At 43.2% G+C, this 72,089-nt stretch overlaps 1 protein-coding gene and 3 pseudogenes across 1 annotated transcript; all 4 read left to right on the forward strand.

Annotated features, from left to right (window-relative positions):
• Nucleotides 1-2,020: 2,020 nt before the first annotated feature.
• Nucleotides 2,021-14,671, forward strand: LOC128070929 (zinc finger protein 280A-like; annotated as a pseudogene).
• A 14,436-nt stretch (nt 14,672-29,107) lies between these two features.
• Nucleotides 29,108-30,377, forward strand: LOC128070895 (zinc finger protein 280B-like; annotated as a pseudogene).
• Nucleotides 30,378-51,358: 20,981 nt separating this feature from the next.
• On the forward strand, nt 51,359-55,727 carry LOC128071023 (melanoma antigen preferentially expressed in tumors-like). Its single transcript, XM_052664017.1, has 4 exons — nt 51,359-51,394; nt 52,738-53,054; nt 53,339-53,944; nt 55,151-55,727. The coding sequence occupies exons 1-4, from the start codon at nt 51,359-51,361 to the stop codon at nt 55,725-55,727; spliced, it is 1,536 nt and encodes a 511-aa protein (XP_052519977.1).
• Nucleotides 55,728-67,031: 11,304 nt separating this feature from the next.
• Nucleotides 67,032-68,741, forward strand: LOC128070930 (zinc finger protein 280A-like; annotated as a pseudogene).
• The last annotated feature ends 3,348 nt before the right edge of the window (nt 68,742-72,089 follow it).

Here is a 72,089-nt window from a genome sequence, read left to right on the forward strand (position 1 = left end):
CGATGAGCAAGTGAAAGAAAATAACCAGGACAAAGAAGGTCAGGTGCTTACAAAAGTTGATGTTGGAGAAGAAAGCTTGTAAATCGGCATATGTGCAAGTTTCCTCAGGATTTTAGTGTGTACATGCACATGTATGTGAGTAGGCACATAAGCAACTTCTAGTAGGCTTGTGAGTATGAAATGTTGGACTGACCTAGCCAGGTGATGGAAGTTGGATAATGAAAACATGTAGGTCATAGGGAAAGGTATGTAGACTCATAGGGAAAGGTATGTAGAAAGGTATGGCCAGCAGAAGCAATGAAGCCAGGGAATTGATCCTCATTATCACACTGAGCAAGCAAGCCTAAGTGGAATCACAGTGGTTCACCCAGTTTGCCTGGCAGAAAGGAGGGAAAGGTGATAGCACCTGCGGGCAATCGGTGAGAGTGCAGAGGAGCCAAAACACAGACAAGGCTGTAATCCAGACACAGAAACTTCTCTGGGGGACCCTACAGCCACTTAAACATCTAGCTACAAGGGCCTTTCCATCCTTCTAGAGTGTCGGGCATTTTTTCACTGACATTGTCATGAGCGTGAGAACCCCTTGCCTTTTTTGTGACATGGTAGACATCGACCAGCACTGCAGCATAAGCACCTGCTACCTGCAGAGTCTCCCAGATTGAAACATCACTCTTTATACTCTTTGCAGAACACACATATCGGGTATTAGGACTATAGGATAGATAGCTAAGCTGATCCTCTTACTGCTGTCGGCCACACAGGCTTGGACAAATGGGCAGGCAGGGATGTGTTCTCACATGAAGAACAGAACCGCTTTGAAAGGGCCTCGATAAAGTAAATGGCAGAGGTGCATGTCTCCAACACAGATGAGTCATGGAACTTAACCTGGAGCTGTCCTTAGCATCTCCCTGGCAGGTATTCGAACAAGGTTCAGGGAGTACCCTCATGCCAGCAGAGCATGCTCCATTTCTCCCTCTGTGAAAACTGTAGCCAAGCCGCCTCAGGCCTGTGGACCATTCACATCTGTCCAGAGAGTGAGGGAGGGTCGCCAGTCCCCTTCTGTAGTTCAGCAGTAACCGGCAGCTGTTGCCTTTCAAGTTTGAAAAAGCACTCTCTGAATGTGTGCACTAAAACAGTCTGATGTCCCATTGGTGCAACTCACTTAGGAGAAGGACCTGACTTTATGTCAAGGAAAAGTGTATATTCTGAACGCTGGTGTCCAGAAAGTGGCAGATGGCAACAACTCCACTTAGACATACGAGACACACAGACACCATCCCCTGGTACACATACGGAAATATTGCCCAGAACAGTGCTATGCCAGAAGTCGAGATAAACAGACTCCGAGCAAGCTCTGTAACCTATGGTTCTATTGTTCCTGAACAGTGGAGGTCAACTGTAGCAAACGGTGGGTATTTTCCCTACTCCCCTAGTATCTGGACAGCAACAGGCTCTCTGTCCAATGGAGAAAATTATCCAGCCACTTGGCGCCCCTGCATGTCCTTTGGATACTCAGGGAGAGATCACAGTTACTGACAGTTCTGGGGGACACAGGAGTGTACTTTTTGGATTCTGGAGCAGGAAAATGTTGCAGTAATTTCCAGAGCCAGGTCAATGACAGAACCTGAGGTAGCTGCAGATGCAAAACCCGTTATCTACCTGAAGCAGAATCTGGCTACTTGGGGGTGCTGGAGCCCAGGAACCTGGTAAGATGCCCTCTGGTCTAGGGTCATTTCCATAAGAGTGCTGCCCACTACCCTCTTGGCCATTGGTCTAGATTTGGGCCTGCAGCATGTGCGTGGCTCACAGCCTAGGGCCTCGCCTGTTCAGCTTATATCTCCCAGGGCCCATTCACCCTGTCACGGGCTGTCTGGCACCCCTTCCTTCAGCCTCTGGTGACCCCAAACACACCAGCCCCCACCTCCCGACCATCTCCCTCACTACCCAACCCCAAAGAGCTAGTGGTCCCACAGGTTTACCGCAGCCTGGGATGCCATTAAGCAGCAGTTGCTGTGCTATTATGTCGAATCCTTTCACATATGCCCCAGCTCGGGGTCATGGCCAGGGCCAAGAGGAGCATGAGAGGTGGTCAGAGGAAGGCAGGAGTCCCGGGTCCCTGGCCTTCTTAGTTGTGAGCCCGGGTGCTCAGGGAGCAGGGGCCCCGCGGCCTGTCGTGCTGATGCTGTGTGCAGCTGGAACTTTGCAGCCACCAGTTTTCATGCCAGGCATAGAGGCAACCCTCTTCAGGATGGAGGCAGTGGAGGATGGCGAGGCCCTGGTGGACGGAGACGTGGCAGGGATGGGGCAGGAGTTCCAGCTGCTGGCAGAAGACATCATGAACGAGATGGAGGTTATGGTGGATGAGGAGCAGAAACAGTGGCCCTCCCAGGAGCCTGAGCAGAAGACGGTGGAGGAGCAGGGCCCAGAACGACCCAGAGGCCCGAGTAAGCATCGAGCTAAATGCCCTGCAAGCACTGGAGGCCCTGCAGGTTGAACTGAGCTGTGAGTAAGAGAAAAACCACAGGGCCTATGTTCAGTTCAAGTGCAAGAACCATCAGAGGAGAAGCTTCACTTGGCTCAGAGGAGCACCATCATCCGGGGCATCAGTGTATTCCGAGCGAAGGCTGTATCCTTTCTGCTGCTCTTTGGAGTCCCCTGCTCAGGAGGAGGAGGAGGAGGAGGAGGAGGAGGGGCAGGAGCAGGAGGAGGGGTGGGGTGGGGGCACAGGAAATGCGCTGGAGGTCCCTGAAGGAAATGTAGCCCTGGACAATTGTCAGGCTACAAAGGCACACCAGAGTAGAGTCTGGGCAGGGCTACACCTGTAAGTGTCACAGCCATGACTGTGAGTGTCTCCTTCAGGCCTGCATCTGAGGAGGAGCAGCTCCGAGGCCTCTAAGTCAAGAATGACCAGAGACAGTACATCAGAGCAGCCTCAGCAGACAGTTATTGTTTTAAATGTGGATGATCCCAGAAATAGCTGAGACATGGGTGTCACACACACAAACACACACACGTGTACACAGACACACACACATCAACCACTTTGCTTTCAGACACGGTTTGGCCCAAAGCCTGCAAATCTGACCATGTAAGCCGTGACATGCATACACAGCATACAAAAGGTCTGGAGTAGAACAGTAGAGGTAAGAAACATCCCCTCCTTGGGGAATGCAGACCACCTTAGATGCAGAACACCACAAGCAACCCAGAGCCATGAGAGTGTCTGATGATATCACAGGGCCTGAGGACATCAGTGTTGGTCGGGCAAGGGGAAGTGCCCAGCATCCTTGCAGATGCCTGTTCCAGTGTCCTTCTTCCACCCCAGCCTAGGGCTGATACTACTGGCTCTTCTTTGCCCAGCATGTGGCCTGAATGGCTCCTTGACCTAAAACAGATTATGAACCACCCTCAAGTTTCCATCATGAAAAGCAACCAAGATAAAGACTGTAGCTGGCCCGGACAGTAGCCTGGATTTTGACAGGCCCGCCTGGTTCGTGGACTGGCTGAGCTGTTCCCAATACCCAGGTTTGAGGGAGGAATAAGGGATGTTTCCAAGTGATGTATAAGAGCAAGGATCTTACATTTCTGGGTGACATACAGAGGGTATGAATAGCCTCTGTTTCCACTGTTTCCCCATCTATTTGCCATGAAGTGATGGGTCAGGATGCCATGATCTTAGTTTTCTGAATGTTGAGCTTTAAGCCGACTATTTCACTCTCCTCATTCACTTTCATTAAGAGGATCTTTAATTTTTCTTCACTTTCTGCCATAAGGGTGGTGTCATCTGCATATCTGAGGTTATTGACATTTACCCCATCAGTCTTGATTCCAGCTTGTGCTTCATCCAGCCCAGTATTTCTCATGATATAAACTGCATAGAAGTTGAATATGCCTGTTGACAATAGACAGGCTTGACGTACTACTTTTCCTATTTGGAACCAGTCTATTGTTCAATTTCCTGTTCTAACAGTTGCTTCCTGACCTGCATACAGATTTCTCAAGAGGCAGGTCAAGTGGTCTGGTAATCCCATCTCTTTGTTAATTTTCCACAGTTTATTGTGATTTTCTGGGCTCCAAAGTCACTGCAGATGGTGACTGTAGCCATGAAATTAAATGACGCTTACTCCTTGGAAGAAAAATTATGACCAACCGAGATAGCATATACAAAAGCAGAGACATTACTTTGCTAACAAAGGTCCATTTAGTAAAGGCTATGGTTTTTCCAGTGGTCACGTATGGATGCGAGAGTTGGATTGTGAAGAAAGCTGAGCGCCGAAGAATTGATGGGTTTGAACTGTGGTGTTGGAGAAGACTCTTGAGAGTCCCTTGGACTGCAAGGAGATCCAATCAGTCTATTCTGAAGGAGATCAGCCCTGGGAATTCTTTGGAAGGAATGATGTTAAAGCTGAAACTCCAGTACTTTGGCCACCTCATGTGAAGAGTTGACTCACTGGAAAAGACTCTGATGCTGGGGAGGATTGGGAGCAGGGAGGAAAGGGGATGACAGAGGATGAGATGGCTGGATGGCATCATGGACTCGATGGACGTTAGTCTGAGTGAACTCCAGCATATGGTGATGGACAGGGAGGCCTGGGGTGCTGCGATTCATGGGGTTACAAAGAGTTGGACATGACTGGGTGACTGAACTGAACCGATTGTGATCCACACAGTCAAAGGCTTTGCCACAGTCAATAAAGCAGAGATAGATTGTTTTTTCTTTTTTTTCTGGGACTTTCTTACTTTTTTGATGATCCTTCAGATGTTGGCAACTTGATCTCTGGTTTCTCTGAGTTTTGAAAACTAGCATGAACATCTGGAAGTCATGGTTGATGTATTACTGAAGCCTGGCTTGCAGAATTTTAAGCATTACTTTCCTAGTGTGTGAGATGAATGCAATTGTATGGTAGTTTGAGAGTTTCTGCCATTGCCTTTCCTTTGGGATTGGAATGAAAACTGACCTTTTCCAGTCCCCTGGCCACTGCTGAGTTTTCCAACTTTTCTGGCATATTGAGTGCAGCACTTTCATAGCATCATCTTTTAGGATTTGAAATAGCTTAATGGGAATTCCATCACCTCCACTAGCTTTGTTCGTAGTGATGTTTCCTAAGGCCCATCTCATTCCAGGATGTCTGCCTCTCGGTGAGTCAACATTCTATCGTGATTACCTGAGTCATGAAGATCTTTTTTTGTACAGTTCTTCTGTGTATTCTTGCCTCCTCTTAACATCTGCTTCTCTTAGGTCCATATGATCTCTATCCTTTATTGTTCACATCTTTGCATGAAATGTTCCCTTGGTATCTCTAATATTCTTGAATAGATCTTTAGTCTTTTCCATTCTATTGTTTTCCTCTATTTCTTTGCACTCATCCCTGAGGGAGTCTTTCTTTTCTCTCGTTGCTATTCTTTGGAACTCTGAATTCAGATGTTAATATCTGTCATTTTCCCCTTTGTTTTCTAATTTCCTTCCTTCCACCGTTTTGTAAGGCCTCCTCAGACAGCAGTTTTGCTTTTTCCCATTTCTTTTTCATGCGGATGGTCTTGATTACTGTCTCTTGTACAATGTCACAAAACCCCATAGTTCATCATGCACTGCGTCTATCCGATCTAGTCACTTAAATTTATTTCTCACTTCCACTGTATAATCATCAGGGATTTGATTTAGGTCGTACCTTAATGGTCAAGGAGCAGGCACCTTTTACTCATGGCTTCAGTGGCTATCACTTTGATGTTAGTCCTTAGTAAAAACTGAGTAATGTAGAGGATTTATATTAACTACCTGTTTCTTTCTCTTTATTCATTTAACGGCCTTTGTCATTTAAATCAAGAAGAATCATCTTATACTGGCTACTGCTTCTGTTGGTATTTTCTAGTGACAGAATCAGGTGGCCTCTTGAAAATTAAATATAATTGTTCTTAAACATTCGATGCTTTATCTTGAAACACGACTTTAAGAAAATTGGAATAAGCATGAACGTGTTCTCAAGCAAAATTTGTTAATGATCAACCTACATGAGGGAAAGGAGAGCCACGATTTGATGAATATTCAGAGTGAGAGGTTGCTAAGTCAGCCTTTAGGGTGCAATTTGAAATGAGTCACTTTGATGTTCAAAGGTAGAGCTTGCGCTCATGAAGTCTAAGACTGAATTTTTTTTCTCAAATTAGTGGATAACTTAAATATTCCCAGCAGCAGATAGCTTTTCATGATAATAACATTTGTGATTTTGAATTAACAGCTTCACTTTTGTTGATTTTTACTTACTGTAACAGTAAGGGCATAAATACATAAATGTAGCTGGAAGAGAATATATACAATGTCTGAGAGATTAAGAGTCCTCTCATTTTCATGGAGAAAATTAGTATATGTCACCTTGAGAAAGCTCTCATTTGTTATAATACTTGACCTTTTTTTCTTTTTTTTTTTTTTTTAATCGTGGTTTGGTCTAAGTTCAGTTCAGTTCAGTTCCGTCGCTCAGTCGTGTATGACTCTTTGCGACCCCATGAATCGCAGCACGCCAGGCCTCCCTGTTCATCACCATCTCCCGGAGTTCACTCAGACTCACGTCCATCGAGTCAGTGATGCCATCCAGCCATCTCATCCTCGGTCGGCCCCTTCTCCTCCTGACCCCAATCCCTCCCAAAATCAGAGTCTTTCCCAATGAGTCAACTCTTCTCATGTGGTGGCCAAAGTACTGGAGTTTCAGCTTTAACATCATTCCTTCCAAAGAAATCCCAGGGTTGATCTCCTTCAGAATGGGCTGGTTGGATCTCCTTGCAGTCCAAGGGACCCTCAAGAGTCTTCTCCAACACCAGAGTTCAAAAGCATCAATTCTTCAGCGCTCAGCCTTCTTCACAGTCCAACTCTCACATCCATACATGACCACAGGAAAAACCATAGCCTTGACTAGACGAACCTTAGCCGGCAAAGTAATGTTTCTGCTTTTAAATATGCTATCTAGGTTGATCATAACTTTTCTTCCAAGGAGTAAGCGTCTTTTAATTTCATGGCTGCAGTCACCATCTGCAGTGATTTTGGTGCCCCCCAAAATAAAGTCTGACACTGGATCCACTGTTTGGTCTAAAAGTAGCACTGAAACTGAAGTTAACTACCTAATAAAAAATGTTACATTTTAAGAAATATTGAACAGTATCTTACAATTTTTTTTTTCTTTTTTGTCCCTTCAGAAGAATATGCTCAGGTAACTAAGAAATGCATGATTGGAAACAATGTGTTTTGATCATGTGACAAGGATATGTCATATCCGAGAAAGCTTGAGACAAAAGCTCAGTGTGGAGATACATTTTACTTTAGTACAAAAGTTGCCTTCAAAAAGTTAACCTGTACTTCCAAGTGACTGACGTTGTAAATTCTTGAAGACTTCAAAAATAGTGATTTACGTGGCAATGAAAATGAATAAAATAAGAAAATCCTTCATAACATTCATAATAAGATTTATATTAAGAAAGAATGATTTGTGACATCAAGGCTGGACTTACGCCAGATATGTTTGCATTCGAGGAAACAGACAAATTCTGTGTACGAAACAAATGGCTTAGACACTTCACAAAAATATTAAGCCATGAAAGAAAGACAGAAAGAAGGAAAAAAAAAATCTGAAAATTATTTTTAAGATAAAGGAGTCTAATGGCTAATTAAATATAGTGTGTGCTCCTAGGTATGACTTTGATTCGTGAGAACACCTGTAGGAGGTGTTAGGCACATTTGAAACTGGAACATGATAGACTACCTTATTTAGTAATTTTGGCACATTTTTTTTTTTAATCATATTGTTTAAAAGTTCCCTCAACCCTAATATTTTGGATTAAAAGATAGTTTTTTTTTCTTGAGTCATTCTTTTCCAGTTAGTGATTCGGGGCCTGAATTGACATAGATTTGTAACAGTTCTGTTCAGTTGCTCAGTTGTGTCTGACTCTTTGCGACCCCATGGATCACAGCACACCAGGCCTCTCTGTTCATCACCATCTCCCGGAGTTCACTCAAACTCATGTTCATTGAGTCAGTGATGCCATCCAGCCATCTCATCCTCGGTCATCCCCTTCTCCTCCTGACCCCAATCCCCCCCAGCATCAGAGTCTTTTCCAATGAGTCCGGTCTTTGCATAAGGTGGCCAAAGTACTGGAGTTTCAGCTTCAGCATCATGCCTTCCAAAGAAATCCCAGGGCTGATCTCATTCAGAATGGACTGGTTGGATCTCCTTGCAGTGCAAGAGGCTTTCAAGAGTCTTCTCCAACACCACAGTTCAAACGCATCAGTTTTTCAGCACTCAGCTTTCTTCACAGTCCAACTCTCACATCCATACATGACCACTGGGAAAACCATAGCCTTGACTAAATGGACCTTTGTTGGCAAAGCTTTGTTGTCTCAGCTTTTCAATATGCTGTCTAGGTTGGTCATAACTTTTCTTCCAAGGAGTAAGTGTCTTTTAATTTCATGGCTGCAATCACCATCTGCAGTGATTTTGGAGCCCAGAAAAGTTAATTCTGACCCTGTTTCGACTGTTTCCCCATCTATTTCCCCGGAACTGATGGGACTGGATGCCATGATCTTCGTTTTCTGAATGTTGAGCTTTAAGCCAACTTTTTCACTCTCCTCTTTCACTTCCATCAATAGTCTTTTTAGTTCCTCTTCACTTTTTGCCATAAGATTTGTAACTAGGTGGGCATATTTGTGTAGATGACTTATTTTCATTTGTTTAAAATAACTAAAAATTCCCAGAGCGATTTGTGAACAAAATAATTTATGTGACAAAGAACTATGCTTTTGTAATTTTAAAAGCCTTTAGTTGAAATAAGATTATTGTATACTTTAACTAACTAGAAAATTTGACCCAAACTGTACTGCCTAAATTTAGTTTTTGCTTAATATGCTGTAACTATCTATAAGTAGTTGTCTCCTAGGCATGTGCACACACCCACATCATACACACGTACCTGCACATTGCTACACAAGACATACACACATACACACATACACTCATGTGTAGTTTCCCCCTAATTCTTAGCAGATACTTTTCACACACTGAGTGAATTGTATTTCTTGTATCACGTTAAGTATGGCTTTACATCAAAAACTATTGTTTGTTTGCATTTTAAATAGAATATACTGTGAGTTTTCTTTTATCGATTTGGATAAATACTTCAGATATAATTTTGGTTGGTCTTCGAGACTATCAGGTAAAAATTACACTTAAATTTATAATGTTCTTGAATTTAGGAATCATTAATATCAGTATTTCAATGATGCAACAAATGCATTTGACCTGTTCTAGCCAGTTATCATTCTCATCCTTCTGGCATTAAAATTTGTTATGATCCGCTTATGTTTAGGATGATAGGATTCTGGCTAACTGATGTTATATGTGTTCTGTGAGAAGACTGGTTGTTTCTTTTCTGATTTTAAATATAATATGCAGTAAATATTCTCTTATACATTTGGATAAATACTACAGCTCATCCTTCTGTCCTTTTTTATAGTCCAGGTGTATTCAAGGCTCTATGCTAGATTTTCAGGGATTATGCTGCAGGCTGACATTTTCAGTGTTGTGTACTAAAACGAAAATGTATCTTCATATTTTATCATATATATTTCACAGAGCTAGATCATTCATTTTCCTTTCTTTCTTTTTTCTTTTTTTTCTTTAATTTTTGATGACACTGCAGGATGTGGGATCTTAGATCCCTAGTCAGGGATTGAACCCAGAACACTCCTGTGAATGCCTTGAGTCCTAATCATTGGACCATCAGAGGACTCCCTGCAGTTTTGCTTTTTAAATATTTTTTCAAAATGACCTTTGCTGAAAGAATAGTAGCATATGATAGTGATTTTCATGAGTATTCTCACTCATCAAAAGAAAATATTTAGTAAGTTTATATTGGGTTCTCAGTAAGGTCTCAGATCCAAGTCTGAGAAACAACTGCTATAGATGATGCAATTAAATAAGGCAAAACCTCTATCTCCAAAAAAGGTGTTTTTTTTTTTTTTTTTTTGGTTTGTTTTTCTTTCTTTCTTTCTCTCTCTCTCTCTCTTTTTTTTTTTTGGCTTATAGGAGAAAATTAAGACATAGGCTAGGTGTTTTAAAGTGTAAGTTATAAATCAGAGAAGAATAGTTACAGAACTACTTGATAGTTGCCCACTATGATCTCAATGTTTGGAATATGACTTGTGAGACAGAAATCCTTTTGATTTCTGTGTCAAAGACATTGCTTGTGTTTCATTAAATTTTGAGTGAAATAATGGCTGTCTCTCTCTATTCAATTATCAGGTCATGTTTTCTGTAAATACTTATGACTTTCTTATTTGTAAAATTTCAGTCTTCTATTTCCTTGTTGATTTTTTGGTGTGATTGTTCTACTAATGACTTAAAGAGACAGTTTGAAGTCAGCCGCTCCACTCTTCATCCCCACTGGTTTTCTCTTAAATAATCTGTATGTCTTGATTCTCTAGTGAAATATTCTTGGCAATTAAAAAAAAAATTATACACATTGTTTCTTGTATCGTTATCTATCTATCGTTTTTACCTGTTGTAAAGTCTCTGTTAAGTCCAGCTTCTAGGCTTTCTGAGCTTTGCTTTGACTACTTATTTCCTTATATGTGATCAGACACCTACTCCTATTTCTTTGTGTGCTTGTGTTTTTGTTGTTGTTGCTGTTTTTATTGTTGTTGAAAACTAGAAAATGCAGATATAAAATGCTGGTTTGTCCACACTCCCCTACCATACGGACAGTAACAGGCTGTTTGTTACATGGAGGAAACCATCCAGTCACTTTGCACCCCTGTGTATTCTTTCAGTGCTCAGGGAGAGCTCCCAGGGATTGAAGGTAACATGCGACACAAGAGTGTGCTTGGGTTGTGGAGTGGGAACACGTGGATCAAATTTCCAGAGGCCAATTCAATGACAGCGCCTGGGATAGCCCCAGATGCAAGCCCCGCAAATTCCATGTAGCAGAGCCAGGACACATGGGGGCGCTGGAGCCCAGAAACCCCGAAAGATGCCCACTGGTCTAGGGGCGTGTCCACAAGGGTGCCCCCAACTGCTCTCTCTGCCATTGGTCTAGATTTGGCCCAGCAGACAAAGCATGGCTTACAGCCTAGGGATCCCGAGGGTTAGGTTGATCTCCCAGGGCCCATGCACCTTGTCTTGGGCTATGCGGCACCACTTTGTGGACTGAGACAGGGCAGGGCCTGGATGGCGGTACTTGAGACAGCGTTCCGGTACTTGAGACAGCGTCCAAGGCAGGGGGAGCAGCAAATGTCCTGAGAAGGCCCGTCCTCTCTGCTCGGTACCCTTGGGAGAATGCGTCTGGGAACCCTGCACCTGCAGATACCAAAATCCATGGGTGCTCAAATCCCTTATATAAAATGATGTAGTCTTTGCATGTAACTTTAGGGGATGCTCCTGCATGCTTTCAATCATCTCCACATTCCTTATAATACCTAATACAATGTTGAAGCTGTGTAAATAGTTTCAAGTACAGTGTAAATTTTATATATATAGTTTTCAGCATGAGGCAGGTTGAAGTTTTGCTATTAGAACTTTCTGGAATTTTTTTAAAAAAGTATTTTTGATCCATGTATAGAGTCTAGTGCCTTCTGGACTCAGAGAGTGAACGGAGTGAGGGGCACTCCCAAGGGACAGCTGGGGGCTCTTTTGGACATTTTATGTTGCTCAGCATTTCTGAGTGAGACTTGAGATTTATAAGAAAAATTATGCCTACCAGCTCTCCTGTAGAGTTTAACAGGAGCACTGGGGCCACTATGGGGAGAAAAGGCAAAAGTGGGGGCTGGGGAAGGAAGTTTAAAACTGTCATGTACTTAATTGAGTTTGAGATGTTTCCTTATGTTTAAAATAACGGTGTGAATAGTTATCCCAATGTTTCAGCCAGTGATTAAATCTGGTAGTAATTTTGTCTTTTGAAAGAAATATAATCATCACCACTTATCCACAGAGAATAAGTTCCAAGACCCCCAGTGGACATCTGTAAACTCACATAGTATCAAATCCTATATACACAATGTTTTTTTCTATACAAACATACCTGTGATGCAGTTTATTTTATAAAAGTACAGTGAGAGACTGGCAACCAACTAATACTAACAGGAAAGTGAAAGTGAAGGTGCTCAGTCATGTTCAACTGTTTGCAAACCCATGGACTGAAGTTTACCATGCTCCTCTGTCCATGGGATTTCCCAGGCAAGAATTATATATTGAGTGCCGTTACCTTCTGCAGAGGATATTCCCAACCCAGGGACCGAGCCTGGGTCTCCCAAATTGTAGGCAAACACTTTACCATCTGAGCCACCAGGGAAGGTGTAATAATAACATAGAACAATAATAACAATATACCTTTATAAAACTTTTGTGAATGTAGTCTCTATGTAAAAACTATTACTGTAATAATTTAGTGATTTTTTTTTCACCCTAACTAAGCACTGTGGCCATAACTTTTGCAGTTTTTGAGTTTTGACAGCAAAACGCAAAACCAACCCAGATTTCTTTTCTCTTCTTCACATTCACTAAAGATCTTAGCAACCTCAGCATACAATTTTTTTCTCTTTTTATATCAAATTGAGAACTTCAATATTTTCACTTAAAGGCAGCGCTTGGATTGTGTCTGGCATATATAAATGGCCTGCATCACTCCACTTATGCTTTGGGGCCATTATTGAGTAAAATAAGGGTGACTTTGTCACAAGTCCTGTGACATCTCAACAGTCATTGTGGTAAACGAGTTACAAACGGGTGGGATGTGCAGGACTAAGGAACAATTCACATCTGGGCAGGAGGAGGCAGGATGGCGTGAGATTCCAATCACACTTCTCAGAATGACATTCAATTTAAAACGTGTGCATTATTTCTTTCTGGACTTTTCCATTTAATATTTTCAGTGAACAACTGAGGGTTAACTGAAACCACAGAGAGTGACACCTGAGATCAAAGAGGATGAGCTTTTCCTGTAGTGGAAAGCTTCACTAGAAGTAGGGGCCAGCTGAAGCCAAAAGTGATTGTAAAATTGCCCATCTCTTCCTGTGTGAGGAAAGCACCACCACAGCCGCAGAAAAAGACCAGAGGGTCCAAATTCAGGGATGAGAACGATGACTATGCTGAGGTCATCTTTGTTGGAGTGGAGCACGTCAATAAGGATGCTGAAACCCTCCTTGTCAGAGTTAGTTCAAGTCCAAAGCCAGTTATTTCTAACATTTTGAACAGAGTGACCAGGGACTCATCTTCAAGAAGAAAGAAAGGCCACGTGAGTCCAGATCCCTCCTGCAGGTTGTAACCTACAAATCTTAGGACCCCAGCTTCAGAGCCAGCAGCCGTCTCACCAGCTTCTCAGTCTGAATGTGGAGGAAGAGACAGTTCTATTATTTCTGAGCCTTCATCTAAACCTGATTATAAAATGAGCTCTCTGCAAGCCATGCTTCACAATTCAGAGTTGCTCTCTCCATGGCCTCATTTCTATCTGGAGCTGTTCTCTCATTAGGAGGCAAGGATAAAAGTCCTCTTAATTCAAAGCAATGTCTCACTTCAGATGTAAATGTTTACAGTGGGACTCTCAAAAGACCTAAACTCAGCAAAGGAATTCCAGAGGGACAAGCTTCCACCATGGCCAATCCAGGAATCTCTCCTACAAAGAATACGATTATGACCTGGGAAGATCTCCCAACCTCACCGAGCCATGTTTATGGTGAGGTTTCATTATCATGGAGTCATGCAAGTGACCAGGCATGCTTCAGTCTTATGGATCCAGACAGAATATGTAGTTTGGAAGGGCTAGAGAAAACAGACTTTTTGATTCTAGCAAGTCAGAGCAAGACTGTTGATCTCATGAGAGGATATCTGATCATGTTACTTGATGACTTTTACTATGGACAGCATACAAGAGATGGGCAACCATAACAGAAGACTCAGACAGCCTTTAAATGCCTCAGCTGCTTTAGAGTTCTAAAAAATGTTAAGTTTATGACCCACGTGAGGAACCATCTGGAGCTTGAGAAGCAGAAGGGTGACAACCGGGAAACCCACACTACCTGCCAGCACTGCCACCACCAATTTCACACCCCAATCCAGCTGCAGTGTCAGAGTGAAAGTGTCCATGCTTCCTGGGAACCCTCCACAGTCTGTAAAACCTGTGAATTCTCCTTCAAAACAGATCAAGTTATCTTACAGCACATGAAGGAGAGTCACAAATCTGGCAAAATGCCCTATGTGTGCCACGTTTGCAATTACAGATAGTCAGGTTTTGAAGTGTAGAGGTGCATTTTAGAACATGGCATGGAAACATGAACAATTTGCTTTGCCTGTTTTGCCTCAAAATTTTCAAACTGGCAACATCCTTCATAAATCAGACTTGGAAGCACTGGAACAAGAGGGTCTTTCCAGGTTCCAAGTGCCGGCTACAGTTTTTGAAGCTGAAGGAAAAGACAGAGCATCAAACCAAGAATCAGCAGTCATTCAAAAAGCCAGAGCAATTGCGAGGGTTGCCTCCTGAAACAGACGTCACAATCTGAACCTCAGTTCAGCTGGGACTGAGAAAGACAGCATCTATCATTGTGAGGAACACTGACTCACAAGTGCCACACAGAAAAACTACAAGGAAGATTGACTATGAGCACAAAATATTCCAGACGTGTTGCAGCAAGGGATCTGGCTAAACAGTATTTTCTACTCACCTCCAGAAATTCAAAAAAGTCCTATTGAGGTTCAGCCAGCTGTACATAAAGACCCTGCTTGGCATTTGTTGTTCAGTTGCTCAGTCGTGTCTGACTCCCTGTGACCCTATGAACTTCAATACGCCAGGCTTCCCTGTCCATCACGATCTCCTGAAGCTTGCTCAAACTCATTCAGTTGGGTTGCTGATTCCATCCATCTCATCCTGTCACTGTTTTTGTTCCTGCTTTCAATATTTCCCAGCATCAGGGTTTTTTCCAATGTGTTGACTCTTCCCATCAGGTGGCAAAGTATGGAGCTTCAGGTTCAGTTCTTCCACTGAATATTTAGGGTTGATGTCCCCTGAGATTGAGTGGTTGAATCTCTTTGCAGTTCAAGGGACACGCAAGAGTCTTCTCCATTCTCCAGTTCCACAGTTCAAAAAGATCAATTCTTCAGCACTCAGTCTTCTTTATGGTCTAGCTCTTTCATCTGTATCTGACTCCTGGGAAAACTAAAGCTGTGACTTTATAGACATTTATTGGCAAAATAATGTCTCTGTCTTTTAATATGTTGTCTAGGTTTCTCACAGCTTTTCTTCCAAGGAATGAGCATCTTTTAATTTCAAGACCTCAGTACAGTAACTGTCCACAGTTATTTTGGAGCCCAAGAAAACAAAGTATGGCTTTACTGTAACTGAAACTGTACTTGCTTCATCTCTCTGTCATCAAGTATGTGTGAAATAGCCATGGTCCTTCCTGGCCACTCTCTGCTCCCCAAACTAATCACTTCTCTGACCTCCTGCACCAGAGATTCGTTTTTCTTTTTTCAAACTTTAAATAAATAGAATCACACAATACAGTTTCTGTTCCCCTGGTCCTGGTTTTCTTTTAAATAAGTGAGATGCATTCTTATCGTATGTAGCTGTGGAACATTCTTTTTTTATTGCTGGGTAGAATTTTTTACTGTGCCTGAAATTTGAGACTCTTATTTTGCCTTTTTGAATAAGCCACCTATGAACCTGTGTATCTCTTTCATAGTAATTTATCAGGGATAACTCTATCTGTATGTCTAGATATGAGATTTGCTGATAATGGATGTGGTAATGGTTTAGTTGCTAAGTGGTATTTGACTTTTTCAACCCCATAGACTCTAGCCCACCAGACTCCTCTGTCCATGGGTTTTCCCAGGCAAGAATACCACAATGGGTTGGCATTTCCTTCTCCAGAGGATTTTCCTGACCCAAGGTTCAAACCTGAGTCTCTGGCATTGCAGGCAGATTTGTTACTGACTGAGCCATTATAATATGCAGGTACAGGCAAATGCTTTTTCAAAGTGATTGAAGCAACATGTATTACGACTAATACACATTGGCATTTTCATTTCTACCAAATACTTGGCATTGTCAGTCTGTTTCATCATGTAACTGAGTAGAACCCTGCAGGGCTTTCCCAGGGACAGACCATCCCCACCAAACCTACCAATGTACCCTGTCTCTCATTTGTGGAAAAACTACAGGTCCTAGACCTCCCTTGAAATTCAAAGAACAAGTTTAATTAGAAGTGAAAAACTGCAGAAACAATAAAAAAATTAAGCAAGACAAACAATAATGTGTTGTTGTGCAGTCGTGTGTACTCTTTGTGACCCCATGGATTGTAATACACCAGGCTTCTCTGTCCTTCACCATCTCTTGGAGCTTGCTCAAGCTCAAGTCCATTGAGTCTGTGATACCATCCAACCGTCTCATTCAGTGTCATCCCGTTCTCCTCCTGCCTTCAATCTTTTCTAGCATTAGGGTGTATTCTGAGTCATCTTTTCCCATAAGGTGGCCAAAGTATTGGAGCTTCACTTTCAGCATCAGTCCTTCCAGTGAATATTCAGAGTTGATTTCCTGTAGGACTTACTGGCTTGATCTCCCTAGATCCAAGAGACTCTCAAGAATCTTCTCCAACACCACAGTTCAAAAGCATAAATTCTTTGGTGTTCAGCCCTCCTTATGGTCCACCACTCACATCCATACATGACTAGTGAAAGAACTATATCTTTGACTACACAAACCTTTGTCGGCAAAGTAATGTCTCTTATATCCAATATGCCATCTAGGTTTGTCACAGCTTTTCTTCCAAGGAGCAAGTATCTTTTAATTTCATGGCTGCAGTCACCATCTGCAGTGATTTTGGAGCTCAAGAAAATAAAGTCTGTCACTGTTTCCATTGTTGCCTCATCTATTTGCCATGACGTGATGAGACCTTTGACTGTGTGGACCACAACAAACTCTAGAGAATTCTTAAAGAAATAAGAATACCAGACCACCTGACTTGCCTCTTGAGAAATCTGTATTCCGGTCAAGAAGCAACAGTTAGAACTGGACATGGAACAACAGACTGGTTCCAAATAGGGAAAGGAGTACATCAAGATTGTATATTGTCACCCTGATTATTTAACTCATATGCAGAGTACATCATGAAAAACTCTGGGCTGGATGAAGCACAATCTGGAATAAAGTTTGCTGGGAGAAATATCAACAATGTCAGATATGCAGAAGATACCACTCTAATAGTAGAAAATGAAGAGCCTCTTGATAGGGGTGAAAGAGGAGAATGAAAGGCTGACTTAAAACTCAACATTAAAAAAAAATGAAGATCGCCACATCTGGTCCCATCACTTCATGACAAACAAATGGAGAAAAAGTGAAAACAACAGCAGATTTTATTTTCTTGGGCTCCAAAAGCACTGTGGATGGTGAATGTAGCCACAAAATTAAAAGAATCTTGCTCTTTGGGAGAAAAACTACAAAAAACCTAGACAGCATTAAAAAGAAATAAATAAAAGCAGAGGCAGGCATCACTCTGCTGCCCAAAGTTCCTATAGTCAAAGCTATGGTGGCTCAGACAGTAAGAACTGCACTTGCAATGCAAGAGACCTGGGTTCGATCATGGGAAGGACATCCCTGTAGTCCAGTGGTAAGACTCTGTGCTCCCAAATTAGGGAGTCCAAGTTTATTCCCTGCTTGGGGTATTCGATCCAACATCAGCTCAGTTCAGTTCAGTTCAGTTCAGTCGCTCAGTCGTGTCCAACTCTCTGTGACCCCATGAATCGCAGCACACCAGGCCTTCCTGTCCATCACCAACTCCTGGAGTTCACTCAGACTCTCATCCATCGAATCGGTGATGCCATCCAGCCATCTCATCCTCTCATGTCCCCTTCTCCTCCTGCCCCCAATCCCTCCCAGCATCAAAGTCTCTTTTCCAATAAATTAACTCTTCGCATGAGGTGGCCAAAGTACTGGAGTTTCAGCTTTAGCATCATTCCTTCCAAAGAAATCCCAGGGCTAATCTCCTTCAGAATGGACTGGTGCAACTTAAAATACCACATGGGACAATTAAAAATCCTGCATCCCACATGCTAAAATGAAGACTGAAGAGCCCTTGTGCTGTAACTAAGACCAGGTATACTCAAGTAAATTTATACATATTTGATAGAAATAAAGAAAAATATATGAGAATTCCCTGTTGGTTCAGAGGATAGGACTTGAATGTTTTCACTGCCAATGGCCAGGGTTCCACACCTGGTTGTGGAACAAAGATCCCACAGATTCCATGGTATGGCCAAACAAAACCCCAGAAAGATCATTAAGGAGGAAACAATTCCCAACGTTGGAAAATGAAGCAATATAACTGCAAGCAGGCTGAGGACAGAGTAAGGATTGCCAGGAAACCAAAGTGCAAATGTGGTACCTCTGTAATTGACAAGCCTCTTTAATGTTGTGGTTTAGGCTTACTCCTTGGAAGAAAAGTTATGACCAACCTAGATAGTATATTAAAAAGCAGAGACATCTCTTTGCCGACTAAGGTCCGTCTAGTCAAGGCTTTGGTTTTTCCTGTGGTCATGTATGCATGTGAGAGTTGGACTGTGAAGAAGAGAGTGCCGAATAATTGATGCTTTTGAACTGTGGTGTTGGAGAAGAATCTTGAGAGTCCCTTGGACTGCAAGGAGATCCAACCAGTCTACTCTGAAGGAGATCAGCCCTGGGACTTCTTTGGAAGGAATGATGCTAAAGCTGAAACTCCAGTACTTTGGCTACCTCATGCAAAGAGTTGACTCATTGGAAAAGACTCTGATGCAGCGAGGGACTGGGGGTAGGAGGAGAAGGGGACGAGAGAGGATGAGATGGCTGAATGGTGTCGCTGACTCGATGGACGTGAGTCTGAGTGAACTCCGGGAGTTGATGATGGACAGGGAGGCCTGGCATGCTGCGATTCATGGGGTTGCAAAGAGTCGGACATGACTGAGCAACTGAATTGAACTGAACTGAGGCTCCTCCTGCTCCTGCTTCTGAACCTAAATAACTTGCAGCTCCTAAGAGAAATTGTTATGGATAAAATAAAATATTTGTACTGAATGATATTGACAATAGCAAATCTTTTGAGACAGAGCTAAAGCAGTTTCATGTATTAACATGCATTACGAATGAAAAAGAAGAAAGGTTGGCAAAACAATGATCCAAGTCAGTGCTATTCACGGAAGTTTCTGCAGCAATAGAAAATTTTTAAATAACTGTTACATGTATTCCCTAATAAGGATGATCAGCTTTTCACAGATATAAATGCATATTTTTCTCTTCTGTGAAGTGACCTATTTGTATCCTTTTTCTGATTTTTTTAGAAGGAGTGTTCATCTTGTAGGAATTGTTTTTATTGCCTTACTGTGAGGCTTAAAGCATCTTAGATCTTCAACCAGGAATAGAATCTCTGCCCCCTGCAGTGGAAGCACAAAGCTTTAACTACTAGATCACTAGGGAATTCTCAATGAAAATGTTTCCTATTTCCTTGTGTGATATGCTACTTTGGAAATGTTAAAATGTTGCTAGTGTGGCTGAGGTATTAATTCTTTGCATGTGCTCAGTAGCTTCAGTGCTGTCCAACTTTTTGTGACACCATGGACTATAGCTTGCCAGGCTCCTCTGTCCATGGGATTCTCCAGGCAATAATACTGGAGTGGGTTGCCATTTCCCTTTCCAAGGAATCTTTCTGACCCAGGGATTAAGTTGTGTCTTTCACATCTCCTGCATTGGTAGGCAGTTTCTTGATCATTAGCACCACCTGGGAACCCTAGTGAATCTTTATTTTTACTTAATTTAATTAATTTAAAATTAAAAGATATGGCTAGAAGAACCAGATCTTCCTTATAACTGAGTTTCAATTAACCTGTATACTCAGTAATTTGTGTATCCCTTAGACATTTTCCTTAAGACGAGAGCCCATGCCCTTCCCTAAACGTAGGCTTGGTTTAGCGACTTGTTTCCAAGAACAGAATATGTCAGGGGAAAGGAGATAACTTTATAGCAGGAAATAGTGGTAAGTCATATTGATAGTGTGAATCCTTGATGGGAAGTGATGAGAAAGATATATTTCCTTGGAGGTATAGTTCCAAAAATATAAACCCCAGCGTAACCAGGAGAAATATATCAAACTCATATTGACAGTCTTTCTGCAAAATACCTGTCCCTGAAGGACTCCTGAAAATTGTCAAAATTCATGAAAAGAAAGGAAAGTTTAAGAAACTGCTATAGACCAGAGTAAGCTAAGGGAGGTATCTGGAGCTTTTCAGTATATATCCTCATTTAGTTTGGTATCCTATATGGGAATATGAAACTGGAAAAGAACATGTGTGGGAAAACTGGTAAATTTTGAATAAAACCTGGAACTTAGTTAAATTTACCCTACTGAATGATGCTGGAATAATTATGAGGCTTAAAGGAGGTCATTTCACATATATACATTTTAGACATTGCAAGTATTTTCTCTACGTAACACCCACTTCATTTTGACTTCACTGGAATGGAAATCTAAAGTATGGTATACTTAACTGAATGGAAATCTTCAAATACAAAGGATCAATAATATTTAGACTGTGTGATCTGACCATAATGCAATAATGAGCAATTGACAAAGGAGATCTTGTAAAATGCCATTCATTTGGAAAATATCAATAAATATATTAATACATAATATATATCTCCATGGAATTTTCAGGTAAGATTGCTGGAGCAGATTGCCATTATTTTCTCCAGGGGATCTTCCTGACTTGGGATTGAACCTGGGCCTCTTGTGTCTCCTGCATTGGCTGGAAAGTTCTTTAACTGTTGAGTGACCAGGGAAGCCCATACAATATATAATCGTTGTCTTAAGAAGAGCATATTAGGATATATTTGGAAGTGAATGATAATGAACATACTATTCAGCAAAAATTGTGGGACACAATTTGTATGGGGAAATGATGGAAACAGTGACAGACTTTATTTTCTTGGGGTCCAAAATGATTGTGGATGGTGACTGCAGCCACGAAATTAAAAGATATTTGCCCCTTGGAAGAAAAGATATGACAAATCTAGACAGCATATTGAAAAGCAGAAATATCACTTCGCTGACAGTGTGTCTAGTCAAAGCTATGGTTTTTCCAGCAGTCATGTATGGATGTCACAGTTGGATCATAAAGAAGGCTGAGTGCCAAAGAATTGATGCTTTTGAACTGTGGTGTTGAAGAAGATTATTGAGAGTCCCTTGGACAGCAAGGAGATCCAAGCAGTAAATCCTAAGGGAAATCAACTCTGAGTATTCACTGCAAGGACTGATGCTGATGCCGAGCATCCAATACTTTGGCCACCTGATGTGAAAAGCCAACTCATTGGAAAAGACCTCGATACTGGAAAAGACTGAGTACAGAAGAACAAGTGGGCAGCAAAGGAGGAGATGGTTGGATCATATCACCAACTCAAAGGACATGAGTTTGAGTAAACTCCAGGAGATAGTGAAGGACAGGGAAGCTTCGTGTGCCACATGTAGTCCCTGGGGTTGTAAAGAGTCCTACATGACTGAGGGGTTGAACAACAACAGTAAATTAAGGTAAATTTATAGCATTACATATAAGAGAAACAAGAGTTACAAACAAATCTCAAAAAGTTGTAAAGATGAGCAACAGAACAAACTTATAGTGATAAGAAGGAATGAAATTAATAAAGAATGAAAAATGAATGTAATCGAGAAGAAAATATTGTACCAAAACCAAAACTTTATTCCTCCGTATGACTACTAGGAGACTTAAAGCAGAACAGGACATTTAAAAACGACTCTGCAAAGGGCCAAAAAAGAAATACTTTAGGTTTTGTGAATATGTTACTTGGCGATTAATCAAGTTTTCAGCCATAGACAATAACCAAAGGAACTGTCAAGTTCCTGCTCAACTTTAAGGATGCTGAAAATTGAATTTCACACAATTTTCACGTCAGAAAATAATATTCTTTTCGGTTTTCCTCAGCCATTTAAAAGTGTAAGGCTCTAATACTAAAATAATAATAATAAGTAAAGCTCATTCTCAGCTCACTATAGCCTGCGCAAAAACAGGGGCAGGCTACCCTGCAGTGATCCAAATGGAATTCCAAGAGGAGGGACTTTAAGATCCAGGTGTATGGTCAAGTTCTTTAAGCAAAGGGCAGGTCACCCCTGAGTTCCGTGAGTGCTGGACACCGTCACTTGACTCACCTGGTAGACTCGGATGTCGCTCTCAGCCCTGTGCCGTGGTGACTGTGCAGTACTTTCCCCCCGCCTTCCCCCTCGCGCCTCAGCTTCCGTGAGCTGTGCAATCTTGACAGACCCCAAATCCTTGAGATTCATGTTCAGGCTGACCACTCCCCCAGTGGTTGCCGCCAGAGTTGCCACCACACACGCATGCGCCCAACTCGGCCTCGCGGCCAATCAGATTGCAGGCGCCTACACATGGCAGCCAATCATCTGTGGTAGCAGGATCCCCTGTAGGAGCAGTGACCGCGGCGACCCGAGACTGAGAAGGCGTCGTCCCTTCAGGCCTTACCGGGGAACAGCCAAGGGCCAGGTGAGCTGCCTGCAGTTCTGGCATCGCCGCCAAAGGGGACTGGTAAGGACTGGGGCATGGTGCGGCCAAAGCGGTGCCTGAGGGTCGAGGGGAGGGTTTCACGGGTACCCACATGCGCGGGGCCTCGCTCGCAGGGGTTTCGTGTCAGAACGCGCAGACCCTCAGGAGGGAGCATGCGACTGGGCCCAGAGGCCTCGAGGCCCCTTGCACCCTCTCCCTTCTCTAGTCTGGGTGGGCACTGCTCCCTGGCAGCCTGTCTGCCCTAGGGGTGGGACGCGCTAGCTTCGGGGAAGGGCCTGACAAGCTCCCGGCCTCCGTCCAGGCCTCCTGTGGAACCTAATATATTTAAACACACACAGAAAAATCTTCGTGGCTGGTTTGTGAATCAGGCCCGACCTGGTTCTGCACCCAGGCATAGTCAGGAAGACGCAGAGGAAAAAAAAAAAACAAAAAAACAAACACACATCAGTGGCCTCTTCATTGCCGCAGTTCCTTGGTCATTTTCCTGTTTCTTCTGCCTCTCCTCGGACTCCAGGTCTGCCCCTGTCCCTGTAGACCCCGAGATTCAGGCCTTTGGTTCGGGAAGCTGGCAGATGAGATATTTGTTTGTTTGTTTGTTACTGAGAGAACAGGGGTGGGAGGAAGAAGCTCAGGGAAGAGGAGTTCAGTCACTTGCTCTGGTTGAGTGTGAGACGCCTAGTCAGCATCCATAGGATAGGACCAAGTAGGGCCTGAGGGATAGAACATTCCCAGAACACGTGACACACCCTGACCTTTCCCTCTGCCCGCCCCCAGGATGTGACCTTCTCCTGCCTGGATAGTCTACAGCACACAGGTTTTCAGTGTGCCCCTGAGGTGAGGTGACAGACATCCTTACAATAAGGAACCAAGTTGTGTCTTTCTTGCCTTTCGTTTTTCTCCTTTCATTCATGGGCTGACACATTGCTGTTGAGAGAGAGTTCTGATTGCGGGTGGTGACTTCAGGGCAATCATGGTTCAGGTCTCTCTGAAGCTCTCTGAGTTGCACCCTTAAAAACAGGCAGGGAGGCTGGTGGCTTGCTTTCTCCTGCCATCTTGAAAGGAAAAAGTAGTAGCACCAAGGGTTTCAAGGTGTGTAGAGCTGAATCCTACCACTTGGTGAGGCTAAAATTGGGCAATGCTTATATCCTAAGGTTTTAGCTACAAAATCAAAGTAATGAAGGTGTGGGAGTTCCCTGGCAGCCTGGTGTATAGAATTTTGAGCTTTCATTGCAGTGATCTGGGTTCCATCTCTGGTCAGGGAACTGGGATCCCACAAGCCAAGCAGCATGGCCAAATGAATAAATGAATAAAGTGTTCATTTAGAGAAAATGTGTTGTGATTTAACAAGTTTACATGGGATTACTTGCTCATTTCTGCACCCTTAAGGGCTTCATTTCATTAAGTAATTGAACTCTACTGGGTGGGGGCCGGGTACCATCTGAGTTCATTTCATGCCAGTAAAGAAGAGCATAGGTAGCTCTATGCCTGGCAACTTGTGCCTACAGCTCTGTTTTATAGTTATCTATTGCTGGTGCAGCTTTGAACTTCACAGCATATCAATGTTGCCATGTTTTGTTTTGGTCCCGCCATGTAAGTTCATAGGATATTAGTTCCCCAACCAGGGATCAAACCCAGGATCCTGGCAGTGACAGGGCTGAGTCCTAAACACTGGACTGCCGGGCAACTCCTGTTTTTAGGTGTTTTGGTTTGTTTTGTGTTTTTAAATTTTTGCCATATTTATAGGAGAACTCTTCTGTGTGTGTGTATGATATAAATGATATTATAACTCGAAACGTTTTTGTTGTACATGTTATCTCAAAATTGAATAGTCTGAAAGAACTTACATATGTTATCTCTTGATAGAATCCAGTTGGGTAGTTTAGCCTCAGGGTCTCTGCTGAGGTTGTAGTCAAGCTTTTACCTGGTTTGTCAACCTCTGAAGACTTGGTTTGTTGAATCTATGCTCTCCCACTTGGCTATACTCATGAAGCCTCAGCTCCTCCCTCTGTGGGCCCCTCGAAGTGTTAGCTCATATGGGGGCTGCTCATGTGGGGGCTTCTGTGTTTTCCCAGAATGAGTGATTCAGGAAAGAACTTGCACCCAAGATAAAGTGCAGAGTCTTTTTTCAGAAGTTACACATCTTCACTTCTGTATTTGCTTAGTCTCAGAGGTCAATCCTGTGATAGTTTGAGAGAGAAGTACACAGGGGTGACAATATCAGGAGATGTGATTCACTTGGGGTCATCTTGAAGGCTGGCTACCATACCCATTAATCCACCTTGCTGACCTGTCTTAATATGATCTCAATTCTGTTACTGTGAGGGAATTTTTTGGATTGTGTACACTTCTTGTGTTCTAGATCTACTCAATTCTTGTTTATTCAGTGATATTCTAGCAAGTCTCTTTTTTGTCCTGGATTAAGTTTTCTGTTTCTCTGGACAGTTACCATCAGCAAACAGATTGACTATAATGTCACCTCTCATGAAAAATCCATCTTTTGGTGAAACATCCTGCTTCTGCTTCTTTTAGTTCATATTTGCTTATTATAAGCTGCTACAGAGTTGTTTAGAATTTGTTATCTCCAATTCTCTCATTTTCCTTTAAATCCACTCTTGTCAAAGTCACCAGTGAATTCAAAATGTTTAATTCAGTGGTCAATTTTTAGTTTTTAATTTAATTTATTGGCAGCCTTTATCAGAGTAGCTCATTTCCTCTTCCCCCCAAAAATATTTCATTTGGATTACACAGTGCTTCTCTTTCCTGCTTATCTTCTACCTACAGTTCTCCTGCATACAGTGTGCGACCTTTGTGTCTGGCTTTATTCAGATATCATATTTTCTTTTTAAGTATTCATTTATTTAGCTGTGTGGCATGTGGGATCTTACTTCCCAGCCCAGGGATGGGACCTGTGCATAATCTTAAAACACTGGATCTCCAGGGAAGTCCGCTAGTTTGTGTACTTTGAAGATTCATCCATTTCATGGATGTATAGCAGTGCATGTTTTTCTATGGCTGAATATGGTATATGATTATTGTATATTGTTTACATGTAGTCCATTTTGAGCTTATACCACAGTTGATTTATCCATTCATCAATTAATGGATAATATTTGGATGGTATACTCTTTGTGGCTATTGTGAGTAATATTGCTGTGAATATTGTTTTTTCATGGACTTAACCTTTTCAGTTTTTATGGATATATACAAAAGAGTGAAATTGCTGGATCATATGACTACTCTAATTTTTGAGGCACTGACAAACCACTTTTCCAAAGTTGTATCATTTTACAGCAATTACATCAACAATATCTGAAGATTCCTTTTCTCCACATCCTCTGCAGCACTTGTTATTATTCCTCTTTTTGATTATAGCCAAGCTAATGGGTGTGAAGGAGTATCTCACTGAGCTTGATTTACATTCTCGTAATCATGTTAAGCAGTATTTTTGTGATTGTTGGCCATTTGCATATCATCTTTGGTGAAAAATCTACTCAAATTATTTTCCTGATTGTTAAATGTTTTGTTTCTTTTTTTATTGTTATAAAAAACTTGTAACTTAAATTTTACCACTGTAACCATTTTACATGCTAAATATTTCACAGACTTTCATCAGCCTTTTTGGAGAAGGAAATGGCAGCCCATTTCAGTATTCTTTCCTGGAGAATCCCATGGACAAAGGAGCCTGGTGGACTACAGTCCATGGGAATGCAATGAGTCAGACAGGACTGAGCGATTAACACACACACACACACAGACACACACACACACACACAGTCACAATGTTGTTTTGTTGTTGTCATTGTTTTAACTGTGCTGTGCAGCTTGCATGATAGTTCCCTGGTTGAGGACCATACCCAGGCCCCTGATAGGAAAGCTTGGAGTCCTAACCTCTGAGCTACCAGGGAATTCCTTATCACATTGTTATGAAACAGATCTCTACACCTTTTCATCTTCCAAAATTGAAATTCTGTACCCATCACCTGTCCCATTATACAACAACTCCTTTTTTCTTCCCTGTTTACCTAGACACTGGAATCCGTGGTTCTTCTTTGTTTCCTTTCTATTGCTTGGTTATATTAGATGTTTCATATAAGTGGAAACATAGTATTTGTCTTTTTTATAACTGGCTTATTTCATTTAGCTTGATGTCTTAAAGGATCATGCATGTTGTAGCATGTGGCAGAATTTTCTTTGTATGGCTAAATAACATTTCATTGTATGTATATATCACATTTGATGCACATTTAGATGCTTCCACCTCTTAGTTGTTTTGATTTATGCTGCCATGAGCATGGCTGTGCAAATATCTCAAGACCCCATGTTAACTCCTTTTGAATTTATATCCAGAAGTGGAATTTTTGAATCATGTGGTAGTTCTATTTTTAATTTTTGAGGAGCCTTTATACTGTTTTCTGTAGCAGTTGCACCATTTTAAAATATATCCATAATACACAAAGATCCAGTTTTTGTACATGCTTGCCAACAATTGTCCTTTCCTTTCCTTCCCCGTACATTTCTTTTCCTTCATATGTATACACACATACATGCACGCACAATTTTTTTCATATGCTTTTCCATTATTGTTTATCACAAGATATGAGTATAGTTCCTTGTGCTATACAGTAGGATTTTGTTTATGTATTCTATATATTAATACTGTAGTTTGCCTCTGCTAATCACCAGCTCCCAATCTATGCCTCCCTGACCCTTTCCTTCTTGGTAATCATATAGTCTGCTCTCTATATCTGTGAGTCTGTTTCTATTTCCTGGATAAGTTCATTTGTGTCATATTAGATTCTACATGTAAGTGATGCCATATGATATTTGTCTTTCTCTTTCTGACTTCCTAAGTATTCTTTTTAGTGCTAGTGTAGATTGAAGTGTTTACTTAACTTCATTTTCAGAACATTTATTGCCACTGTATAGAAATGTGATTGAATTTTAAAATATCTTGTATTTTGCAAGATTTTTATTAATTGTAATACTTTTGGTTTCTTCAGGATTTTCTCTACAAAAGTATGCTATCTCCAATATACTTGGACTTTTTCCTTTCCATTCTGAATGATGTTTTTGTTTTTTTAAAACAATAGCAACAGCAACTCCTTTTTCTTACCTGATTGCCCTGGTTACAGAACTGCCAGTATAATATTGAGCCAAAGTGCAGAATAGACATCCTTGTGTTGTTCCCAATCTTAGAGGGAAAGCTTTCAGTTTTTCATTATTAAGTATGATGTTAGCTGTGGGTCTTTCACAGGTACCCTTTGATTGAGAAAGTTCTCTTCTGTTCTTGGTTATTAAGTTGTTTTTTTTTTTTTTTTTTTAACCCCTATAATGAAAAGGTGCTAGATTCAGGAAAATGCTTTTTTGGCAGGCAGATGTGTTTTTTGTCCTTTTTAAAAATTAAAATGGCAAATGTAGACTGACTTTTGTATAATGAACCAACTTTGCATACCTTCATAAATTCCACATGATCATGTTATGTAATATTTTTATATATTGTTAGATTTTTTTTTTTTTGCCAGTATTTTGTTGAGGACTCTTGCCTCTGTATTCATAAGGGATATCAGTTGTGTGTGTCTGTGATGTCTCTGTGTGATACTGTTATTGGAGAAACAGTGGCATCACTTTTGCTGCTATGTGGGGAAGAGACATGTGGAGTGAAGGATGAAGCATTGTTGAATTTAAGTTTAGTCAGGATTAGGGGGAGATATTTAGGATATATCAGTGTGGAATTGAGGTGAGATTATCAAGAGAGTTCATTCTCAATTTGCTAGGCCTGTATTAAGTGCTTGACATTGAATTGTGCTTTTTGTTAACTATGTATAGATACTTTATACTTTGAATTTGCTACCTATTTTCTGTATTAACATTTATGAAATTAGTATGTGTGAATCAGTTGTAATGTGCATTTAAGATACGTTTTCTTCCAATTTTACTACAAAACATGCCATTGAATAGCTGACACTTTTTAAAAAGAGCTGTTAACCTTAAGTCTAAGAAATAAGCATGTTTGTCTTTAAGATACAGAAACAGATTTAAAAGTTATAAATTTGCCTAAATAGATGCAACTGGTGTGTGGCTAACTTAAGAATTCCAGCTCAATTTTCTTTGACTCTGAAGTCCATGTTTCTAAACACTGTACAATAGTGCTTTTGTAAAAATACTCGTCCTTTACATGTGATTTTCCCCCATGATCAGTGGTGTTTTTTTCTTTTTTTTCTTTTGTTTTTGTTTTTAAATAGAAGAGACTAAGATGAACATAGGACAAAGCTATGATTCTAGAGTCATGTAGACTTGTAGTCATATGTTTTTCAACTGTCATTTAGTCTCTTTGATGCTCAATGACTTTATCTGTATGATAAGGGTGTTTATAACTACCCTAGAGTTTTGGAGATAATCAAGTAGCACATTTTTCTGTACTTAACTAATATGTAGTATATTTATACTTAGGTGGCAGTTTATATAAAGAAATCACTGGGACTTGTGGCCACACTCTTCAGGAATAAAAAAAATATATATATATTTAAAATATGGAACCACCGTGTATGTTATGTGAAGAGGAACAAGAGCCAGAACCGCAGAAAAGCGAGGGAGAAACCAAACAAGTAGATGATGATGATGATGAACTGATCTTGGTTGGAGTGGAACATGTAAATGAAGATGCTAATATGATCTTTGTTGGGATGACATCGAATTCAAAACCAGTCATTTCAAACATATTGAACATAGTTACTCCAGGTTCATGTTCAAGGAGAAAAAGGTATGGTCACTTCAGGAAAGATAATGCTCACAAATTACAGCCTGTTAGTCATTGACTCCCACATCAGCAGCAAAGACTGTCTTGCCAGTTTCTGACTCTGAATCAAGATCAACACTTAGTTCTGTTATTATTAAGCCTTTGTCTGAAGCTGATTATAAAAATATTTCACTACAAATAGTGCCTGATAGCTTTTCAGAGTTATGTTCTCCTTTGATTACCTTCACCAGTTCATTGCAGCATCCAGTAGAAACAGCAGTTTCTGCAGGAGATATGAATAAAAGTCCTCATGTGTCAAAGCAACTTTCCACTTCTGAAACAAATAGTACAAATCCCAAAAGGCCTAAACTCAGTGATGGAATTATAGAGGAATATTCTTTAACTTTGTCCCTTTCAGGTATTTTTCATACATTGACTACTGAGCAAAGCACACCAGACAGTGTTCATACCTCATTAAGCCATGTTCAGAATGGAGAACCTTTTCCAACAGCTTTTCCAAGGTACAATGTTCATTGCAAGCCTGTTAGTCCTTTAGGAGAAAATGGACTGACAAAAATGGATTTTCCAAGGTTAGCAAGTCAAAACAAGATTGTTGATCCCACAGAAGGAAATCTGATTGCGTTATTTCGTGACTTCTACTATGCACAGCATATAGGAGATGGGCAGCCAGAACCTAAGACTCACACAGCGTTTAAATGCCTCAGCTGCTTGAAAGTTCTAAAAAATGTCAAAGTTCTAAATCACATGAAGCACCATTTGGAAGTTAAGAGGCAGAGAGGTGACAGCTGGAAAAACCACCACTCCCACCGCTAGTTTCCTACTCCCTTCCAGCTGCAGTGTCACACTGAAAGTGTCCACACTTTGCAGGACCTCTCTGCAGTCTGTCAAATCTGTGAGTTGTCTTTTGAGACAGATCAGGTTCTGTTAGAGCACATGAAAGACAATCATAAGCCTGGTGAAATGCCCTATGTATGCCAGGTTTCCGATTACAGATCATCAGTCTTTGCAGATGTGGATGCACATTTCAGAGCATACCATGGTAACACTAAGAATTTGCTTTGCATGTTTTGTCTCAAAAGTTTGAAAACTGCAGCACCATACGTGAGTCATCATTGAGGGCACTGAGTAGAGAGTTTTCACCAGTGTTCCAAATGTCAGCTATAGTTTTTAACTTTCAAAGGAAAAATGGAGCACAAGACCCAGTGTCATCAAATGTTTAAGAAGCATAAGCAGCTAGAAGGATTACCTCCTGAAACAAAAGTTGTTTGTTATTCAGTTATCACTGGAACCTCTTCAACCAGGATTGGTGGAAGTAGCGCATCCATTACTGTGAACACATCTGATTCTGAACCATCACTCCCCAAATGTAAAACTAGGCATTAAAAAAAAAAAACAAAAAAACAAAAAACACATTAATTCTACTTTCAGGAAGTCTGAAGCAAGTATTTCAGTCAAAGTTAAAAACCCCATTAAAAACAAAAAAATCTAAATTATAACATTATTCATAGTATCAAATATAGTGAAAACAGTAATTTATGTGTTATTTTTAATCATGAAGTACAGTTTTGTTTGATCTGAATGTTGAGATGTTATTTTAAAATATATTACCTGTTTTTCATATAATTATCTTAAAACGTAAAAAGTGTGTGGGTGTGAGAGAGAGAATTAGAGAGGGGGAGAGAGGAAAAGTAACAACCTATGTTGGTATTTCATGTTATTTGTAAGTTTGAAAGCTCTAGTATACATATAATCTGTAAGTGTTTTAGCAACATAATTTTCAATTGTTTTCTTGCCTTGAAGATCTCAGTATTAACTTACAGGCAGATTGGAATGGCTTTGTTATTATATGGTCCCCTGTGCTGCTGAACTCTCTGAAGTGCCTCTGTTGTGCTGATCTAAGATAACCTGGCTCTGAAAGCCTGGTGTGGAGAAGTTGATGGAGAAGCTGTGATGTGAGTTTGGAGCAGACATGGGGTTTAGTCAGCAGAGAGCTGTGGCTTCTTGTCCCAGTTGAGGAAGAGGCACACAGTCACTCCAGGCATGGCACCATGGAAGAAGGAACACTGTCTTAGAGTATCTTTACCCAGCCCAGGGACATCTCAAGGACGCCAACCATTAAAATGCCTGTGTTTGTTGAGGGTCCCCTGCAGGCATCAAGCAGGCCCTGTGTATCATTGAATGCAGTTGGAGAAGCAGATGTAGTTAACAGAATGAGGCCTGGTGCCTGTGGACCTCCTGTTGAGTGATCAGAAGGCGAATTTGATTGATTCTGTCCCCTTTCCCATTTGGCTTGCCTTTAGTCAGAGTGAAGTAGCCATGTCTGTCTCAGTCACAGTAGTAAAGCAAATTAAGATTCAAGGACAAAAGTCTTGATGTCCAGTTTTATTTGTCCTGGACCCATGTGTCCTGGACCCATAGTTTTAACTGAAAAGGCTCAAACATAGGGAATCTGTTCAGTTTATAAATTGGGCTAAATTCTCTTCCCCTTGAGCTACAATGGAGTTGTCCAAAAATAGTAAATGTAGTGGATAAAAATATCCCAGGGTGATTAAACCCCTTATAGAACTTTTCCTTAGCTTTTCCAGTTACGTGTCTCTTACCCTAGTGGAACATGTGAAGATTTCAGGTTGTATCTTATATTGCCTTGGACACGAATGTATTACAGTTAATAGTCACTTCTTTGTGTGTGTAATTTCCCATTTTATCACAGTAATACTGAGTTTCAGTCTCACCTGACACCGTTTGATGTGCAAGAATTGTCTTGTTGATTTCAGTAATTATCAGGTCATGGAGTTATTATCCTTCCTCTAATCTATCCTTAACTATCTAATCTGTGTTTATACTTGTGGAAACTTTTTTTCTCGCGATCTCCAAGGGCACTTTCACAGACCTGTGGGGTACCCTCTAAGAATTGACTCCTGAACATCAGCACACTTGGCTGCCTCTGTGGTTTCCTGGAGTTGAGTCTCCTTAGGCATGTTTTAATGCCATCCCTTCTCCACTTCTGGCACAGATACCTAGCAGTCTCTTTGCACCATTCAAGGAAGCTGGGATCCTGGCTGTAGACCTATGCCAGGAGAAATCTCTCTGTTTCCTCTTTCTTTCTCTTCCTCTTTATCTCTGCCCAGTTATTTTTTTCTCCCTCCTCAGTTTATTTAAATTCTGTAAGCTTTCCAAAATGCTGGAAAGTGATAATCACCAAGGGCTTAGCATAACTCTCAGAACTGAAGAGGAAGGACTGCAGATAACTAAGCTGTAGTGAGTCTGTTGTCTGCATTTAATTTCCTGAATGTAAATTCTATTGTATTTATTTACTCAGTGCTTGATTGATTGATTTGCACTTTGAATACTAGGCCTTTCCAGTTAGTTTGCCTTTGCCAAAGCACTTTACTAAGTTTCAGCTTAAAACACTTTCTTTAGTTGTAGAAAGAGTCTGTATGTGTGTGTTCTGGTCTCAGGTGAAGACTTCTATGTATAATTAAATGTGCAGACTTTTGCATACGTATCTCCTTTAGTCTATTTCTATAGTAAAACTATGAAGTGTGTTTTTATTGTTGCTTAGTGTTATCAACACTGTTACTGTTGTCTGCTCTGTATTTTGTTCCTAAGGAGTACAAGTTGTTATTTATTGCCAACTACTGCTGAGAGGGATTGGAGGCAGGAGAAGGGGATGACGGCTGGATGGCATCACCGACTCAATGGACATGAATTTGGGTGAACTCCAGGAGTTGATGGTTGACAGGGAGTTGTGATATGCTGCAATTCATGGGGTCTCAAAGAATTGGACACGACTGAGTGACTGAAGTGAACTGAACTGAAAAAGGTTCCAGTGATGTGGACCCTGACTACCTCCTCTCTTCCATTCTCTGTCACTCTACTCAACTATTTTCCTCACTGCTGCACTGTTTTTGGCGACACTGGCCTTGCTTTTCCTTGGAAAATTCCATTTCTTCCCGATCCAAAGACTGCACCTGCTGTTCTGGAAATGCTCTTCCCCTAGGCCTGCATGGCTTGCTACCTCCCTTGTTTGAGCTTCACCAATGCTGTTCAAATCACACAATGAAATCTCCAACCCCCTCCCTTTCTTCCTACTCCTTAAAGGCACTTTAAGTCTCTACCTTCTTCTTCCCTTTCCAAACTAAATTTCCTAGATTTTCACAAAAAGAAAAACTGAGAAGAGATAATAACATCAGGGCTTTGCTTCTTAGAATTAACTTGAGTCAGTTTCTGTGCCTGCAAATAAAAGATACTTAATAGTGAGTTGAGTCCTTTCAGGAGCTTTCTCTGTTTTTCTATTGATACCACTATATTTTTAAGGCAATGTCATTTGTTTACAAATACATTGAATATCTGTCTGTCAAGATTACTGTTTTATTATTGGCCTTTGTGAATTTCCTTGTCTATTTTGCTTGTTTTTTTTCAGATAAAATTTATTATTTATGGTGCCAAAACTTATAAGTAAAATTAATATAGTAATAAATTTTTTAAAAATTATTTCTGCTATCTGTCTTTCTACAAATAACATGGCATACCTTTAGTTTTTTAAAACTTATTTTATTTTGTTGGCCAGGACTTCTAAACAGTGATGTGTAAATGGGATTTCTTGTTATTAGTTTCATCAAAGGCAGTGAGTATATGGCTTAATAAATTTCTATTTCTGTTTTAGAATTTAAAGATAATTGTTTTTTTAGTTTACAACATCTGTTGAGACATTTACTTTTCTTTCTTACTCCCTTCCTTTGTTTTTCTTCCTTTCTTCCCCTGTCTCTCTTCCTCTTTCTTTCCTTCCTTCCTCCTTTCTTTTCCCTGGTTTTTGCTTGACTGGACCTTCCCTGAAACAAAAGTAATTCCACTCATGGCTGAATATTATCCTCTCAGAATGCCATACTATTTCTCGTTTTTAGTATTGGAATTAACTTCCTCTTCCCCTTATTAGATATGCCACAGTTGTATCAATGTATCTCATTTACTTTTTCCAAGTAGCAGCTCTTGTTTTATTATCCCAACAAGTTTTATATTGGTTGTTTTATATTTTTGTTGCATTCATATATACCTTCTTTCTTTAGGATTTTTTTATAACCTTGTACTTTAAAAGATTTATTTGCAAATTTTTATGGAAATATATTTGATTTACAGTGTTGTGTTTCTGATGTATATCAGAGTGATTGAATTATGTAGAACATATCCTTTCTTTAGGTTCCTTTCCATTTATAGGTTATTACATGATACTATTTATTTTTTCACTTTTTTTATAAAAGGTTTAGAACTTGACCTACCTTTATTTAAATAGAAATTTTGTCTGAACTCAAAATATTTTTATGTATCAGTTCAGTTCAGTTCAGTTGTTCAGTCGTGTCCGACTATTTGCGACCACATGTATCTCAGCACGCCAGGCCTCCCTGTCCATCACCAACTCCTTGAGTTCTTTCAGACTCATGTCCATTCAGTCCGTGATGCCATCCAGCCATCTCATCCTCTCTCGCCCCCTTCTCCTCCTGACCCCAATCCCTCCCAGCATCAGAGTTGTTTCCAGTGAGTCATTTATTCGCATGAGGTGGCCAAAGTACTGGAGTTTCAGCTTTAGCATCATTCCTTTCAAAGAAATCCCAGAGCTGATCTCCTTCAGAATGGACTGGTTGGATCTCCTTGCAGTCCAAGGGACTCTCAAGAGTCTTCTCCAACACCACAATTCAAAAGCATCAATTCTTCAGCACTCAACCTTCTTCACAGTCCAAATCTCACATCCATACATGACCACTGGAAAAACCATAGCCTTGACTAGACAGACCTTTGTTGGCAAAGTAATGACTCTGCTTTTCAATCTGCTATCTAGATTGGTCATGACTTTTCTTACAAGGAGTAAGCGTCTTTTAATTTCATGGCTGCAGTCACCATCTGCAGTGATTTTGGAGCCCAAAAATATAAAGTCTGACACTGTTTCCACTGTTTCCCCATCTGTTTCCCGTGAAATGATGGGACTGGATGCCATGATATTAGTTTTCTCAATGTTGAGCTTTAAGCCAACTTTTCCACTCTCCTCTTTCATTTTCATCAAGAGGCTTTTTAGTTCCTCTTCACTTTCTGCCATAAGGGTGGTGTCATCTCCATATCTGAGGTTATTGATATTTCTCCCAGCAATCTTGTTTCCAGCTTGTCCTTCTTCCAGCCCAGCATTTCTCATTATGTACTCTGCATATGTTAAATAAGCAGTGTGACAATATATAGGCTTGATGTGCTCCTTTTCCTATTTGGAACCAGTCTTTTGTTTCATGTCCAGCTCAAACTGTTGCTTCCTGACCTGCATATAGATTTATCAAGAGACAGGTGAGGTGGTTTGGTATTCCCATCTTTTTCAGAGTTTTCCACAGTTTGTTGTGATCCACACTGTCAAAGGCTTTGGTGCTGGGAGCCAGCAGGGGAGATCCCACCCATGACAAGATCATGCAGGACTCTAGGGACTCCCTGAGCCAATCCCATCCATGACAAGGTCATGTGGAGAGACCTGTCGAGCAAGACAGATCAGGACTTGAGGGACCCCCTCGATATGCTTGAGCATCTACCCCCAAATCAGAATCTGTCTGTCTTCCTATTTTATGCCTTTCACCAACTCTTCCAACATTAACAGTGGGCTATCCCCAACCACCATTCTCTGGGGGAAAAAAAAAAAAAAAATCAACTTAGGCTCTAGTTGATAAATCTCCTGGGCATGAAAGGAGTATTTCAAACCCTCTGTTAGCATTCTAGCTTTCTTGGCAGGTTTATCCAGATTCTTGCAACATTGTTGAGCCAATGCTTGCTGCCAAATTCCCACATTCCTTATCTATTCTGTTCCTGGGAGTGCATATAGTTAGGATGTAGAAGAAACAAGCAGTAGCCTTAGCATTAGCAACATTAGACTTTGAGTTAGTAAGTTCTCTTTGCTGTAACCCACTAAATCTTTGCTCCATAAAAATGTAACTCTGTACTTTAAGGGTGACAATGCAGGCTAGGAATTTAAGAAGAAACGCTTCAAGGGAAAATTATATTTCTGGCTGACCAACCTTTATTGCCGGGGTCCAGCCCCGGTGGATCCAGGGTAATTCGAAGTGGGGATGGCTTGGTGAGGAAAAACTTATTTATTTAAAAATATAAAAGAGATTGAGAAGAAATAGTGTAGTAGGAAATAGTGTAGTGTAGTGTAGTGTAGTGGAGAAAAGAGGCTTAATAACTTGGTTTCCATGGAAAACCAATAAAGTTCCAAGACAAGGAACTTGCCCTGTCTATGTTAGGTCACCAGCATCCACTTGAATAGCGGAGGGTGCCCCGCCTTAGGCTCCCTCTTGCATGGGTCTTAGAAACCAGGGCAAGTAAGTAGACTCAGAGAGCCTCCACACCCCAGATGGGAATTCAGCCTGAAAATAAAGACACGGGGGAAACCAGTCTTTCCAGTGACTAGCCCATCCTCTATTTTCTGAAAAGGCCTTTTATACTTTTGATTGTGCATAGAGATCAATGGATAATACAAAATTATGCAGTGTCAACAGCCCTGACTCTTATAGAAACCAGGCTTTCTCTCTGCATACCTAGTTGCATATACAAGCCTTAGATGATTTACGTCATCTTATGGCCGGAAGGCCAATTAGCATTTTACAGCCCTTTTCTGATAAGGATAATAATATTGTTCTTCCCAAAGTCTGGTGCCACTCTCAGAAAGCACTAAAGTTACATTCTTACATAGCAAGGACACAACAATTTATAACAATGAAAGAGAAGCACAGTGATTTATAACAAAGAGAAAATTCATTAACTCAAAAGTCTAGTATTGCTATTTCTGCATCCTGATTACATTGATTAATATCCTCCCAGGTGCCTAAAAGAAACGATATGGGGGCCTGGCAGCAAACATTAACTCAACAAACTCTTCACCAAACTAATTCTTAACTCTAAAAGTCTCTATATCTTTAAGATATTTTAAGCTTTGTGCCTCTCACGGTTAGGGGGCTGTAAACAATCACAAGTTGTAAAAGTCCTGGCAGACCGGTCAGGTAAGTTAGAAAGCCATCAAATGGGTTTAAACTGAGACATTATTTTTATATGCGGGAGACTGTTACCTGGAGCTCTGAATTAACTCTTTCAGGGATAGGCCCCTGTTATGTCAGAAGAGTATAGTATAGCAGACAGTAAACAGACAGATTTTGGTTTCAGGGTAGATGCTCAGGCAGGGGACCCCTTGAGACCTGACTCACCTTGCCCATCAGGTCTCTCCACATGACTTTGTCATGGGTGGGATCTCCCGTGCTGGCCCCCAGCATCTTATCAAAAAGAGGTTATAAAATATCAACAGGCGTCCGGGCCAGAAGATAATGTAGAATAAATAAGACTCTTGCAGGAAAGAACCTGGTATTGATAAAAGTTAATACTGATGGAATGTTGAGTTGACTCTACATTTTTCACTTCGCTCAGTGTACAACTCAGGGTATAAAAGCCGTCTCTGAAAATAACGTGACAGGCCTCCCTCGCTAAAGCTTGGTCACCCTGTGTCATTCATTCATTCATTCGCCAACATCGTCCATCCTTAGGGTATCCCTGGACTCTGCTGAGGCTGGACCCCAGCACTTTGGCATAGTCAATGAAGCAGAAATAGATGTTTATCTGGAACTCTCTTGCTTTTTCAATGATCCGGCGGATGTTGGCAATTTGATCTCTGGTTCCTCTGCCTTTTCTAAAACCAGCTTGAACGTCTGAAAGTTCACGATTCATCTATTGTTGAAACCTGGCTTGGAGAATTTTGAGCATTATTTTACTATCATGTGAGAAGAGTGCAACTGGGCAGTCGTTTGAGCATTCTTTGGCATTGCCTTCCCTATGATTTTTAGCAATTAAAAAAATTTCACTATTTGCAGGCTGAATGTTTTAATTTATAGTTTACTGAGAATTAAGTTTTCCTTGCAACCCTGAGGGTACATGTGTATATACACTGACATGTCTATATAAGCATCTTTTTCACATTACTACAAGGTGATTTTTTTTTGAAGATATATAAATATATTTTAAATGATACTTTCTGTTTGTATGATAAAAATGTGAAATGTTTTAATTCTAGAAATCTGTTCCCCCAAATGAATATAGAATAAAAAGTAAAGGTATAAAAATATTCCTTTGAGAATAATTCCTAGTAACAGGACTTGGAAATGTTAAAAAAAATATATTCATAACACTTACAAAAGGTGGTAAGAAAAACTTTATTCAAGGTAAGAGAACTACAGCAGGGTCTTATATTAGGGGAGAGAGATTGAGCTTGCGTCTGACTCCAGCAGGGACACAGCTGGGATTTATAGCTAAGGAACAGGGTGGGTCCTTGGAGCTGCAAAGAGAGACTGGGAGACTGAAAAGCAATGAAAAACAACAACAGCAGGGTGGGTGTCAGTGGATGGAAACTTATTAAGAGGACCATAAGGGTGAGGGTAGATTCTGACTCAACTGAGAGGATCATTTCTGAGGCTAGGCAAAGCTGGTAAGATGTTGAGGTGAGTGATAAGGAATTAGATCCGATACGGAGGGTGTTCAGATCAAGGGTAGGTTATTTTTACTAAACTGACATAGCAGATTCTGGCTTAGATTGGACTAAACTGGCAGGCACCCCTGGATAAAGACATTGCCCAAAGTTGGCAGTGCATTAATGAACTGCTGCATAACAAATTACCCCAAACTAACAGCTTAAAACAATATCTCATACTGCCGCTGAAAGTTTGGAATCCAGGAGTAATTCAGCTGAGTGTGCTGGCTCAGGGTTTCATGAGATTGCCATCATCAGAAGCCTTGACATGGGCTGGTGGATTTCCTTCCAAGATGGCTTACTCACATAGCTGTTAAAACCAGTCTCCTTGCTGACTGTTGGGAGAAAACCTAAATTTTTTCACGTGGGCCTCTCTACTGGGCTACCTGAGTGTTCTCAAGATATGACTAAGCTGGCGTCTAGAGTGAGTGATCCAAGAGAATGAGCAAGGAGGCTGCAGTGCCTTTTATGACCTAGTCATAGACACTTCATTTTCATTTCTACAATATTCTAACATTAGAAGTGAGCCACTAAGTCCACCCACATGTGAAGGGGAGTATAAAGTCCACCCTTGACGGAAAGGATTTTTGGACATAATTTAAAACCACACATAGCCAGAAATTGTTTACATACTTATATGTCTCAAATTCATTTTCCTGACAATGCTTTCAAAGAGTTTATCCATTATAGCATTAACTTGAAATACAGGACCTTTTCATCTAAGTCAGGTCCAGATATGGATCAGGGTCCAGTTGTGCAGTATCTCAAGTGTTCAGTTGCCCAGTTGTGTCCTAATATTTACGACCTCATGGACTGAAGCACGTCAGGCTTCCCTGTCCATCATCAACTCCAGGAGCTTGCTCAAACTCAAGTCCATTGAGTCAGCGATGCCATCCAACCATCTCATCCTCTGTGGTCACCTTCTCCTCCTGCCTTCAATCTTTCCTGCATCAGGGTCTTTTCCAATGAGTCAGTATTTTGCATCTGGTAGCCAAAGTATTGGAGCTTCAGCTTCAGCATCAGTCCTTCCAATAAATATGATTTACTTTAGTATTGACTGGTTTGATCTCCTTGCAGTCCAGGAGATTCTCGAGTCTTCTCCTACACAACAGTTCAAATTATACAAGCGTAGTTCCTCTAGGCCTGAGGATCTGTGAACAAAAGAGATGAGTTAATCTGCTCACTTTCATAGCCAACATACAGTGGTGGGTCAGGCATACCTAACCTTCATAGACGCTCCTGTTCCAGAAAGTGGAGGGGAGATTAGAGTCAATAGTAGCAGTTCTGAAATCCCACGGGTTCTTGTTGGCAGTCCTTGGGTTAGGATTCAAGGCCTGGAAGCTTTCTAGGCTTCAGTATATGAATTTTTAATTCTGTCCTCTGACATGACTCCATTGCATGAAAGGTGGGTAGTATATGGTTACAGTGAAACAATCTGCCTAGCCTATTTCCTGCTTGTCGAAGGTAGAAGTACAGAGCTCTCTTATTTTGCTATACCTTTCAGTCCAAGCTGAACATAAATATGTTATCTAAAAAACTCGGTGTGTCTCCTGATAATCTTTCTGGTGTCCATGCCAAAGAACCCCACTGCAAATCCACAATCACATGTCTTCATAATAAGACCTACTCTGTCTTTTCTGCTGACATAGCTGAGGATAACACCCTGAAACTTGGTAAAAGTCCTATTGTGTGACTGAAATCACCTCTGAATGACACCCCTAAACTCTTTAGAGGACATAGGCCTGACTAAATAATGGCATGAAACATCCCATTCCAATTTCTGAGGCCTAACAAAGAATTTTACAGTCACATTCATTTTTCAGTTCAGTTGAGTTCAGTCGTGTCCGACTCTGTGACAACAGGCCTCTCTGTCCATTACCATCTCTTGGAGTTCAAACAAATTCACATCCATCGAGTCAGTGATGCTATCCAGCCATTTCATCCTCTCTTGTCCCCTTTTCCTCCTGTCCCCAATCCCTCCCAGCATCAGAGTCTTTTCCAATGAGTCATTTCTTTGCATGAGGTGGCCAAAGTACTGGAGTTTCAGCTTCAGCATCATTCCCTCCAAAGAAATCACAGGGCTGATCTCCTTCAGAATGGACTGGTTGCATCTCCTTGCAGTCCAAGGGACTCAACACCACAGTTCAAAAGCATCAATTCTTTGGTGCTCAGCATTCTTTACAGTCTAAATCTCACAACCATACATGACCACTGGAAAAACCATAGCCTTGGCTAGTGGACCTTTGTTGGCAAAGTAATGTCTCTGCTTTTCAATATGTTACCTAAGTTGGTCATAACTTTTCTTCCAAGGAGTAAGTGTCTTTTAATTTCATGGCTGCAGTCACCATCTGCAGTGATTTTGGAGCCCAAAAAATAAAGTCTGACCCTGTTTCCACTGTTTCCCCATCTATTTGCCATGAAGTGATTGGACCAGATGCCATGATTTTCGACTCACCTTTAGAAACTTTATTTAAAAAAAAAAAATTAAGAACTGACATATAGGTGATGTACAATGTTATATTTAGACCACCTTACCCTAATGCCCTGAACATGATCTTTGCTTGAGAGCCATTAATTTTAACATCTTCTGCCATCATAAAAGACTGGAAATTTTCCCAATCAGCAAGTTATGTCTCCTTTTTAAAGTTTTTTTTTTTTTTTTTTCCTAATTTCTCTTCACATTTTGCTATAGCCAGCAAGAAGCCAGGAAACACTTTTGGCTGTTTCACTGGAAATATCCGTAGCTAAATAATGAGGTAGTTCCTCCTCCCAGCTCATTAGGTACATTTTTCACTTTTCATAAACTGCAGGTGTAGTGGACTTTCCTCTGCACACTCCCCAGGCTCTTTCCTCCTGGCTCTCCTTTCTGCCAGGCATCCTGGGTGCACCACTGTGATTGCACTTAGAACTTGCTCACTCAGTGAAATAACAGGGATCAGTACCCTGGCTTCAGTGATTCTGCTGGCCAGAGTCTATGTACTTTTCCCGATGACTTTCATGTTTTTGCTATCCAATTTCCATCACCTGGCTAGGTCAGTTCTGACAGCTCATACTCACAAGTGTACTGGCAGGCGCTTCTGCATGCACAAGTGCACACACATGCACATGTACACACTAACATTCCTGAGAGGAAACTTCCACATATGCAGAAGTACAAGCTTCTTTTCCAGGCACATGAATTTCGGTAACCACCTGACTTTCTTTGTCCTGGTTAAGTTCTTTCACTTGCTCATGTATCATGTCAGGTTGCACTTCGAACTCTGTGACTTATCCTCAACGGTTACAAAATCTTGGCATTTGATCATGACTAGGGCCGACCTGCAGAGCATGAAGTAGGGTTGGAAGTGCTCGCCCTGGACAGCTGAGTGATATATGCCTGCATTCTGCATTCTCCCATCACCTTGGACAGCTCTATGGTACCAGTCATGTTGGCCTGTTCCATTGCCTGGGCATTCCTTCAGGGGAGCAAAAACAAGGACCTCTGGGCTCACCTGACTTGGAGAACCGCTTTCTCGGTGTGCCTCTATCTAGGTCATTCCTTGTCAATTTGTGCCCCTGTTGCAAGCCTACCACCCCTTAGGGCCCACAACATTCTGAGTGAGGCCCCCTATCCTTCCTATCTGTGTAGCTTTCTGTGTGCACCTACCTGTGCCCCTAAATGCCCCTTGGACACCAATCTACAGGGGCCTCTTTCTATTTCCCCTACCCCACCACCACCCCACACCCATATCCCCACCCCATCCCACAGCCCTACACCCAACCCCACCACACTCCTCCACACCACCACCCCCACCTTATCCCATCCCCAACCCCAACCCACGTCCACCACACCCCCACACCCCACCACACCCCCACCCATTCCACATCCCCACCCCTCCCACACACCCACCCCAGGCAGACCCAACGCTATCCCCACCCTTTCCTACCCCACCCCCACCGTTCCCTACCCTCACCTTACCCCCATCCAAAAGCTCCTCCCCCCGACCAGACCGGTGGACATGGCTACAGGCACCACACCTCCCCCCTCTCTCCGAGCCCTCCCCACCTCTCCTGGACTCCCTATTCTTCCTGCTGTCTAGCTTTCTGTGTGAACCTGTCTACCTGTACCTCCAAGCGCCCCTTGGACACCAAGCTACAAGGGCCTCTTCCCACTTCCCCTACCCCACCCCCACCCAAAACCCGTACCTCCACCACAACCGTATCCCACCCCCACCCCACCTTCCCCCACCCCTCAACCCAACGCCCCCCACCACCCTAAACCCCGATCCCCAACCCGTCCACCCCAACCAACCCCCAACTCCACTCCCACCCAGACACTACCCCTCTACCCTACCCCCAGCCATCCCTACCCCTCCCTGCTACTGTTGCTACTAAGTCGCTTCAGTTGTGGCCAACTCTGTGCGACCCCATAGATGGCAGTCCACCAGGCTCCCCTGTCCCTGGGATTCTCCAGGCAAGAACACTAGAGTGGGGTGCCATTTCCTTCTCCAGTGCATGAAAGTGAAAAGTGAAAGTTAAGTCGCTCAGTCCTGTCTGACTCCTAACGACCCCATGGACTGCAGCCCACCAGGCTCCTGTGTCCATGGGATTTTCTAGGCAAGAGTACTGGAGTGGGGTGCCATTACCCCCTCCCTACCCCACCCTAATGCTCCTACCCCACCCTAATACTCCTACCCCACCCTAATGCTCCTACCCCAAAACGCCATTCCGGTGGGCGTGGCCACAGGCACCACCCCTACCTATCTCTGCGTGTCCTGTCTCCCTTTCTGGACTCTCTGGGAGACTGCATTCGCGATCCCAAGATCTCGTGAGATTTGCTCCGGGAAGAAACAGGACCTGGGTTGGTTGGGCCGCCTGTTTTCTGCATACTACAGAGTCACCGCTTCTCTCTTCTCAGCGTTCAGCAGGGACCTTGTGCCAAGGCGCGGCTGCACAAACCGTAAGTTCCCGCCTTGGGTCCCCCGCTTTCTCACAAGGTGACCTTGAGCTAGCCCTTGGTTCACCCCCACAGACCCCCGCCTTGGGTCCCCCGCTTTCTCACAAGGTGACCTTGAGCTAGCCCTTGGTTCACCCCCACAGACCCCCAATACTATTTGCCTCCCTACAATGAGTTATCGGCCGAGGAGTGGAGTAAAAGCCAAAGCGGGTGAGGAGCCAGACGCAGCCACATGCTCTTTAAAGAGGCCTGACCCTGTGGACCCAATATTCCAGCAAACCAGTGTCTGCCGCCACTTGGTTCTGGACGTGGGCTCCCCTCTGGAGGTTCCAGGGCATGGTGGGCTGAGAAAGGGACCGAAATGGGGCTGCTGGACGGTGGTCAGTGTCCTTTGAGGAAGGGCCCTTGGACCCGAGCACCAGCTCTGCGCTTCGATTGTCCGCTGGTCCAGCCATTGAGAAAGTACTCAGATTTGGAGATAAGAGGATCCTAGCACTCACATGGTGGGGTTGCCTTTCCAGTTTTCAGTTTATTCCTAAATACACATGTTAACATACCATCGTCTTGGTTTTGGAGCATTTTGGTTCTTGTTCTCAGGCTTAGGAGGACACGGGTGACCGAGAGGATAGGAGACCAGGGAAACCGGGTGTTTGAGAACCTGAGGTCGTTGTGAACTGAACCAGTGTGGGTGGAAGTCATCTTCAGGTAAGCTGGAAGTCATCTTCAGGTAAGCTGGTCCCCTTCACCACCTCTGGTGCCTCCTCCGTGCTAGTCGTCGTGGAGCTGGGTAGTTTCTGCGGTCTGAGGCCCTCAGGTCAGGAGGAGAATGAGCACCCTTTAGTTTCCCAAGTCATTTTCTTAAGAGACTTTAATCCTGCTGCTATCTTATAAGAGGAAGGTGCAGTGTGTTGGGGACCCATTCCCGAAGCCATGGTTAGGTTCAGAACCTTTGCTTGGGAGGCTGGTTTCAGACCCCAGACACTCAACCCCTGTATGGTATTAGATAAGGGCTGGGTGGTGAGTCCAGGGAAGTTTTTCTCTCTTTAAGTGTGGGACCCCTGGGAGTGAGGTGCTCCTGGAAAGAAAGCACTCAGGCAACACAGTGAGTCCTCTACTTGCAGCTGGAGGAGGCCAGGGAGGCCGTGTGGCCAGACTGTAATGGAGCATGGAGAGAGACCCCAAGGGCAAGGAAGATATTATGCACTGGGGGTCCTGAATAGCCCTTGGCCACTGCTGATCCCAGCACACCTGACTGTAACCCCCAGTATCACTGCTGTCTCCAGAGCAGAATATGTGGACCCTCTGTCCCAGCGCTGCAGACTCTTGAGTGTCTGTGTCAGGACCAACTGGGGCCAGGACCCTGAGAGGAGGAAGATGTGCAAAGAGGAGGAATCAAGGTCATGAATCCAGGGAAATTCAGGGCAGAGGGAGAAAAGTGCCTGGGGCTGCCAGCCAGTCCCCTTCCTGTGCAGACAAAGTGTGATCAGAGCCCAGGCCATGGCAGAGAGTCCCTGAGCTCTGCTTCTGCAGTCATGGCACCGGACCAGGGCCCCCACACCCTTCATATCTCCTGCCTCACCTGTGGGAGGGGCCTCTGTGCACAGCTGCTCCCCAGATCCTGCCGGCGACACCCCATCAGTGAATCTACCTACTTGCCTCTGTGGAGGGCAGGCAGTACCGGGAGGTGTCTTTCTGGGAGATGGCCTGAGCCTGAGCCCTTGGAGGAGGGCTGTTGAGCTGAGGTGAGGTGTAAATCTAGGCCTGTCTGGATTTCTCCTCGAATATTGCACCATTACCCCATACTCCTGGATGACCTGGCACAGACCTGCTGAGTTCCTAGACTGGGGTGGGTGGTGGCACCTGAAAGGAGGCTCCTATTCTGAGCTCTAGTAGTCCCTAAGCTTTTCACTGCCCACAAACAGAGTAGGGTATTCCAGTCCTCAGAGACTTTCCTGGGCACACTGCCCTACCAGACTGGCCCTGGGATGGCTTAGGGATACCTGCACCTGGCCGGATACAACATTCCTGTGTCACTCTCTGTATCCCCAGCCCTTACTTGTGAAAAAGGAAAACCAAGGTAAGGCCCCTGTTGAAGATGTTTCAGTTTTGGGGGAAGAACCTGAGATGAAGAAAGTGAAACACTTGGTGATGTAAATTCTGCCAAATACGAGGTATTGTCATTTTAATTTAGAATCCAGCTTCAGGCTTTCATTCCCCATCCTCTGGAAAAACTTGAATAAAGAGCCTGCTTGTGACAAAAGAAATGAAGATGTCTCAGAGGCAGTGATGCCAGCAAATGTTACTTCACTTGATAGTGATAAAGAAACTTGGAGATAGTATCAGGCCTGAAAGCCCAAAGAATGAGACATTGGAAACAGATCCAGGGTTAGGAAGTAGGGTGACAATTGCCCAGGTTGTGCATAGGAAAGATCCTCATCCTCAGTTGAAAGTTATGTGCTGAGAAGAAAGGAATCAGAGTTGAGAGGACTCCTTGCTGACATTTCCGCAAAGTAATGAAACACTTTAATTCTCATTGCTTAAGATCACAGAGTACTAAAAAAAAAAAAAAAAAAAAAAATAGATTTACTATTTTTATTTCTCTAAACATTTACCACCAGTCAGTCCTAAAGGAAATCAACCCTGAATATTCACTGGAAGGGCTGATGACGCTCCAAATCTTTGGCCACCTAATGCGAAGAGCTGACTCACTGGAAAGGACTCTGATGCTGGGAAAGATGGAAGACGAGGGGAAGGGGCTGACAGAGGATGAAATGGATGGATGGCATTACTGACTCAACAGACATGAATTTGAGCAAATTCTGGGAGGAAGTGAAGGACAGGGAATCCTGGTGTGCTAAGGTTCATGGGGTCTCAAAGAGTCAGAAGGGCTGAGTGACTGAACAACAACAAACATTTACAACAGTTAGTGTAACAGGTTTCTTAACTTTAAAAAATACGGACTGGCCTGGAAAAATATCATAATTGTGCCTTAGATTATGAACTTTGGCTTTTCAGTTTCAGCATGAGTGGTCTCCCTGGTGTCCCTGGCTCCACCATACAGATCAGGTTTGCCTATCATTATTTTTGAGGCCCGCTTGCTTTTCATTTGTTTCGATATCCTGAGTGGAAAATGATGGCTTTTTTTTCAGTCTAACTGAGATATTAATCGAATTTACATATAGCCCTGAATAAGATTAGAGGTTCAGCATCATGAGTCCACTTACATCCATCCTGCAGTTATGAGCGTAGTAAGTCTAGTGAACATTCATTTCATATGGATACAAAATGAAATAGAAAAAAGTAATTTTGGTTTGATGAAAACTCTTAGGGTTGACTCTATTAACTTTTATAACTAACATAAAACAACATTTGTTATACTTGTGTTGTATGTCACCTACCTCATACATATTTCTAACTAGAAGATGAACGTGATAGTTTCACTAGGTGTCCCTCATAGTCACCAAGAATGATGTGCCCGCAGCCACTTTGTAACTATTAGAAACATACCCTCTCAGGCTGCCCTCACCAACTTCTCTCTGAGCCTCTCTAATCTGTGTGTCCAGTCTCAGTGCTCCCTCCATCTCACCTTGGAAATAGGAAGGGGGAACAGCCACTGGCATGTCGCCTAGGCAAGGAGAAACAGAGTTGGACCCTGTGAAACCATTAGGTGTTGTTTCCAGGGCTCCCAAGAGCTCTGGCACCACAGTGCTTTACATCTCATGATGGAACAAATAGCCCTAAGTCATTCACCTGAAAACCTAAATAAATAAGCAATTGGCCAAGCAGAGGTATAGAATTGGTGTAGAATTTATAGACTCAGTTTATAGAGGCAGTTTTCTGTAACAGGTTAACCAGGGGTATCCTCTACTGCACATTGATGAAGTCTCCTTTATGTACAGTTGGGAAGGTCCCCTGGAGTCAGAAATGGCAACCCACTCCAGTATTTGTGCCTAGAGAATCCCAAGGACAGAGGAGCCTGGTGGGCTACAGTCCACTGGGTCACAAAAGTCAGACACGTCTGACTGACTAATACTTTATACTAGAAAGAAATTAGGTGACAAATGAAGTGCTAGAAAAGGAATGATTCATTAGAATAGGACACTTGGCAGGTTCACAAGCCTTGTGTTGCCCTAAGTACTCAGTTACACTTTCACAATCAGAGGAAGAGGAGAGGGTGGAAGATCTTCTTTTTCTTTAGTAGACAGCACATTTCCATCATCACTGCCTCACCCAGGTAGGGCAGGCAAGTTTAGTTTTCCTGCTCTATATGGCCAGGCTAGGACTATCATAGTTCAGTTCAGTTGCTCAGTCGTATCCAACTCTGCAACCTCATGACTGCAGCACACTAAACTTCCCTGTCATATTACTTGGGAAAGTTATTTTCAGGTCTCAGTACAGTGTAGGTCTTTCATTTTGAAAAGTCGCCTTTCCATAAGAGATTGTGTTTTGTATGCGCAGAGTCTGTTTTGGGGAGTCATTAACTTGACCACTGGGAAGGTTGTAGGTCTTGTTTTCTGCTGTAGTTTTAGTGTTTAGGGTGCACATTACGGATAAAAACGTGTCTTAGGGGCCAAAGAGCATGTTTTGGGGGTTAGTAAGTCATGGAGCTCACTAGGCAGGATGAACGTCTCATGCCACCAGTCTTTGATTGTTTTGGGCCATGTGTCATGCGCTGTAGCATGGTGTTATTGCTAGGCAAGTTAGCTTCATTTAAGCAAGGCAACCTGGCTTTGATGCTGAGAAACTTGTTTTGCTTTATGAATCAAGCAAGCCTATGTGTTGCAGAATTTTCGTGTTACTTTCTTGAGTGTCATTGTGGTCTCCCAAAACCCTGTAAAGTTTCTTCTCTATCTATAGTTCCCTAATGCAGTATCAAGCTAACTGTTTGAGCATTCTGTTCTCTTATTCTATCCCTACCACCTAGGGACACTCCCAGCCCCCAAGTGCAGGCTGCAGTGCCCTCAATGATCTTGATACTACTCCAGGAAATGAGATGCAGCTCTGAGAGCCAGGAGACCAGGCTCCTAGTTCTGCTGTCATTTCCTTCCTCCCCCTAGTTCTGGGCTAGCCCCTGCTGTCCTACCTCCCTGGTGCGGACCCTCAAACTCCCACCCCCTGCCCACTCCACCCTACTGCTGCTTTGCCTCTAGAAGAACCACCCTCAGGAGTAACTGGCTAAAGTTAGGATGACCTGGACATCTGGCAAGTCTTCACTGGGGAGGAAGAAGGAGGGAGCCTCTTTTGTTGAGGTCTAGATGCCATTGAATCTGTTCTTGCCAAGGACAAGAAGAGGCAGAGTGGGCTCATAGAGACGGTAAGAAGAGATCTCACTCCAGACTGGAGGGAGGACAGACATACTGGAACTCCAGGTGTGATCTCATCTGCTGGGGTCTGGGTCCCCAGGACTTCTTGTCAGTCTGGGGCCTCTAAGGACCAGCCAGGCTGTGGTCTTCCTCCAGAAGCCAGGGAGGGTCATCTTCCAGCATTTCTAGTGTGTGTTTGGGCACAGATGCATTCCAAACAGCCCCAGGAAGGGCCTCAGGAGCAAATGCATTGCAGTCACAGAAGGAATTCTGCAACTAGAGAGGGAATGAGCTCTTCCCACCCGGAAATGAGCTCAGAGGCTGCACTAGACTGTGCAACAACAAAAAAAAAACAGGTAGAAATGCCCTCAGGTTGACTGGGTCCTTGGAGTCATCCTGGGTTGACCTTACACTGGCCAGGAATAACTCATCTTCATGCAGATGAGCCCCTAGTACTCTGTGCCCAGTGAGTCCTCTGCACAAACAGACTGTGTGGAGCTGGAGGTGGACAGAGGCCTGTCCCATGCCTTGCTCGGAAAGACTTTTTGGCTGATACTTCCTGTTTTTAGACCATTTGAAGACAGTAGTCCCTCTTGCAGCCTTAGATCTCCTGGATCCTGAGTTCCCATGGAAACATCCCAAGCTTAGACCTCTGCTATTTCCTGTTTACCCAACCCCCTGTGAAGTTGGCTAGCTCTTCTAAATGTTCTGTGGGGCAGATCTATCCATTTTTGCCCAAGTGTGTCTTCTGGTTTCTCCTTGGAGCATGACAGTGTCCTGCCTCACCTCATGACAATGCCTCAGGCTCACCAGGCTGTAAAGTAAACTAGGGGTGAACTTTGGCTTCTCTCTGAAAGTCATTTGAGGTACTGGTGGAAAGTGCCAGCGTCATCATGGCTGATTCTTTATCAGGGACTCGATGATTATCTATATTGCTAAACCTGAGCTCCTGCAGCTGATTGGTCAAGCTGATTGCTGGAAGTCAAAATGCCCACAAGGCACCTTCCAGTTTAACCCTATTTTAGGGTTTTAACTCTATTTAAGGGACAGCTATATCTTTGGCTGCTGACGGGAATGGTAGGAATTTGGTGAATATCATCTTTAGGAAGTTACCAAACTGTGGAGTATCCTTCAGGTAAGACCAACCTCTTACCTTCCAAATAGAAGAACTCTTGGGGCATCACAATGCCAGGCGTGGAGAGGTTCCATCCGTCTGTGTTCTGAGACCACAGCAGAACCAGCATGTCAGCCAACCCAGCAGGGTCTTCATCCAGACCCTTTGATGCAGGCTTTGCAAATCAACAGGGAGAAAGTCCATGTGGCTACCTGTGCTTAATGCAGAGCAAAGGAAAAACTGAATTTTTCAAATTGAGCTTCAAATTGAGCTCCCATCAGAATCTGTGTAAGTGAGAGCCTTAGGGGAGGGAGAGGAATGGGGGGAAGTGGGTGGGTTTCAAAGGTGCTTTACATTCCTTTTTTCACTGGCACTGACGGAAGGTCAGGTTACCCAGCTACATTGGGAAGGAGCCTTCGAAGATCATGGTGAGGATACAGGTCACTCGACAGAGCCTAGGCTGGGGTATGCAGGGGGATACCTGAGCCTCCGGTTACAGCTGTTTGCTGACACAGATTTGTGTTCTTGGGCCACGTTTACTTCCCTTCAGGAGATCCCACGGCCCTAAGCTCTCAGTGGCTTTCAGGTAGAACAAGGCATATTCCAGGTTTGACCAGCGAAAAAGGTTCCATCCTCTCCTAACCCACATTCCTAAATTTAATCTCTTTAACTTCAAGGGAGGAAATGTCCTTTGCCTCCAGGGAGGGAGGAAGTGTGGATCTTGGGTTTGCCCTGAGTTTATGGGATCCACCTGGTCCCTTTTTAGCCACTCCCTCTTCTGGCAATTTCTCAAGCCTAGCGTAAGAAAAGTCTTTGAATTCCTCCGAACAAAACACGTTTGTCTTGGGTACTTTCCTTGGTTTCATTACAAGTGTCTGGTCTCTCTGTTCTCCTGGCCAGCTCCTATGTGTCATTTTGACCTGACCAGTTCCAGGGAAGCCTGGACCCTCAAAATCTGGAGGACTCACCATCCTTCCATTACACACCTCTGTTCCCCTGTGAAGAGGCACATGTTTTGCTGTCTGATGTATAAGTGACAGTGTGATTCTCGGAAATCTTACTTTGTGTCTTTTTCTTCTGGGGTGACACCACCATCCGCACAAAGCTGTCTGAACGTGAACATTTGGGTGATTTTGATGTGGCCCAAACTCCCGCAACGAATGAACCTTCAGGTTGGTTTTCTTCTTTTATATTTTGCTGTATTTTGCTAACCTATTATGAACAGACATAGGATCCCATAAATTGTATGTAGTGAGAAAGTAAAAATCCCACTCAGACATAGGTGGATGGAGATCTAGTAGTAAGAACACTTCAGCCAGAAATGGAAATTTCAGCCAGAATCTGAGAAGTGTGTCCTGCAAGGAGAAGAGGGTTTCAGGACTGAGCACACTACTCCATGCTGGAGCCTTGGGCTCTGACAGCTGTACCTGCCGGGGTCTTCATGGGACAAGCCATGCAGGCCACAATCCTGTAGAGAATTTTCTTTGCATTTCCATTTACATTGGCAGTTGCACACTTCGCTTTTCTTCTACATGCAGTTTTTCATTTCTGCCAGACAGTTTGGTTTCTTCTCTGATTTTTGCCACTCGTACAGACCGTTACACTATTTCTTAACCAAGTAAAATTTGGCCGGGTAGGGGTGGGGGGGTTGGGGTAGGTTGTGGTGAGAGTGAGGGGATGGAGCCACACTGAACGGCATCTGGGGTCGTAGTTCCCTGGTGGGGATAGAACTTTTTCCCCTGCATTGAAAGCAGAGTCCTCCTCACTGAACTGCTAGGGAAGTTCCTAGAATTGATTTAATGAAAAACATATAATTAGGAGGAATTTTGGGGTGACATTTTACATTTTAGTTTGTGACAGTGATTATAATACATATTATTTTATAGTTTTGTGATTTTACTAGTTTAAAGAATTTTGGGGGTGTCTTTTCTTTTTAAAAGCTAAAAAATGTTTTTTAATTCCATGGAATACAAAAAAAAAAAAAATCTATAGAATATTTGAAAAAGTGGAGACTTTATTCTGAATGTGAGCACTTTGCTCCACTGACCTGAATGGTAACAACATTTGTAGAAGAGACACACAGTGAAAGGTACGTCTTTTTATTAAGGGACATAACAGCACCCAGTGCATGAGTTATTGGTTGGAGTTTAGAGACAGGCCATGTTGGGCTAAACTCCTTATTCCTGTTTTTAGCCCTTAAGTAATAATCAGAAGCTTTCTCTGAAGAGAGTGGGGTCAGCTGTCAGACTCCTAGGTATCTACCGGCCAGCAGGGCTGGAATTAAATGCAGCAGCTGGTAGATATAGGATGGGGCAAGAGGTCACCTTGTCTGTTTGTTGCTGCCTGGAGAGATGCTTGTCCACATGCCACTGGAGCCAAAGCTGTGATTTTGTGGCCAGAGGATGTCTCTGACCCTGCTTGGGTTCCCTGAGGGTGGAGGGACAGTAGGGTCTCCCCAGTTCCTTGACCGGAGAAGGACCGGCCCCGCTCCACTTGCTCTCTGACATCCTCCCAGGACTCGTTCCGGAGTAGGTTCACAATGGGCGTCGGGGCCCCACCCAGACTTTTGGAGCTGGCTGGCCAGAGCCTGCTGCAGAATGAGGCCTTGGCCATCATGGCTCTGGAGGAGCTGCCCATTGAACTCTTCCCACCGCTGTTTATGGCGGCCTTTGCTGGGAGGCACACCAAGGCTCTGAAGGCAATGGTGCAGGCCTGGCCCTTCCCCTGCCTCCCGCTGGGGGCCCTGATGAAGGACCACCAGCCTCATCTGGAGACCTTTCAGGCTGCACTCGATGGCCTGGACGTCCTGCTTGCTCAGGAGGTCCGCCCCAGGTAAGGAGGACCTGGCAGACTGGTGAGGCCTGGGGATGTGAGCATGATGCAGCCAGGGCAGGAGGATGAGGGGTCAACTGGGAACAGGTGATCGGGTGTACCGGATGGGTTGAGGGGGAGGGGGCACAAAAGGCACATGGGCCAACGCCCAGTTTCCTTTAAAGTGGGGATCAAGGCAGGTCCGGAAGATGGAGGAGCTGTGGTGTGAGGAGTGCAGAGCGCTTGCGGGGTCCTGGTGACTATCAGACTCTGCACAGCTCAGCATGTCCCCCATGGCTCCACAGGCGGTGGAAGCTGCAGGTCCTGGACTTGCGCCGGAATACCCATGAGGACTTCTGGACCCTGTGGTCTGGCATCAAGGCTAGTGTTTGCTCACTGCTGGAGCCTGACCCGATCCAGCCCATGCAGAAGAGCCAAAGGGTGGAGTCACAGGCAGTACTAAAGCTGGTGCGGGCCCCTGTGGAGGTGCTGGTCGACCTGTGCCTCAAGGAGGACACCCTGGATGAGACACTCAGCTACCTGCTGAAGAAGGCCAAGCAGAGGAGGAGCCTGCTGCACCTGCGCTGCCAGAAGCTGAGGATCTTCACCATGCCTATGCAGAGCATCAAGAGGATCCTGAAGGTGGTGGAGCTGGACTCCATCCAGGACCTGGAGGTGAACTGCATCTGGAAGCTGGGCACACTGGGCAGGTTTGTGCCGCATCTGGGGCGGATGGGAAATCTGCGCCGGCTGCTGCTGTCGCGCATCCACATGTTGCCGCGCACCACCCCGGACCAGGAGGAGCACTTAGTCGACCAGCTCACCACCCAGTTCCTGAACCTGCCCCACCTGCAGGAGCTCTACCTAGACTCCATCTCCTTCCTCGAGGGGCGCCTGCACCAGGTGCTCAGGTGAGGCATGGTGTGAGCTCTGCAGACCAGAATGCCCTCATTTCGTTACCCTCAGGGCTTTTGCTTTGTGCCCACTGGGGACATTGCCAGGGTGCATGGGCTGCTCAGAAGTCCTCACGGTGCTGCCACTGTGTCCCCGGGCATTTTGTCAGGTCACCTCCCTGGTTAGGGTCAGAGGCATGGCCTAGGTTAGATGCTGTCAAAGGGGATTTCTTGCTGGGAGTCCACATAGTGTGGGTCAGGTGAGATGCTCTTGGGAATTCTTTCCAAGAGAGTGATCTCTTAGCTGAGATGATCGCAGATAACTAAGCGAGAAGGATATTGGTACATCAGGCATGAGATTTGAAGTCTGCAGCTCTGTCTCCCTGCCACTTGCCGCTTCTGTCCCGAGCTGTTTTAGGCTCCAGGTGAGCTGAGGGAAGTGGGTGATTCTGGAGGTGACAAGCAGGAATCAGGATGGGGAAATTGTGGCTCCTAAGCAGTCCAGAGAAGAGAAAAAGTCAAATGAGAATCATTGTTGAAGTGGCTCCAATCTCTTTAACTCTAAATTACAATTAATATTTTGCTCTAAGACTTCTGAATACATAGGAAATTCTCAATAACAGGTTGTCGCTCTGCCTTGAACACGGTGATAAAAGCTGAGAGGATGCAGCCTAGTCTGACTGTATGAATGTGTTGCATTGATTCCCTTTTTGGCAGTTGCAAACTCCAAGCATTAGGAATAAATATATTCACAGAAACCAGAAGAAAGAAAGGAAAAATAAGAAGAAGAAAAGAATTGTAGGTGGTGATGGACAGTTTGTGGCCCCTGAATATCTGGGAGATATTCACCCAGGGATCATCTGTAACTGCTGGGACCCAGCAGCCTATGTCCGCTGCATCCAGCTGTTTAATTCTACTAGTCGTGTCCTGTAAAAACATCTTAATTCCTGTGAACCAAATACTAGTAAGCTGAAATAGGCAAATAACATTTGTTTACTGTTTGTTTCCCACATTGAAAATAATTCATCATTTTGTGCATGGGGAGGTCATACCTATGTGAGCATGACCTTTCCCCCAGAAGACACCCTGCCTTCCTGTCAAGAAGGTTAGAGGCCAGCTTCAAGCCACTGAGATGCCCTGTGTTACAGTGAAACAGGCCTCTCCTTCCCAGTTCCTCTGCCCGCCACCTCCCACCCTGGGACTGACTGCCCTGTCTCTCGCCAGGTGCCTAAAGACCCCTCTGGAGACCTTGTGGATCACCAACTGCCTGCTTTCAGAGTCAGACCTGATGTACCTGTCGCAGTGCCCGAGCATCAGCATGCTGAAAGACCTGAGCCTTAGTGGGGTCAACCTGACCAGCCTCAGCTTGGAACCTCTGCAGGTCCTGATTGAGTGGACCTCGGCCACCCTACAGGACCTAGACCTAAATGAGTGCGGCATCATGGACACCCAGTTCAGTTCCCTCCTGCCCTCCCTGAGTTGCTGCTCCCAGCTCACTACCTTCAGCTTCTGCGGCAACCCTATCTCCATGGCCGTGCTGGAGAGCCTACTTCAACACACCATGGGGCTGAACAAGCTGAGCCACATGCTGTACCCTGCACCCCTGGAGAGCTATGAGGATGTGAATGGCACTCTGCACCTGGGCTTCCTGGCTGAGCTTCACACCCAGCTCAAGCAGCTGCTGTATAAATCTGGGCGGGCCAGCATGGGCTGGGTCAGCGCCAGCCCCTGTCCACACTGCGGTGACCAGATCTTCTATGACACTGAGCCCATCCTGTGCCCCTGCTACATGCCCGCCTAGCCCAGCTCACGAGTTGCAGGCTTTGTCCCCCGCACTGGGACACTGCCACCTAGACCTTAGTTCATCTAGAAGGAACTCAAACCATGGTTTCAGACAATAGTTTACTACATGCTGGCAAAGGAAACGTGATTTAAAGTGGGCATGGGGGGTGGGCTTGGTGGGATTTTTGGAGAGATGTGTTCCTACAAAGTTAGAAATGTGAATCTGAATTTTGGAGGGGGAATTTTGGGCTTGGGAGGTTGATGGAGTCATTACCCCTGTATTGGATTGTTACAAATAAATAAAGGGAACTTCAGTGTCAATCACTGGGTGTCCTCTGTGATCTGTGACCATGATTCTCCCCTTTAAATTAATGACTCCCCTGTTAATGTTTAAGTAAAAGGGCCTGAACATGAATGGGTTCTAGATGCTCTCTGATAGGCAAGGATCAACTACAGGAGTTCAGGGCAGTATTTACCTGTGGTTCTCATTTCCAAGGCATCCACCTCCTCACTTATTTCTGAGGCAGTTCAATCTGTCATCATATGCAAGGTGCATCCTCAGGGCTTGGAACGAACTAAGTGTCCAAGAGTGAGCATGGCTGGAGAGAAACTTCTTCCAAGGGACCTTCACTGCTAACCCTGTACTCAAGCATTTTCCCCAGTGGGTCCAGTAGATGCAAAGCCTGCATCTCAGACCCTGGGCAGTGCCAACATGGTTTCACTGTGCAAAGCCAGGCCCGGAGTCCTTGGGGATATTCAACAGTAGACTATCTGGAACCTCTGGGACCCACCAGCCTTTGCACACCTTCCTACTGCTCAGCCATATCTGACTCTTAGGAACTCCATTGATTGTTGCCTGCCAGGCTTCTCTGCCCTTGGAATTCTACTGGTGAGAACACTGCAGTGGATAGCCGTTCTCTTCCAGGAGATCTTCCCAACCCAGGGATTGAACTTGGGTCTTGTTCATTGCAGGCAGATTCTTTGCCGTCTGAGTTGCCAAGGAAGCCTCCAGTTTGTAAGAGACAACCCAGCATCACTGAATCCATTGTCCAAATGTTCTTTTATGCCACTAATATTCCCACAGGCTATATTTTGTTTTTACATTAATCGAAACTTCCACATACATTCATTTATTCAAAGGCTGACAGAAATCCATTCCCAGTTGTCAAAAAAGTCACTTCTGAGTTGAGTATTTTAGTGTTGAGTGTAACTTTGCATTTTTCTCCTTGGTGTGATTCATCTGGAACTTTTTTTTTTTTTTTTTACTTTAATCCTTAAGTTTTTACTTTAAGCCACATGGTAAAGATAAATTTACTTCCAAATCCTAGTTCTTTGCCAACCTGGCAGCACTAAGGCTTTTAACTAATTTTCCTTTCCCATCAGAGCTCTTTGCTGAGACCAAGTCCTCTAAGATTCAGAGAAGATATAGCAACTAAACAAAATAAGAGCACCGCTTCAGAGTGGAGGGCTCCAACTATACCCCTTTTTGTGACCAAAGGAGTTGGGACCAGCGTGGACCACCAAAAGTTTTATCTAGGAATGTCCTGGAAATGAGCATCACCTTGAATTGAGTTTTCCTGGTGGCTCAGATGGTACAGAATACACCTGTAATGCAGGAGACTTAGGCTTAGTCCCTGAATCAGCAAGATCCCCTGGAGAAAGGAGTGGCTACCCACTCCAGTATTCTTTCCTGGAGAATTCCATGGAGGAGGCTGTCAGGCTATAGTAATGAAGTCACAAAGAATCAGACAGGACTCACACTTTCACTTCACCTTTAATACTGTGGGTAAGCAGGTGGTACACGTTGTCATTGATTGAGTTTTTTAATGTTTCATGGTCTTTTAAGTTTCAGTCCCTCTCTATCCCATGCTTGAATGTAAGCTGCAAAACCATCCTTTCATGATTTCTTACCCAGGGAATTAGAACTGAGAGCAAAAGCAGCAAGAAGCCAGATGCTCTACATTGATTAGGTGAGGGTGAAGGTGAAGAGTGAAAGAGCCGGCTTAAAAATAAGTATTATAAAACTAAGATCATGGTATCTGGGCCCATTACTCCATGGCAAATAGAGGGGAAAATGGTGGAAGTACTGACAGATTTCCACTTCTTGGGCTGTTCAATCACTGAAATGGTGATTACAACCATGAAGTCAAAGGATGGTTGCTTCTTAGCAGGAAAGCTATCACAAACCTAGACAGTGTGTTGAAAAGCAGAGACGTTATTCTACTGACAAAGGTCTGTATAGTCAAGGCTATGGTCTTCCTAGTGGTCATGTATGGTTTTGACAGTTGGACCACAAAGAAGGCAGAGTGCCAAAGAATTGTTGCCTTTGAGTTGTACAGGTGAAGACTCCTGAAAGTCTCTTGAATAGCAAAGAGATTGAACCAGTCAATCTTAAGGGAAATCAACCCTGAACACTTGTTAGAAGGACTGATGATGAAGCTGAAGGTCCACTATATTGGCCATCTGATGTGAACAGCTGACTCACTGGAAAAGTCTCTGATGCTGCACATGATTGAGGGTAGAAAGAGAAGAGGGCAACAGAGAATGAGATTGCTGGATGGCATCACCAATGCAATGGACATGAACTTGGGCAAACTTCAGGAGCTAGTGAGGGACAGTGAAGTCGCATGCTGCAGCCCATGGGGTTGCAGATACAACTGGGCATATGAACAACAACAGTCTCTTGATACAAAGCTGTCCCAGGAAGAGTAGAAGAGGAAAAGGTTTGTGAGAACAATGGAAACACCAAGCTGTCCCCTACTGATGGAGGAAATTGGTAGAGGATGACCACCAAGATTAGTGGCCTCTTGAAAAGTGTGCCTTCTGGCCACCTTTTAGAGTGCACGTCTCACACAGCCCTGATCTGTAGGTCAGCAGGCACCTGCCTGTGTCCTGAGGGCCTGATCTCCTGGGTACCAGTTTCTCAGTTGCTGTGAGATGCCCAGCCCTCTTGGTGGACACTCAGCCTGACCATATGTCACTCCATGGCCACAAGCCACAAGGAGCTTCCTGCTTGTCCATAGCAATGGACTGGACTGGAGTTGGCATTGGGGTTGTCCATGGAAGGAAAAGTGGGAACAGGCCATATTTGTCTTTCTTTTTTGGTCTCTTTTGTTGGTCAGCCAACACAAATGCAGGGTCTTAGTTCCCCAACTAAGCATAGAATCAATGCCCTCAGCAGTGAAAGTACACAGTTCTAACCACTCCAGGACTACAAGAGATTTCCCAGTAGGTCATTTCTTGACCCTAGCAGATGGCCCAGAAGTCTGACATTGGCTGCTGAGAGGCAGCCTTCTATGCGTCAGGCTTTTATGACGTCACCAAATATTCCTCTCTCCCTGACCTCTGGGAGCCCTGTGACCATCGTCCATATCATAGAAACTTCTGGAGGTAGAGAGGACTGAAGGAAAACGTACCCCCTCCCCACTGTATTTGTTTCATAGCTACAGACCCAAATGCCTTGCAATAAATTCATCTGCTCTCAACACATCTACAGAAAGCATGTTGTCCTCCTTCCTGGAAACCTTCTCTGAAGAAGAGGTTGAACTCATGTCCTCTGCTTCTTCCTAACCTAACATGTGAAGTCTTTCTGTACATCTGGTGATAAGCATCAGTGTATTCTGCTGGACAGCTGTGAGATTCCCCCCTCCTGCCTTTTTTTTCTTTTTTGGGTAAAAGACATACTCCCCTTCACATCCAGAATGGTTTGAGCACAGTCCTTGCTCTGTTCTCAAGGTTCTGTACCTCAGAGTCTAGGAGAGAAGTAAAAATAGTTGGGGCCATAAGAGAGTTGGGTGGGGACCTTTAGTAGCAGTCGTCTGCAAGAAGTGGTCCAAAGGAGCAGGCTGCATCCTGGATAATCTGGGTGAGTGGGAATTTGTTGATGGGTGGGAGTCACCTGGGAGATGAGTCATCACCTGCATACACCCTACGTGTCCTGAAGGTGAGCACTCTTTAGGGACTCCTGATATAAAGAACCTGTTAAGGTACTAAAGTGGCCACCAGAAATACCACAGACTTAAACAACAGGAAATTGTTTTCTCCCAGTTTTGGAGGCCGGAAGCCCAGAATCAAGGTGTTGACAGTGTGGTGTCTCTGGAGTTATCTTTCTTGGATGTGCAGACAGCTGCATTCTCCTCTCCTCCTGTCCCATTATGTCCAAGCATCCTTGATGTCTTGTGTGTCCCAATTTCCTCTTTTTCTTTTTTTTTCTCACCATGCTTCTTCACTTCTGGGTCTTCATTTCCAGACCAGGGATGGAACTTGGGCCCTGGCAGTGAAAGCTCTAAGCCCTAACCACTGGCTTTTCAGGGAATTCCCCTTTCTCTTTTTATATGGAAAACCATCAGATTTGGACTAGGCTCACCCTAGAGACCTCGTTTAAACTTAGTCACCTCATTAAAAGTATTATCTCCAAATCTGGTTACATTCCAAAGTGTTGGGGGTTAGGATTTCTGCAGATAACTTTTTAAATGAATTAATTTATTTGACTGCACCAGGTTTTAGTTGTGGCATGTTGAGTCTTCTGTCTTCCTGGCAGCACGTGGGATCTAGTTCCTTGACCAGGGACTGAAGCCCAACCCCTTGCACTGGGAATGCAGAGTCTTAGCCACTGGACCTTTGTGAAAGTCCCCTCAACCTATGGATTTTGCAGGACACAATGAAGTCCAAAACCGGGTTGATGGTAGGGTGATTTGCCTGGCTGCACATTTGCACCGTACCTGCTCATTAGAAAAATCTGAGAGCTTTAATAATGTTGACTCCCTGGTCCCAGTTGTGGAGATACTGATTCTGTGGATATGGAGTAAGATCCACAGAATCAACCAGAACATCAGTATTTTTCAAAAGCTTTCTAGTACTCATGTTTAATATGGACACCTTAAGCAGCCTGGGCAACACCTGGGGCTTGTGAGAAACTCAGACTCTCAGGCCACACCCACAACTGTTGGATGGTAAAGTGTTTTTGAACAAGACATGTAGGCAATTCACTGATGGTTAAGAAGCACAGCCCAGGAGATCTGAAAGTAGGAACTGAGAAATTTGGATCCAAATCTCTGGGCTTTGCTTATACCCTAACTTCCTTCAATACAAAGGACATCTAGAAGCCCCAAGAGAGAGTGTGCCAGTCCTAGAATCTCTGAAGGGTGCTGGGGAGGATGCAGCTCCCAGCTCAAGCAACAACCTCTGATTGGTGTATTGAATTACCAGTAACCTGCTCTTCCCAAGGCAAGTGCTCAATGTGTCACATGAAAAAAAAAGAATTCCTGACCCTCAATCCTCAGGGTCTCCTGAAGGAGTAGATTCTTGAGTGCTTTAAACATGTTCTTATTGTTGTTTGGGCTCCCCTTGTGGTTCAGCTGATAAAGAAGCTGCCTGCACTGTCGGAGACCTGGGTTTGATCCCTGGGTTGGGATGATCCCGTGGAGAAGGGAAGGCTACCCACTCCAGTGTTCTAGCCTTGAGGATTCCATGGACTGTATAGTCCCATTGGGTCGTGAAGGATCAGACACAACTGATGACTTTCACTTTCACTGTTGTGATTTAGTTGCTAAGTTATGTCTGACCCTTTTGTGACCCCATAGACTATTGCCTGCCAGGCTCCTCTGCCCATGGGATTTCCCAGGCAAGAATCCTGGAGTGGGTTGCCATTTCATCCTCCTGGGGATCTTTCTGGTCCAGGGCTTGAACTCAGGTCTCCTGCATTAACAGGTGGATTCTTTACCTCTGAGCCACCAGAGATCAATCTTTCCCAAAGTATTGGAGGATTTTACACCCTGGGATTCACTTCACTTCAGAATCAACTGAGGCAAACATTAAACTTTCAGATTCCCAGGCCCCCTCCTCTGGCAATTTGATTTTCTTAGGTGTGTTATGCAGCCCTGGAATCTCCATGTTTAACAATGTCCCAGGTGATTCTGAGATTTGATCAATTGTTAGAAGCATATGAAAATGAAAGTGTTAGTCATCCAGTTGTGTTTGACTCTTTCAAACCCATGGATAGTAGCTCCCCAGACTCTATCCATGGAATTCTCCAGGCAAGAATACTGGAGTGGATAGCCATTTCCTTCTCCAGGAGGTCTTCCTGACCTAAGGGTCAAACCCCAGTCTCCTGTACTGCAGGAAGATTTTTACTGTCTGCGCATCAGGGAAGCCTAGAAGCATAAATAAGTGGTCAAAAATTTTCTTCCTTTGCCCTAAGTTTTTGCAAATATTTTAAAATTGACATCCAAAATGTTTTTGTTATAATTGTAAATGCTGCAAAATGTAGTTTCTGGCATACAATAAAAATAAACCCTTTAAGTAAATAAAACTAGAAATTCCATGGTAAACCAGTGGGTAGTGCTCAGTGCTTTCACTCTGGTGACCTGAGTTCAGTCTCTGGTCAGGAAACTAAGATCCTGCAGGAAGTTGCATAGTATGTTCATAAATAAATAAAACTGTTAATATCATGCTTTCAAATATATCCATAAGAATGTAAATAGCATAGAAATTTAAAAGTTATTTATTTTTATTTACTTATTTAGGTGTCTTGGGTATTAATGTGGCTTGCAGGATCCTTTTTCAGTTCTACTGCCCGCTGACATGTGGGATCTTAGTTCCCCAGTCAGGGGTCAAACCCATGCTTCCTGCATTGGAAGGCAGATTCTCAACCATTGGACCACCAGGAAAGTCCCTAGTCTTGGGTTTTGATACTCACCAACGTTGGAGGAGGACATGGCAACTCACTGCAGTATTTTTGCCTGGAGAATTCCATGGATAGAGGAGCCTGGCTGCTTACAGTCCATGGAGTCACAGAGTCAGACATGACTGAGCAACTAGGCACAGCACTCACCATCTTAAAAGAGTATAAAATGAGCTCTTTCTAATGGTCAGGTTTTTGGTTTTTGTTTTGTTTTTTTTTTTTTTTTTTTTTTTTTCTTGCTTCATTGAGATGTAATAGACATATATTGTGTAAATTTCAGGTGAACGCATGTTCATTTGATAAGAAATGTATTTTCAATGTTCTATTTGGTTACAGTACTTGAGATCATGTACATTAGTAAACATCATTTTTGTTCTACTGCAGTGACTCTGTTACCTTACAAGAAATGGAAATACATATATTTCTTCTCTGAAACCCTCCTTCTCCCCTAAAAATCTGTGTGCAGAGGGCTGTAAAGGCAGTGGGAGGGAAAGCTTGAGATTAAAATATAGGTGATGCAAAGTGGAAAGAGAGAGAAGAGAGGAAGTAAGGGAGGAAGGGAGAAGGAGGGGGACTAGAATGTGACCAGACACCCCTGACATAGTTTAAGAAAGCATGAGCCCCAATCTGGAAAAAGCTCCTGGGGTTCACCATGAAATCCACAGTGAGGATCCGGGGAATCCAGCGGGTGCTGAGTCTTCAAGTGAAGATCACCTGGGCAGTAAGCTCACTTCCTGCCCCCGTCACCCTGTCCCCCTCGCCCTGCAACAAACTCCCTTGCCTCTGGAAGAGAACGGGGTTTGCTGTTTGCAGCTGGCCAATTTTCTGGCATTGGAAGAGGATCCCTGCCTTTTTAGGCTCCTGACATCAGCCCAAGCTCTGTTGAAATAGCTGTGTGGACCACCTTTCCCTACCCTTAAGCTATTGAACCCCGAATAACTAAAGATGCAGATAAATTGGACATAAGGTGGTGGGCTTCTGGATGCCAGATAAGGAAGTAGGGACTCTCACCACCATGAGACCTGGAAAACAGTCCCTGTGGAAAGGAGGGACCTGAAGCCCCACCCACATTCTTTCCTCTCTATAGCAATTTGATAGGTTTCTAGCTGAAAGATCCTATGGGAAAAAACTTGTTCAGAAACCTGATTGGAACCCGGTTTGGACAGTAGTGGATTGGATTAGAATGGACTTTTAAAGGCTTAGAATCACACCAGTCAGAATGGCAGCGATCCAAAAGTCTACAAGCAATAAATGCTGGAGAGGGTGTGGAGAAAAGGGAACCCTCTTACACTGTTGGTGGGAATGCAAACTAGTACAGCCACTATGGAGAACAGTGTGGAGATTCCTTAAAAAATTGCAAATAGAACTGCCTTATTACCCAGCAATCCCACTGCTGGGCATATACACCGAGGAAACCAGAATTGAAAGAGACATGTGTACCCCAATGTTCATTGCAGCACTGTTTATAGTAGCCAGGACACGGAAGCAACCTAGATGTCCATCAGCAGATGAATGGATAAGAAAGCAGTGGTACTATACACAATGAAGTTTTTCTCAGCCATTAAAAAGAATACATTTGAATCAGTTCTAATGAGGTGGATGAAACCAGAGCCTATTATACAGAGTGAAGTAAGCCAGGAAGAAAAACACCAATACAGTATACTAACACATATATATGGAATTTAGAAAGATGTATTTGAGACAGCAAAAGAGACACAGATGTTTAGAATGGACTTTTGGACTCTGTGGGAGAGAGAGAGAGTGTGGGATGATTTGGGAGAATGGCATTGAAACATGTATACTATCATGTAAGAAATGAATCGCCAGTCTATGTTTGATACAGGATACAGGATGCTTGGGGCTGGTGCACGGGGATAATCCAGAGAGATGATATGGGGTGGGAGGTGGGAGGGGGGTTCAGGATTGGGAACTCATGTACACCCATGGTTGGTTCATCTCCGTGTATGGCAAAACCAATACAGTATTTTAAAGCAAAATAAAATAAAAATAGAAATTAAAAAAAATCATAAAAAATAAATAATAATAATAAATGAAGGCTTGGAAACTTCTGATCCAGCCTCACTGAGAAATGTCTTTTGGAGACCCAAGTAGGAGTACCATGGAAACAGGACACAGAAAGTGGTGCTGGTATTTGCAGAGAACTCTCTGTGGAACGTGCAGAAAAAGATACTCCAGCTTCACCCACCACTGGGGCTCAGAGTGGGAAGTGTTTAGCTGCATTGAGTCAACTGGACTTCAGCAGCTGGTGAGCCATGGGGTGTGGAATTCTTCATTTTGTTCTCTGAAGCCATGAGTCTGCAAAATTTCTCTGTAAAGGACTAGAGAGTAACCAGGAATTAAGGGCCATGCGGTCTCTGCCGTTAGTAGTGTGAAACAGCCTCAGGCAGCTGCAAATAGCAGCTGGAACACAGCTGTGTTCCAATAAAACTTTATTTGTGACACTGAAATTTAGATAACATAATTTTCATGTCACAAAACTCTTCCTTGTTTCCCCCCAAATTAAAAGAAAGTAAAAATATTGAACATATTTTTAAAAGTTAAAAAAAAAAAAAAAACACTAAACATAAAAAAAAAAAAAAAAAAAAAAAAAAACCCACTAAAACATAAAAATCATTCTTAGCTTGCTGGTTAGTAGAAAAAAAACAAACAGGAGGCAAGCCAATTTGTCAATCCCTGTCTAAAACATTTGCCTATATAATACAGCTAGCATCCCATTAGTGGCTTGTGACATGAATTTAGTAGGCTGGATTCTGCTTGTGAAAAATAGAAATTTTCATTAAAATGACATCAGGTGTAAGATACAACATTATTCCTTTTTTTTTGTTTTGTTTTGGCCATACCCTGTGGCAGGAGGGATAATAGATCCCTGACCAGGGATTGATCCCACGCCCCCTGGCGTGGAAGTGAGGAGTATTAAATACTGGATCACCAAGGAAGTCCCACAGCATTATTTTTCTTACATATACATATTATATGTATATACATAATATATATATGTATGTATGTATGTATACATGTGTGCTTAGTTGCTTCAGACACGTTTGACTCTTTGCAAGCCTACGGACTGTAGCCTACCAGGCTCCTCTGTCTGTATGACTCTTTAGGCAGGAATGCTGGAGTGGGTTGCCATTCCCTCCTCCAGAGGATCTTCCTGACCCAGAGATGGAACCTGCATCTCTTACGTCTTCTGAATTGGCAGGAGGGTCCTTTACCACTAGTGCCACCATTACACACAGCCAAACAAACTGTTATATGTTACTGATGAAATGTGATCTGGTATCAGACATGGTCAGATGTAAACTTTCGAATGTCCCTTAATGTCAGTGAAATGTATTAATGGCATAAAACTCTCAACAGAAGTATTATATGGAGAGAAATTATGTTACAAACCTTTTATTTCAATGACCACCACCTGTAGAGTTTAACAGGAGTGCTCAGGCTGCCATAGGGAGAAAAGGCAAAGGTAGGGTCTGGAGAAGTAAGTTTAAAACCGTTATGTCACTTAACTGAGTTTGAGATGTTACCTTAAGTATAAAATACAGTGTGAATAATTATCTCAATGTTTCAGCCCATGATTAAATCAGGTACTAATTTTGTCTTTTGAAAGAAATATAATGATCACCACTTTTCTGCAGAGAATAAGTTCCAAGACACCCAGCAGACATCTCTAACCTCACATAGTATCAATTTTTTTTCTATACAAACATACCTGTGATGCAGTTTATTTTATAAAAGTACAGTAAGAGATTGGCAACTAACTAATAATAACAGGAAAGTGAAAGTGAAGTCGCTTAGTCATGTCCAACTCTTTGTGACCCCTTGGACTTCAGCTTAGTACGCTCCTCTGTCCATGGGATTTCCCAAGCAAGAATTCTTGGCTGGGCTGCCATTTCCTTCTCTAGAGGACCTTCCTGACCCAGGGATCAAACCTGGGTCTCCCTAATTGTAGACAGACATTTTACCATCTTTGAGCCACCAGGAAAGGTGTAATAACAACATAGAACAATTATAACAATATACTTTTATAAAAGTTCTGTGAATGTAGTATCCATGTAAAAAATATTACTGTACTAATTTAGTGATTTTTTTCACCCTAACTAAGCAGTTACTATGCTTTGTGTCCATAACTTTTGCAGTTTGAGGTTTGACAGCAAAACCAACGCAGATTTCTTTTCTCCTCTTAACATTCACCAAAGATCTTAGCAACCTCAGCATACTTTTTTTTTCTCTTTTTATATCACATTGAGAATTTTGATCTTTTCACTTTAAGACAGCACTGAATGGATTGTCTCTGGCATATCTTAATGGCCAGCATCACTCCACTTATGCTTTGGGGCCATTATTGAGTAAAATAAAGGTGACTTTGTCACAAGACCAGTGACATCTCAAAAGTCATTGTGGTAAACGAGTTACAAATGGGTGGGATGTGCAGGACTAAGGAATGATTCACATTCAGGGCAGGAGGATGCAGGATGGTATGAGATTCCAATCACACTCCTCAGAATGACATGCAATTTAAAACGTATGCGTTATTTCTTTCTGGACTTCTCCATTTAATAGTTTCAGTGAACAATTGAGGGTTAACTACACCACAGAGAGTGACACCTAAGATCAGAGGCGATGACCTTCTCCTGCGGTGGAAAAAACACTAGAAGTAGGGGCCACTTGAAGCCAAAAGTGATTGTAAAATGGCCCATCTTCCCATGTGAGGAAGCACAGACACCACCACAAGCCAAGTAAAAGACCGGAGGGTCCAAATCCAGAGATGAGAACAATGACGATTCTGAGGTCAGATTTGTTGGAATGGAACATGTCAATGAGGATTCTGAAGCCCTCTTTGTCAGAGTGAGTTCAAGTTCAAAGCAAATCTTTTCTAACATTTTGAACAGAGTGACCAGGGACTCATCTTCCAGAAGAAAGAAGGGCCACTTGAGTCCAGATCCCTCCTGCATGTTACAACCTACAAATCTCAGGACCCCAGCAGCAGAGCCAGCAGTTGTCTCACCAGCTTCTCAGTCTGAATGTGGAGGAAGAGAGAGTCCTATTATTTTTGAGCCTTTGTCTAAACCTGATTATAAAAGGAGCTCTCTGCCAGCCATGCTTCACAATTCAGAATTTCTCTCTCAGTAGCCTCACTGTCTATCTGAAACTGTTCTCTCATTAGGAGGCAAGGATGAAAGTCCTCTTATTCAAAGTGAGGTACCACTTCAGATGTAAATTTTAACAGTGGGAATCCCTAAAGACCTAAACTCTGATGAAATCCCAGGGAGACCTGCTTCCACCATGCCCCTCCAGGAATCTCTCCTACAAACAATATGATTATGACCTTGGAAGATACCCTGACCTCACCAAGTCATGTGCATGGTGGGGTTTCATTATCATGGACTTATGCAAATGACCAGGCATGCTTCAGTCTTATGGATCCAGACAGAACATGTAATTTGGAAGGGCTGGAGAAAACAGACTTTTGGACTCTAAGAAGTCAGAGCAAGACTGTTGACCCCATGAAAGGAAATCTGATCATGTTACTTGATGACTTTTACTATGGAAAGCATACAGGAGATGGGTAGCCAGAACAGAAGAGTCACACAAACTTAAATTGCCTCAGCTGCTTGAGAGTTCTAAAAGATGTCAAGTGTATGACACACATGAGGAACCATCTGGAGCTTGAGAAGCAGAAGGGTGACAGTTGGGAAATCCACACTACTTGCCAACACTTCACTGCCAGTTTCCCACCCCATTCCAGCTCCAGTTTCACACTGAAAGTGTCTACGCATCCTGGGAGCCCTCCACAGTCTGTAAAATCTGTGAATTGTCCTTTAAATCAGATCAGGTTCTTTTACAGCACATGAAGGAAAGTCACAAACCTGGTGAAATGCCCTATGTGTGCCGTGTTTGCAATGACCGATCGTCAGCCTTTGCCGATGTGGAGGCACATTTTAGAATGTGACATGGAAACATCAACAATTTGCTTTGTCTGTTTTGCCTCAGATTTTTCAAACTGGTGAAATCCTTCGTAAATCACACTTGGAAGCACTGGAACAAGAGGGTATTTCCATGTTTGAAGTGCTGGCTACAGTTTTTGAAGCTGAAGGAAAAGACAGAGCACCAAACCAAGAATCATCAGTCAAAGCAATTGCGAGGGTTGCCTCCTGAAACAGAGGTCATGATCCGAATTTCAGTTCAGCTGGGATTGAGTTAATTTCCCTGAGAGAGACAGCATCCATCATTGTGAGGAACAATGACTCCCACTGCCACCCGGAAAAACTACAGAGGATTGACTATGAACACAAAATATTCCAGACATGCTGCAGCAAGGGATCTGGCTAAAAATTATGTTCTACCCACCTCCAGAAATTTGGAAAAGCCCTATTGAAGTTCAACCAGCTGTACATAAAGACCCCGCTTGGCTTTTGTTGTTCAGTTGCTCAGTCATGTCTGACTCCCTGTGACCCTATGAACTTCAGTATGCCACGCTTCCCTGTCCCTCAGCATCTCCTGAAGCCTGCTCAAACTCATTCCATTGGGTTGCTGATGCCATCCAACCATCTTGTCCTCTGTCTCCACTTCTCCTGCCTTCAATATTTCCCCAGCATCTTCCCCCACCTCCCCACCAATGGGTTGACTCTTCCCATCAGGTGGCCATCAGCATCAGTTCTTCCACGTGAATATTCAGGGTTGGTTTCCCTTAGGATTGACTGGTTGGATCTCCTTGCAGCCCAAGGGACTCTCAAGAGTCTTCTTCATTTTCCAGCACCACAGTTCGAAAAGATCAACCCTTCAGCACTCAGCCTTCTTTTTGATCCAGCTCTTCCATCTGTATCTGACTCCTTGGAAAACCATAGCTTTGACTTCATGGACGTTTGTTGGCAAACTTATGTCTATGTCTTTTAATAGGCTGTCTAGGTTTGTCACAGCTTTTCTTCAAAGGAGTGAGCATCTTTTAATTTCACAGCCTCAGTAACCATCCACAGTTATTTTGAGGCCCAAGAAAATAAAGTCTGGTTTACTGTAACTGAGATTGTACTTGCTTCACCTCTGTAACATCAAGTAGCTTTGAAATCTCCATGTTCCTTCCTGGCCAGTCTCTGCTCCCCAAAGTAACCATTTTTCTGACCTCTAGCACTATGGAGTCATTTTTCTCTGTTTCAAATTTTAAATAAATACAATCACACAATAAATTTTCTGTTCCTCTGGTCTTGGTTTTCTTTTAAATAAGTGAGATGCATTCTTATGGTATGTAGCTGTGGAACATTCTTTTTCATTGCTGGGTAGAATTCCTTTGGATGAATGGGTATAGTCTTATATGTCCATTTTACTGTGCTTGGAATATGAGGCTTTTATTTTGCCTTTTCGAGTAAGCCACCTATGAACCTGTGTATGTCTTCCTTAGTAATTTCTAGGATAGCTGTATCTGTATGTCTAGATATGAGATTTTCTGATCATGCATGTGGTAGTGGTTTAGTTGCTAAGTAGTACTTGACTCTTGCAACCCCATAGACTCTAGCCCACCAGGCTCCACTGTCCATGGGATTCCCAGGCAAGAATGCCACAGTGGGTTGGCATTTCCTTCTGCAGAGGATTTTCCTGACCCAGGGTTCAAACCTGGGTCTCCTGCATTGGAGGCAGATTTGTTACTGACTGAGACATTCTAATAAGCAGGTACAGTCAAATGCTTTTTCAAAGTGATTGAAGCAATTTGTATTTCCACTAACAGTACTGGCATTTCCATTTCTACCAAACACTTGGCACTGTCAGTCTATTTCATCATGTAACTTAGCAGGACCCTGCAGGGCTTTCCCAAAGACAGATCACCACTGCAACTATCACCAATATACCCATTCTCTTATTTGCAGAAAAACTTTAGGTCCTAGACCTTCCATGAGTTTCAAAGAACAATTTTAATTAGAAATGAAAAACTGCAGAAACAAGGAAAAAAATCAAGCAAGACAAGCAATAATTTGTTGTAGTGCAGTCATGTTCACTCTTTGCAACCACATGGTCTGCAGCACACCAGGCTTCCCTGTCCTTCACCATCTTGCTCAAGCTCAAGTCCGTTGAGTTTGTGAATGTCATCCAACCATCTCTTTCTATGTCATCCCCTTCTCCTCCTGCCTTCAATCTTTTCCAGCATTAGCGTGTGTTCTAATGAGCTGGCTCTTCCCATAATGTGGCCAAAGTTTTGGAGATTCACTTTTAGCATCAGTCCTTCCAGTGAATATTCAGAGTTGATTTCCTGTAGGACTGACTGGCTTGATCTCCCTGCAGTCAAAGGGACTCTCAAGAGTCTTAGCCAACACAACAGTTCAAAAGCATCAATTCTTTGGTGCTCAGCCGCCTTTACTGTACACCTCTCACATCCATACATGACTAGTGGAAGAACCATAGCCTTGACTACACAGACCCTTGTTGGCAAAGTAATGTCTCTGCTTTTTAATATGTCATCTAGGTTTGTCACAGCTTTTCTTCCAAGGAGCAAGCATCTTTTAATTTCATGGCTGCAGTCACCATCTGCAGTGATTTTGGAGCTCAAGAAAATAAAGTCTGTCACTGTTTCCATTGTTGCCTTATCTATTTGCCATGAAGTGATGAGACCTTTGACTGTGTGGACCACAACAAACTCTGGAAAATTCTGAAAGAGGTGGGAATACCACCTGACCTGTGTCCTGAGAAATCTGTATGCAGGTCAAGAGGCAACAGTTAGAACTGGACATGGAACAACAGACTGGTTCCAGATAGGGAAAGGAGTATGTCAAGATTGTATATTGTCACCCTGATTATTTAACTTATATGCAGAGTACATCATGAAAAACTCTGGGCTGGATGAAGCACAATCTGGAATAAAGACTGCTGGGAGAAATATCCACAACCTCAGATATTCAGCTGATACCACCCTATTGGCAGAAAATGAAGTCTCTTGATGAGAGTGAAAGAGGTGAGTGAAAAGTCTGGCTTAAAACTCACCATTGAAAAAATGAAGATCATGGCATCTGGTCACATCACTTCATGGCAAACAAATGGAGAAAAAGTGAAAACAACAGCAGATTTTATTTTCTTGGACCCCCAAATTACTGTGGACAATGAATGTAGCCACAAAATTAAAAGAAGTTTGCTCCTTGATAGAAAAGCAATGACAAACCTAGACAGCAAAAAAAAAAAAAAAAAAAGAATAATTAATTAATTAAATAAATTTTAAAAAACAGCTAAGGCATCACTCTGCTGACCAAAGATCTTATAGTCAAAGCTATAGTGGCTAGGAGAGTAAGGAATTCACTTGCAAGAGGGAGATGTGGGTTCCTTGACATCCCTGTAGGACAGTGGTAAGACTTGGTGCTCCCAAATTGGAGAGACGAAGTTCATTCCCTGGTCGTGGTATTAGATCCCACATACTACAACTAAAAATGCCTCATGTGACAATTAAAAATCCTGCATCCCACATGCTGCTATGAAGATTGAAGAGCCCTTGTGCTGCAGCCCTTGTACTGCAAGCACAGCCAAGTAAATGTATAAATATTTGAAAGAAAGAAAAATATACGAGAATTCCCTGTTGTTTCAGTGGTTAGCACTTGATGCTTTCACTGCCAATGGCCAGAGTTCAACACCTGGTTTTGGAACTAAGATCCCACAGATTATGTGGGATGGCCAAACAAAAAAAAAAAAAAAAAAAAACAGAAATAG

Source organism: Budorcas taxicolor, chromosome Y (assembly GCF_023091745.1).
Source record: "Budorcas taxicolor isolate Tak-1 chromosome Y, Takin1.1, whole genome shotgun sequence".
Taxonomy (NCBI): Eukaryota; Metazoa; Chordata; class Mammalia; order Artiodactyla; family Bovidae; genus Budorcas; species Budorcas taxicolor.

Excerpts from the sequence above, each read along its gene's own strand:
- LOC128071023 (XM_052664017.1), top strand. The coding sequence starts at position 51,359 with ATGTGGCCCAAACTCCCGCAACGAATGAACCTTCAG. Across the intron at positions 51,395-52,737 it reads CGCAACGAATGAACCTTCAG|GACTCGTTCCGGAGTAGGTT; the intron begins GTTGGTTTTCTT and ends ACATCCTCCCAG. Across the intron at positions 53,945-55,150 it reads CGCCTGCACCAGGTGCTCAG|GTGCCTAAAGACCCCTCTGG; the intron begins GTGAGGCATGGT and ends GTCTCTCGCCAG.